The sequence below is a fragment of the Triplophysa dalaica genome, chromosome 1, assembly GCF_015846415.1.
Source record: "Triplophysa dalaica isolate WHDGS20190420 chromosome 1, ASM1584641v1, whole genome shotgun sequence".
In the NCBI taxonomy this organism is placed as follows: Eukaryota; Metazoa; Chordata; class Actinopteri; order Cypriniformes; family Nemacheilidae; genus Triplophysa; species Triplophysa dalaica.
Window position 1 is genome coordinate 2,772,854 of NC_079542.1, and position 71,870 is coordinate 2,844,723.

Below are 71,870 nucleotides of genomic sequence, written 5' to 3' on the forward strand. Positions count from 1 at the left end.
GAAGTGCTTTGTGCGTCAAACTTGAATTTGCTAAACACTTGAGACTGCAGCAAACCATCTGAAAGCGCCTTTGAACGTTCACAAAACATAAACTGAAACAAAAACCAACCTGCAGTAAGATTTGAACAACGTCTTCGGTTTTACTGGACTCTTCCAGTTGGAATATAATCTTTTTATCTCCCTAAAATGAAAATATTGGAAATCTTATTTTGTCAGTCCTCTATAAGAACAGCAGAAAGCAATATCTGATATTATTCGTGTATTAATAACTCCAGACAGACCCTCTCATATTTATGTGGAGCAACCACATTTCCTTCTTTAATGTGATAAATCTGATGATAAAAGAGAAATAATTCAATGACACGAGCAAACGCAGCGAGAGGACAGAAATACAGACAATTGTGGACACGCTCACCTGTTTGGTTTCGATAAGAAGACGAGCAGGTTTACTTCTGCAAACAAACCAGAGAAGGATGTGAAAAAGGGAAAATATTTGCAAAAGAAACCAGCGATAAAAACAGAGCGCTTAAACACAAAGTCATCTCTTCAGAGAAATAATAAAGAAGCGTTACTCTTTAAATGGATTGTTGTCCGTTTCCTCCTCCGCCTCTATCCCTCTGCAGTCTTTTAGAGGAATCTGGATTTAAAAACACAATGATGACCTTATAAACCTTACAGAAGGCATCAAGTCCAAGTCAACTTTATTTAAATAGAGCTTTTTACAATTTTCATTGTTACAAAAAACATATTTACTGTAAGCAAAACATTTAAAGCACACATTTAAGATAACAGAGAGAGAATCACAGGTCAAATATTAAACAGACTATAAACTCCTATATGTAATATTAATTTAGTAAAACTTTAAATTAGATAAATAAAGCAGAAAGCAGAATGAGAAAATGAAGATACCTTTAAAATAGGTTCAAGAGCATCTTCCGGCTCGTAGATGACTGATTTGGAACAGATTTTTAATGAGCCTCTACTGCGTCTGAATATAAAGAAACACAGTGACGGTATGATCAGATGACAGAAAGCACAGTTAAAGAGTGATAGGCGTGCAGTAAACATGTGCGTGTCCTGTCTGTGACCCTTTCACATTTCTCTCATGATTTATTCAACATTATTTCAGTTAGTCACCTGTTCGCCTCTGGACATCTGCCGGTCAGATTATATGCTGTGTGTTGTTCAAAATAATGTTCCTCTAGATCCAGCAACAGCAGGGAAAACCTGAACATAAACATAAAGAAGAGAGATTATAAGGATTAGTATGCATAAAACCTATAATTATTATTTTATTATTCAATGGATCTACACATGTAATGGATGGCTCTCTGTTCTCTAGACAAAACACTGTAATGGCAAAAGATTACTAATACTATTCTTATAATTATTTAAAATGCAATGCCACCCTGTTGAAAAAAACTGCATATGCTGGGTTAGGTATGTTTTGATGCTGGTTTTACCAGCCTAAACCAGCTATGGACCATCACATGACCAGCTAAAGACCATCTTAAACCACCACATGACCATCTTAAACCAGCACAAGACCAACTTAAAACAGCACAAGACCATCTTAAACCAGCACAAGACCATCTTAAACCAGCACAAGACCATCTAAAACCAGCACATGACCATCTTAAACCAGCACATGACCATCTTAAACCAGCACAAGTCCATCTTAAACCAGCACAAGACCATCTAAAACCAGCACATGACCATCTTAAACCAGCACATGACCATCTTAAACCAGCACAAGTCCATCTTAAACCAGCACAAGACCATCTTAAACCAGCACAAGACCATCTTAAAAAAGCACAAGACCATCTTAAACCAGCACAAGACCATTTTAAACCAGCACATGACCATCTTAAACCAGCACAAGTCCATCTTAAACCAGCACAAGACCATCTTAAACCAGCACAAGACCATCTTAAACCAGCACATGACCATCTTAAACCAGCACAAGTCCATCTTAAACCAGCACAAGACCATCTTAAACCAGCACAAGACAATATTAATGAAAGACTTTCACAAAACACAAGATAATACAGCATAGTTATCTGAATATTGTGTCAAATCATCAGAATTTCAGCGGCTGTAAATTAAGAAATCTAAACGTTAAGTCTGTCACTTAAAATACATTTCAACATCAAGGAATTGAGAAAACGAAAGAATTCAACTTATACGAGAACTAAGGCAGTGAAAGCACAAAATGTAAAAAATAACATTATTGTTGTTGACACAGGTCACGTGTCGGCAGCTCAAAGAATAGGGTGTGTCACTGTCACATATATAAACGTTTAGTAAACAGTTCATCAAACAGAGCATTGCTTATGTTTTTGTTATACAAACATCTTGATGACACAAGTAACGTAACGTTAAAGCGTGTCTATGACATCCTGTTTGTTCTCAATCTGATCGTCGCGCCGCATCCAGTGTGGACAACATTCTACATTATATTGTGTTTCGAATGTCCGCATTTCTAATAAATGAACGTTATAAATGACAAACAACACCGTTAAGGAGTTACAAGACGCTTAAACCCCTCTGGGATGTTCTGTCAATTCCTCTAACGGAGATATATGCTTTGTTAAGAATCTCCTTCAGTATATTAACCACGTTTTAACTGAACAACAAACGTCTTAACATCAACTTCACGAGCACTAGAAACTTGCTAATAAAAATGTAAATGTGTTTTGTTGTGTTTTATTTATACTGGCCCATGCAGCTGATGACCGAGGTAAAGTGACAGCACGATGCGCATAAAGTCAGAGAGCTGAGGCCGGACGGACATAAGAGAACACATCAAGACACCCAGAAGCGTCCTCTACAACATTCGTTTAAAATCTTCGCAAAATGTTCATTCAGGCATTAAAGTGCGATTAAATACCTTTCTTTTACGCGCTGCTTCCTCCGGATGAAAGCCATGAGCTTCGGTCGCGTCTGCAGATTGTAAACACGGAAGTGAACTGGCGGATCCTCAGCGTCATCGACTTTGTGCAGCGCTGCGCAGACCGATCGATGCGTGACATCAAAATATCGCGAGGGCGATTCGAAAGGATCAGTTCAGTTTTTGACTCGCTCTCGCGTTACTCTGACGTCATACGCCGATCTGCGTAGCGTAGTATGAATTTAAAGCCTATCAAAACACAAGGTCATTAAAAAGGAACTTTTAAGGATTGGTTATTTCAAGTAACGTGTACACGTTCATTCATTTATTCGTAGGGTTTTTTGGCAACTGTTTGGGCAAATTAAAAAGGAAAATGTATTTAATTAAACAGAAATTATATAAAAAGTTGAGTGCAGAAGTAAAGGCTACCATTTATTTATACATAACACATATCATTTAAGAGATAAAGACTTTTTGTTTGAACAAACTGTTTACAGTAAATGACATAAATTAAAATGTACAGGAGTAAGTTACTGGCAAGATGCTGTCAGTAATACTGTAATATCTACAGACATTTTTGACAGTGAATGCATTTCTTTAGATGTTGGTCACATATCGCTTTGTTACAGTAGTTCAATGCAGTAACCTTGACACAACAACACATCACAATAAATGAGTCTAAAGATGGTTTTCAAACATAAATTTATGGTAGAAGTAATTATAAAGAAATACAAATGAAGAAATAAAAAAATAGTACATTCATAAAATCCTGTTAATATTGTAAAAAAGAGTAAAGTGAGCGGCAGGGAGTATAGAGACACCCTAGGACATGCACTGTATAGTAGGTCATGGGGAACATTGATAATTCAGAGATGGGACTATCATTCTTTTGATCCCTTTAGAAAATACTGCACATACTGCATTATCTCATGAAGCATAGGATTGTGTAAACATATCTCATCCATAATACAACATGTCGTCACTTCATAGACAATTTCAAGTCAACACAATTGGGGACAGGATGAACTAAACTTCCGCCCAGACAGCATAAAAGAGAAATACTATAAGCTACTTTACTTAGCTAAGCAACATCAGACTAAAATAGAAAAACGTAATATAACAACAAATATGTGGTTAAACATAAATATAAATAAATGAATAAGAACAACTGATTATACGTGACGGAATCATCATTTCACATAAAAAAATAATGATTACATCATTGAATGTATAACTTTCAGATGTGTTTTGTTTAAAATCAAATGAATAAAAGACAAATGAAAACAGAGAGTAAATAATGAAAATGTAAATTCTTGCATCGTTTACTCAACCTTAGTTCATTCCAAACCTGTTTCACTTTCTTTCTCCTGTGGAACACAAAAGAAGATATTTTGAGAAATGCCTCAGTGGTTTTGTGTCCATACAACGGATGTCAATTGGGGCCAATGTTGTTAAGTTACCAATTCAAAGTATCTTCTTCTAAGTTCTGCAGAAGAAAGTCGCAGAGGTGAAAAATAAATATTTGTGAAGGTGAATATAAACTCATCAAATTCGTCTCCAATGAATAAATTGAAAAGTAAGAAATGAGAGCACCTCAGGACAAATAATCTATGTATGAAAATTTGTCAATTGCGAATGAACATTTATTCATTCTCAGACATTCATTTTTTGCATTTTTAAAGGGCTCATATGGCGCGAATACATGTTTTTCTGTGTCTTTGGTGTGTTATAAGTTACCCGTGCATGTATAAGACACGTTAAATTGCAAAAATGAAAGTGAGGGAACAAAAAAAATTTTTTTTTTTACTTTTGATACTTATGTTCAATTTTATTTATTTGTTACTTAAAGACTTTTACTCAAGACATATTCAAAAGGTTACTTTCGCTTCTACGAAAGTCATTTTCTGGCAAGATACTTTACACATCACTGGAAACAGGTCAGGTTAGAAAAACCTGTTGCACATCAAGTAACAAGGAAACAAAAAAGGAATGTTTAAATTATCTATTCATTTAGCTTAGAGACTGGGTGCATTTCTAATGGGGGGTAACGTAGCCCAAAGAGTCAAACAGACCTTGCAGTGCAGATATACAGTCAAGAGGGAAGTGAGTATTTTTAGAAGGAAGGTAGATTTAAATCATTATAAGGAACTTAAAGGAGACTTGCGAGTATACTGTACATCACTACAGTGTGCCGCAGAAGGACTGCTCATAATGGATGTTTTGCCTCCACAGCATCAGGGAAATCATAGACCTCTTATTGGTAAGTTGCACTTCGCAAATTAGATGTAAAGACAGTGAACTGCAATCAGTGCCGATAGACGACGGGGGCCCGTTGCAAACCTTTGTGAGGGGCCCTTTTCATAATAGTTCAAATTATATGAGCATAGCTGTAAACTGTAAGAAATAAAATAATAAATCAATTATCACACTTAAATGAATTAAAACTGAAAGACAAAAAACTGAGTTTGGTAGTAAAAACAATTAAAATTAAATTAAATTCACATTAGGATTCACTTGTTATCCTTTACCTAAAGTTACACATGGCTCTGGAACCATCTATTTAACTAAAATAAAGCATGATAAATATAGTTTACTCATGAAAGCTATGCATATGAGAACAAACACACCAATTATTGTCTAAATGTATAAAATAATGACATGTTATCATGGGCAAACGAAATACAGAGGTGTGAATTAAAGCTGAGACTCACATGAACATTGAACAGCTGGTTATGTGAAGAAGTCATTCCCTGTAAAAGCGAGTGAAGTTAGAATGTTAATATGTATGTAACTTTGGAGATGGTCCCTAAATTCACGAATATCGAACGTCCAATCAAAACATCTGTATGCCAGTGGACAAATACTGAATTTGTAAATATTTACTTCCATAATTTGACAAAACTAAATAAGACTTTGAAATAGTACAATATATATTTCTGATTCGGTACTCAAGGATGCCCCCTGGTGGTGCAGGGGTCCTACGCAACGTGCATTGTTTGCGTTTATAGGAAGGAAATAGCCAAAACCGTGATATCATGGGGAAATAAATGGGCATCTTATCAATAACCGATTTCCTACAATAGAATATTTTATACTTTTACTACCTTTTTGACATACTTTATAAAAATTATACGTTTTCTAAAAGGTTTTGCACAAACTATTCGTTTTGCAATTGTACAATTTATTTAGAAGTTACACGTTTAATTGTGTTTGGAAAAATCGCAAATATAAATGATAAAGCCATGGTAACATTTTTTTTTAATACAATTCAAAAATATATTTAAATCTGAAACGATTACATTAAAATGTGAGCCCTTATGGGGGACATCTCAAATACGATGAATAAATATGATGCCATGATGCAGACATTTTCAGTAGTTAGATTTGTTTATAGAATAGTTATTTCATAAAAATAAATTAAATTACAATATGTGCAAGGGAGCAAGCAAAAATATCCTTTGAAAAGCCCTAAGATACAGTAACTATGGAAGCGATCAGAAGTTGCGTCGTTCACGTGCCAATCACATGACGTCCTGACGTCCTTACGTCACAGGAACACAGCGGACAACACTATACAGCTGTCATGTAACCGGACACGCACACGATCCAACAAACTTCACGTAAACATGATTTATATTCACTTCGTGTGTGTTTTGACAATTGTCAATGCCGTATTTACGGTCAGTCCGGGAGCAGAAATCAAAACAAATGATCGTCCAATAATTGGTGAGTTATTAAAAACAGTGTTTATTAGCCTGTTTGTTGATATTTAATCGCGTGAATGCGTGCAGGTGTTCTCGCGCAGGAGGTTTATAATCCACAGCCGGGCAGAAACTCGTATATTGCGGCCTCATACGTCAAGTTTCTGGAGTCTGCAGGCGCTCGAGTGGTGCCTGTCACGTGAGTTCAGCGCGAGGTTGCAGTGTTTCTAACTCATTAATATTGAAAAATGGTATTTTAAATAATTGTATTAATTTACACGAGGATTATTTTTGTAATGTCTCATAGAATCAACAAGTCTGAGGAAGAAAACACACGTCTCTTTAAATCCATTAATGGGTGAGCGAATATCTGTAAGTCTTTTGAATTTATGGAGGTGATGATGATCCTTGAATGATGACGTCACGCCCCCCCATTCTCCAGGGTTCTGTTTCCAGGTGGTGGAGTCAGTATAGAGACGTCCGGCTATTCCAGAGCAGCTGCTCTTTTCTACAGACTCGCTCTTGAGGTGTGTGTACAAATACATCTGGTGACTTAAACATCATCAGCATGACTGTGCATTTACTGTAATCTACTTAAAAAGAATAACTTTAAAATCATAAACATTTAAAAGGAATGAATATTGTTGGTTTTACACCCCAATGTACAGTAAGAGTGCGTTATCCGTTAAGACCAAACTGTTTACGATATGGGTAGCTGACACATCTTTTAATACTTTAATAATATGTTTCAGAAGTAGTTTTGACAGAGATTCCTGTCTGGTTGAGCTAAAGCAGGGTGCCGGATGGGCCCCTTTAATTTCCTTTTCCACATTGAAACTTTGAAAAAGTCTAAAACATTAAAGGAAGCCACATTGAACACATTTCTTTTTACTTTTGTACAATTGCACATATTATTTACCCATAGCACATTTGTGTTTGTGATCAGGCGAACTCGAAGGGCGATTATTTCCCTATTTTGGGAATCTGTTTGGGATTTGAGCAGCTGACACTGTTGACCAGCGGTCAGTTGTTACTCTCTCACACAAACACCAGCAGTATTTCCCTGCCACTCAACTTCACTGACGGTAAATCAACGCCATCTGTTTAATCTCTATTAGCTAGAACTGGCTGTGGTTTCATTGTTATTATTCTGGTTGATATATGGTGTTCCTTTTAACACTTTTTAACATAGCTTAAGGCGCATACTGTTCACTTTGAATGAATGGGTTTTATAAACTAATTTGCTACATAAATAAATGTGATGTATTATCACAGTTTTCATAACACTATCCCCTTACAATCGGTCTATAATGACATTTACTCTAGTTATTTTTATTTGTCGGTAAACAAACTTTTGGAATTTTAACCATAAAATATATTTTGTATTGTTGTGGTTAAGAAATCGGACACAGTCGACTCTTCAAAGACTTTCCTGGTGATCTTATGAAATCGCTGGCGTCTGAATCTCTCACAGAAAACTCGCACCAGTGGAGTCTGACTACAGCGGTACTACAGCAAACATGACTGCAACTGCTGTTACATCACTACAAATCCACTGCTGAAATGATTTATATTACATGCTTTTGCCACGTTTCGTTACGAAATCTCCAAACTTTTATTTCAGAACTTTACCAAGAGTGAGAGGATGAAGAAGTTCTACAGAGTTTTAAGTACCAACACAGATGGACAAAATGAGTTTGTGTCCACAATGGAAGGTAAATTGCCGGAAGTAAACAGACAAGTAGATGTCTAACACGTTCCTCTGTTTGCACGAGCAATATCATCATGTAGGCCTACTGTTTCTCTGTGTGTGTACAGCGTATGAATTTCCCATCTATGGCACCCAGTGGCACCCGGAGAAGAACGCTTTTGAGTTTACACGGCCCTCTATTCCCCACACGCCTTCAGCCATTAAAACCACCTCCTACACCGCTCAGTTTTTTGTCAATGAAGGTATGGTTAATACTCCACCAACACATACTGCCATTAACTTTCGTAAAACAAACATACAGAGTGAATGTCACAGAAATATCAGGGCTGTATTCCAGTCTGCCAACTATTTACGTGACAAGCACCTATTAGTATTATACATATGTATGTGTGCAAATATACTGTATAAGTGCATATATTTTATTTATTCTTCTTTAAATTGTCATGAAAATATTGCAAAAACAACTTCCTAAAAAGATCCTTATAATAAGGTTGATTTTAATTTTGCTGAATTAAGGATACATTATCGTTAACATTTAATTTGGAAGCAATACTACTTTGTTTGCACTTAATGTTGAACACATTGACTTGTCACTTTATAATAATGTAGCACAAGGATTAGATGTCCTTCACAGACTAATCTTTATTACCTTCTTTATTGTTCCTTTTACAGCGAGGAAAAATCTTCATACTTTTAGCAGCACAGAGGAAGAACAGAAGGCGTTGATTTATAACTACAATCCTGTATACACTGGAACTGAAAGCTCATTTGAACAGAAATACTTTTTTGATTAGTTTATTACTTTAGTAAGCACTCTTATAATAGGTTGTCTGTGATTTTAATGTAATTATTATATTTTTTTCTTTAAGGTAAAGAATGAAAGTGCATATAGTGTACCTGTGACACTATACAATCAACTTTTTAAGATGGACTTTTATTTTGTTTTATTAAATTGACACAAAAGTACAATATTTTGGCATCTAGTTTGTATGTAAACATTTTCAATTTATACAAAAATCACATCTAGAATTTCCACGTAGTGTTTACAAAATGTTATTTTAACGGTCTTGTTTTCCCCTAAAATAACCACAAATACCTCCATGATGTATGAATACTACTTAAATAATATATTTTCTTACGTTATAATACGAACAACTGGGGTTGAATATGTCCTTCATTAAAATAAGATTCGTGAGATTCACACATGACAGTAGTGTAATAGGCTGTCCAATATTGGAAAAGGCACAAAGTGAAGGATTTGTTTTCATGGCTCTGCACAAAATTGCACATACACAAAAACACACAGTTTAACCTACAGGATACAGTGCAGTGTTCAGTCACATGATATCTGTGAAATGATCAAACAGGAAACTCATCGAGCATATTTTTCTGTAACAATTCCTTCATTAGTAGTTGTTACTTCATCTCCAATGATTTCTTATCTGGTCTCATTACTCGTGTCTCATTGTACTTTAATATTTAGACTTCATAGTTGAGCTCCAAGCGTGTAGACCTGTTCGTTTTTAAAGCCTGTCGGCATCAGTCTGTATACTGTTCTTAAAAAATCATTCACATTATTCATAACTATCAAAGGATTGTGATAATTATACTTTAAATGGATACATTCATGTTGCCCGATGTTCAGTACCACAGGACATCAAAGTAAGATGTGGCCCAAAAAATATGTGATGCCAGAAAATCAGTCATCTGATTGGCCGCTGACCTCATTCAAGTCAACTTGTGATTGGACGATTGCTCTATATGGGTGACAGAGTCTGCCTCTGTGCTTGGGTGAGTTGAGGGTGCCAGACGTCCACGATGAAGATGAGTCTGTAACTGTCTGCCTCCTGCCAGACCTCATGCTCGAACGAGTCGTCGAATATTAAGACTTTCCCCTCCTCCCATTCCCTAAACAGATATTAAACACATTGATGAAGTCACAAAATTTTGTCATTGACAAATGAAACCGAATACTTGTTAATGTGTGGAAAAACCTTATTATCTACACTAGAACAGTTGTTTTAAATCTATATGTTTGATGTGTACAAGACGCTGAAAGCCGTTGCTGGGTGAAAAAAGCAAGAATCAATGTAGTTTATGTCCATGTGTGTTTAAACCGACCTCGTTTGGTTTGTACAGCGGATCCTGCATCCCTTTTTCGGGATGATGAGGCCGAGATGCATGCGCAGTCGACAGTTAGTGGGACCAGTGTGAGGCCAAACATGAGTACCAGGCTGCATCACAGAGAACTTTATCTGAAAGAGAAACACAAGCTTTATTGTTTGAAAGCAAACAGTTTAGTGAAATTAAAAGTGCAACCTGTGACACAAGTAAAAGTTGCATTTGTGCACAGACACATGGTCAATAAAGTACCTGGCCTCTTTTGCAACCGGTGGCTTCTGGGTAGCGTTCCAGCAGAGCACATGTTTTAGAGACACTCTCACACGAAGAAGCAACCTTTCGACCTGAGAAAGAGTTAAAGTGCCAGTGAAATAAAAAATTATAATATTTATATTTTTTAAATATTGCAGCGTTTATAGACTACGTGCACAAGTGTAGCGACGAAATTACTCTGTCGCCAGAAGTCGTGATGTCAGTTACCGGTTGCACTCGCACCACAGAAAAAGTCAGTGTTTACAAGATGTCTTAAAGATCTGCCAAATTTAAGCATTAACGATGTAGACCGCATCAACGATGCCTGGTCTCGTGCTCCAACAAGCAAGTGGGACAAAGTATTTAAGCTCTATATATCCACAACTACGAGGATAAGTACTTTAATCTAATGTGGTGTGCCGACAGCCTGACATCACGACTTCTGGCGACAGCGGAAGTTCGTTGCTACACTTGTGTACGTAGTCTATTGTAAAAAGCTTATCAATGTGGGTCATTCTCTTTTCAAAATTTCTGTGACCTCATAATCTTCGGCTAAGTCTGAAAAAGCACTTCCGCCCTCTAGTTACAATCCATCTCAAATGACACAAGTTAGACGGCATGGGCGGAGCATCCGGTAACTCCTCCCCTTCAACTGTCAGTCTGCTGCTAGTTTTATTTCACAATAACACATCCATTTATTTCATTTATATGAAATCGGAAATGCGTCATAATACGGAATAAAAACGCAACTTCCTGTTCACAGAGACTTAAAGGGGTGCGTTACTTTGGATGCGACAGAGCTCACCTACTACTGATGCAAAGATGAAAACATGTTTGCATACAAGTATAAAAGTTAATTTTGTTTATGTTTTTACATTCGATTTTTATTTCGAGATGCATTATGTGCTGATTGGTTTTAAACGCGGTACATTACCCTGCTGCCAGAGAGTAAACTGTCCCCAGTCTCCTTTCTCTCTTAGATTTTCATCTTCTGGTTGGAATTGCCCGCTGTTTTTGTCTAACACCGACAGAACTTCATCTCTTATGGTCAACCAGTTACGCTCCAACGTCTGGAAACACAAATGAACAACTTTGATTTGAAATGTACTATTCAACAGATGTGCTTCAAATTCAGATTCACTCTTTGGATGTGTATTTGGTTGTGGTGACCAGATGGTTTGATGATTCCAGTGACAAACCATAAATAAGTTCTTACTTTGATTAAATCTGTGTATCCAGTCTCTTTAGGCGTCCACCATGGCTGAGCACGGAGTCCTTGGACATTATACAGAGACCTCTGCCAAACAGATGAGAAGTGACCCCGCCGATGTCCCGCCTCATACCAGTCATACGCCTACATCCAGCACACACATACAATAATCACTGACTTTATCCAAACACAATATAAAGTATCTTGAGGTCTTACACTCTTATCTCCCATCCGCTGTAACGCATCGCCCAGGTGAAAGTAAAACCTTCCATCATCAGTACCTGGATCTCCAGATTCCAAACCCTCCTAAACACAAACACACATTTGTGAAGAAGAGTATGTCTGTGAGCATATTTACACTTCTCTGCACGCGTGCGAGAAAGTGAGTTAGCGTTACCCGCAGGTAAGGTATGCTCTCCTCAATCTTATTTTCGGATTTCAGTATAAAGCCATAATGCACTTTAGCAAATCCGTCATTTGGAGCAGCAGTCAAAACCTTAGGAGGAATCATAAACACGTTAGTCTCTCTCTTCACACGGCCTTCACAAACACAGAAGCATGATGAGCATCTGACCTCCTCGTAAACTCGCTTTGCACTCTTGTTGTCCCCGAAAATCAGGTATGCCACCCCCAGGTCATTCTTTACAGTTATGTCTTCTGGAAAAATGTGCGATAGCTTCTCCAAAGTAGCCAGAGAACCTCTTGTTCGACCTGCTCAGGGATATAAATCAAACCTCACACACAGACTAACAACATGATTCAGACCGACAGAGGAACTGTGTGTGTACCTAAGAACTGCTGTCTGTCAGCACGTCTCTTTAATGTGGCTTTGATGAGGTCATGCGGTGTGTCCGGGAGCTCAGCCGCTTCTCCATACGTGTTTACTGCCTTTAACAGCATCTCATTACTGCGCAATTTCTCTGCCGCATCATCTTCAGCCTGAACACACGGACAAAATTATTCATAAACATTCAGTGTCACTGATCGTCTTGTCTTAAACCTGAAACAAACACAATGATTTTCAAATGAAAATGATTGAATAAAACATTTTGTAGCGAATGGGAAAATTCAAAGCAGAAGTATTTTTAATGCTGGCCTCACACAGTACACTATCAAACTCGCTGTATACTGCATTATTCATACTGTCCATTACATCATTCATATTGTATTGTATATCGTATCACTCGTTTTGTACCCTACCTGACCCTGATCCATACTGTACTACACCATTCATACTTTAAACTACCTGATCCTATGAATAATCCAGAATAATCCTGTGTACTGCATTCATTCATATTGTACACTTCTTACTCTATACTGTATACTACATCATTCATACAGTGCACTACCTCCTTCTTATATATACTACATGATCCCCACGGTGTACTACATCACTCTTACTGCAGTGTAATCTACATAATTCATATTGTGCACTACATATTTCATACCATACTACATATATCCAAACTGTATACAAATGTACATCACTTATCCTGTAAACTACCTCACTCATATTGTATATTACATGATTCATACTATATCCTGTAAAATCATGTATACTATATCAATCATAAAAGTGACGCGATTGTGGTTCTGTACCTGGGCTTTGCCATAGCGACACCTGGGGCTGTGTGGGTACTGCTGAACAAGAGCTTCAAAAGCACGAAGAGAGTCCTCAAATTTTCCCTGTGAAAAGAAATAACGTTATGAAATACTGCTTTTTCCAGACTATTGTAAGGTGGCTGCTTTTCCCAACAGTATTTCTTTTTACCTTCTTGCGCAGTTTCTCGGCAGCGTTAATCTCCGATTTTATAGTTTGGTCAAATTTATTGAAGAGTTTCGGTTTCTTCTTTTTGGCTGTCCGGAGAGATAATTGATCTTCAGACAACACAACATCATCAAAGCATTAACAGTTTGAGCTGAACTGACCTCCAGGCTCTGCTTTAGTGTCTGCTGTGGGTTCATCTGTCGATTCTGAATCTGATGCAGATTCAGGTGTGGACACAGATTCAGACTCGCTTTGTGTTGTATGTGGAAGGTGAATTTCATCTTGAGGTCTAGAATGTTTTGTTGGGGATTTATCATCGAGTGTAGTCTCAGGTGGAGGAGGTGCCGTGGACTCTTAAACAGAAACAGATTTTGTAAAATGTAATTGTTGCATATTTTAAAAATGAAATAGATATAAGTGCATACGGTACACTCATGTTACCTTTGTTTTCAACAGGAAGAGATTCTGCATCTAGTTCTAAAATGCAACACAATCAATTACACATCTATCAGTAACAGTTCAGTTATAAACTTCAAAGTAGTAGTAAAAAAAAAAAAAAAAAAGTTAAATTACATGCATGAACAATATGACAAGAAGTACTGCTGTAAAGTCAAAGACAGTAAAGTATTACAGATTTCACAACCGAAGCACACAGAACAGGTGTTATCTCTACGAAACATATTTTTGCATGAGAAAAATAAATAAACACATCATGTTAACCAAACAATAAACATTAAAGGAGTAGTTCACTATATTACAATAAATTACAATTTCATGACAATTCACTCACGCACATGTCATAGAAGCTGTCCGTGTGTTTATTTCGTCTGTCGATACAAATTTAGGGTTTTCATGAAAGCTTTTCAGGGATCTTTTCCATATAATACAATTAAACGGGGGGATGTTGGTTACGGTCCTAATTTCAGTTAAATTTTCCAAGAAAACAAAATAACAAATACAGTATATTGCTTGCTCTGCCTCCGAGGTCCTCCAGGATGCGTGTCAATGACTTCCCTATTTCGCAATCACATTGGAAATGTTACGCGTGACATAGGATATAAACATCCCTGACATGCACACAAACTGACAGTCTTGCACAAAGATATATAACATTTCATTCAACATCCCAAGACATTTGAACGGTCGTCTTTCTCCACACTTGTTAACACTGGGTCAGAACTTCCGCTTACACAATGATACTTCATTTGAATTCGCAATAAAATTGTTTTGGATCTGGATTGGTCAAGTTTGCTTCTAAGGATTTTGAACTCATTCCCCGCCAGCCATTTAAAAAAAAGTTGCCAGTCTACGCCAGCGGTTTTTAACATTTTCACCCAACTTTATTGGCTCACAGTAAATTTTCTGTAAAGAATATATGAACAAAAAATGTCCAATGAAAGTCTCAGCTTTCAAACAAAAGAAACCGTATTCTTCTATCTTCATTTGTTATTTTTTTATCACTCCTAAGATGTGGGTAGGTTTCTTAAAAAATGCATCACTTTGATTAAACAGCTGTGATAATTAACGTTTTTTGTCACAGATTCCGCCCAGATTACACTCAGAACAATCATTAATAAACCGCTAAAACACGTTCTAGGTTCTGGGATTCTGTATTTTTTTTGGTAATAGCACCACCTGCTGTATAACAGTACAAACACTGATTGCCGTAATAACTTGTCTTTGGCAGGGAACCGATTTTTTTAAATGACGAGATAACTGGTCAATGGTGGTGAAAGATTTAACTAGTGTCTGCTTTGGCCGCCTGAATTCAGTTATAGGCATACTCTGTAACTGCTATGAAACAAAGGCAAGCAGTAATTATGTTGAGTGTTAAGGCTGTAGGTTAACATTTTTGCACATAGCACTGATGCTAGGAATGTTTAAAGTTTGGTAGCAGTAATTTTGGTAGGCCGGCCACTCCTGGGACAGTTTACCACTGTTCCATGCTTTCTCCATTTGTAGATAATGTCTCTCACTGTGATTCACTAAAGTCCCAAAGCCTTAGAAATGGCTTTGTTACCCTTTCTAGACTGATACATTTCAATTTCTTTGTTTCTCATCTTTTCTTGAATATCTGTAGATCTCGGCATGATGTGTTGCTATTTGAGATCTACTTCAGTTTGTCAGACAGGTTCTACTTCAGTGATTTCTTGATTCAACAGGTCTGGCAGTAATTAGACTTGAGTGTGGCTATTGATATTTAACTCAGGTTAACCAATTCATCACAGTTAATTCATGATTTACAAAAGGGTGCAATTACTTTTTCACATAGGGTCAGGAATGTTTGGATTGTTGTTCCCCTTAATAAATAAAACCTTCATTTAAAAACTGCATTTTGTATTTACTCTGGTTTTCTTCGAGTATTGTAAAAATTTGTTTGATGATCTGAATCACTTAAGCGTGACAAATATGCAACAACCAAAAAAATCACACCACTGTATTGTCACACACCTATCACTGAGTAAGTTCAATCATGAACGCGCTACATGGAGGCAATCCGAGGCATTGCAGGACATTATATTGATGTTTAAAAGGTAACTAATTTTCTCGTTTTCTGGAAAAGTGACCAATCGGCCTGCTAGACAACATCTTTATGCATGGTATCGTTTAGAGCCTTTTGAGGCTGCGTTGAAACTGAAATTTGGACCTTAACCAACAGTCCACCCGTTTAAGTCCATTATATAGATATGAACCCTGAAAAGCTTTCCTCAAAAGCCTCAATTTGTTTTTCGACAGAAGAAATAAACATACATGTGGGTGAGTGAATTATCAAGAAATGTATTTCTTATAGTGAAGTACTCCTTTAACAGCAAACATTACCACTGTACATTACTCACAGATAAGAGGCAAACTGAGAAGAATCATGGAAGGGTTCTACAGTTTCTTACCTTTTTCCAACGGTTTCTCATGTGATGTCACAGGTCTTTCTGATAGACCTGTATAAATGCAATACACAGTCCAAATATCAATGCAAGACAATAAAGATGAGTTTGACTGATAGCATTGTTTCTGATTATTTCTTCAAACATTTCAATAGATATCATGAAAATATAGTTATTGTCATGTAGTGAAAATCTGATATTGACAGCCCTGATATATTTCATTTATACAGAGAACTACAGTTGCATGTTGTGTGCAGTCTAGTAGGAAAAGTGAGGTAGTACCCCATTTTAAACATACCAATAGTTTCTTATTTTGACAAACTATTGTTGTGGACTTCATTCATTATGAAACAAGTCTTGTTCCACACGGGTGACTTTCGTTATCTAGTTCCAGCCTCAATCTGTTCATTCATTGTGAAAGAGAAAAGCGTACACTCTTTAGACCTTTCTACGTGAAAACATTGGGGCTGTCAACCGATTAATCGCAATTTATCGCATCCAGATAAAAATTCTTTGTTTACATAATATTGTCTGTGTACTGTGCATATTCATTTTGATTTATAAACAAATACACATACGTGCATATATAACATTTTATTTAAAAAAAAATATTTTTATTTAAAAATAAAAAATTATATACTTTATATTAATTTAAATGATTGTTAAATATAAATACATGAAAATGTTGTCTTATATTTAAATTAGGGATGCACGATAAATTATCGACCATATCGGTATCGGTGGATAGATCGCGTTTTTTATGTTATCGGTATTAGCCGATAATAAAATTTAGGCCGATATATTATAGCCAATAAATCATAAATCATTACATCTTGTTAAACTTCTTCAGCTGCACACTGCTCACAGATAAAATACATTACAGTACTATCTTTCAAGGTGATCATTCACTTACTGCTATTAGCAAAACATTGTTGATGTAGGTAGAGTATGTAGATATTTATGAATGTGTAAATTATAGGTACTAAAGCATATGGTTTGAATCAGACTGCTGTCTGAATGCTTTCTTGAGACCTGTTAGACATGTGGCTATAAGAACCTTTTTCTAAGTTGCTACGGAAGAACATCTATAATTTGTTTTTACAAGTAAAAGCAGTAGTCCACGTTTTGCCTTTTGTTTCAGCCTTAGGGATTTTTATATTAATATTTAGATGCTGTATATCGGTTATCGGCTTCCAACGTTAAAGAATCATCGGTTATCGATGTCAGTCAAAATTTACATATCGGCGCATCACTAATTTAAATATATGTATTTTCTCTATATACACACATGTATATATTAATATGTTTATATATTTATCTATGTGTGTGTGTGTTTGTTAATTAATATGCAGAGTGCACTGACATATATTATGTAAACACAAACTTTTATTCTGGATGCGATTTTGACAGCCCTTGAAAAACTTATGATAAAATTAGCAGGATTTTCAGATGCAGAATCTCAAAATGTAGATACATCAAAGAAGTAATAATAAGTAATAATACACGCACAGAAGTAGGGATGGGCATTTCTGATCATATTTCATTTCGAGTAATCCACAGGTTTGAGAAACGAGTACTCGATTAATCGGGGGTGGAGCTTAAGCAAGGGGCCTCTTAGCGACAATTAAATATTTTAATTAAAGCCTTGTTAAAAATGTTGTTGATAAAACAATAAAACATGACAGGATTAAAAAAATAATTAAATTAACACAGATTATTAAACATCACCATCAATAGTGGTTAACACAGTAAACATTTAAAAGAAATAACAGCGTGAGGTGAAGCTGAAGCGCTTTTTCTTCATGACGCATTGTATATAAAATTTATCACATAGCCTAGATACACAATATGTAAATGTTATATTACAAATTGTATTTATCTACACAAAATGCATGTGAGCTTGAACTAAATGCCAACCAGAAAGTAGTGGATGCGCTTCTCCCGTTACAGGGCGCTTTAAAACAATGGTGACTGAAGCCCAGCAAAAAAAAAAAATCTTATTTTACAGTATTATCCCATCAATATGTCTGTCTAATTATTTGTCTAACTACCTTTTTCTATGCATGTGTAAAACAAATAAAACACACATGATATGCTTTTCAGTTATTTTATTCAACTGTTATTTTTAACAAAACAATATTTTACTTCAGCAGCATCACAACGGCTGTGGATCAAAAAAGTTTTTTGTAAAAGGTTCGCAAAAATAAAGTTTAATACAACTTCACCAAACGACTGTTAAGTAGCCCATAGCCTAACGAAAATTAGAAGCCATGGATAATTTTATAATTCCAGAATCATGTTAGCAGCGTTGTCGTGCACACATGCCATTACTTTTTCAGAGCTTAACTGTTGCATCTTTTAGGTAGTTGGCAATGTTCACAGCTGTGTGTCTTTCCTCAAAACCTCGCGTCTCTAATACTGCATTGTGAATTTTCCATTCATTTATGTAATAACAGGTTAGCGTCATATACGATTCAGCGGTTAGCGAGGTCCACGAGTCCGTAGTTATAGCCACCCGCGCTGGCTTCGACAGACTGTCTTTTAGTGAACAAGCGCATTTTTCATATAGAGCATCAATCCTTGCAGTGACCGTTTTGCGCGATGGGACAGTATAGTGGGGCTCAACGTAATTCATTAAACGTTTAAAACCTTCACCTTCAACAAAACTAATAGGCAGCAAGTCTTCTGCTGTCATTTCTGCTATTAGCTGCGTCATTTTCTCCGACCTGTCTTTGTCGCATTTCTGTCTGATGGTGAAATCTCTTATGCTCGTTTGACTGCTGGTAGTGGCATCGGCATCATCTGCTTTTTTGTGTTTATGTGCAAGATGGTAACGCATTGAACTCGTTGTGGAGTTGTAGACCAGCGTGGCGCTGCACATCTTACACTTGACTGCTTTTTCGTCAAGTTTTTCAAAGTGTTGCCAGACATTGCTGCGCGCTTTAGACGCCATTTTCGCTGTGTGCTCCGGTCTTGTCTCTAGACCACAACTTCTCGCAGCCATAACCAATCAAATATCAGACTACCGCCCAAATACCAGCATAACCAATCAGAAATAATGATAGTAAAAAAAAAAAAAATAGAGCCAATCGATCATCATTTTCATGCTCGATCCTGCTGATGCGTTCGAGTAATCGATTAATCGAGTACTCGTGCACATCCCTACACAGAAGAGTAAATCAGGCCATGTATCAAACAGACCAAATACATATTTTTAAAAAGAATTTTCCCATTTATTTGAAACAACTAGCTACAGTTAACTCATAAACATCTCACAGTTTATTTTCATTAAACATTCTTGCTAGACTTTTTCAAAGAATGTATTAAAGGTGATGCATTTAATCTTGTCTTTAATGTCTACTGAATCATGTTCATTTGCAGACTCAAAATAAATAAAAGGCTGAACGCAGTGCGCTTTCTGATACTACTCGAACACTGTTGTGTGTGTTTGGACAGTCCGACATGTCCACTTGTGCTGTTTTAACAGCTTAGTATATTCATCAATTTTGCAATGACACCCTTTAAACATTACACACAACCATTAATCCATTAGTCATACAGTAACAAGCATATACCTGTAGGTCAATTTTTTATAATTTTACCAAAAGAACTACTGACGGGATAAAGGTTTCAGTACACTTCATAATAAATACCCAACGTAAAATAATATAAAAGCCCTGTCACACTGAAAAAAAAAGGTGTTGAGTGTGTTTACATGTACAACAAAATGCCAATCACCTCGTTCAAATAAACCAACAACACTTTTGCATGAGATCTTAAAATCGAAACAGACAAAAACTAAGAACAGACCAATTGAGATTCAAATATTTGCACCTTTAAAGTTAACGTCACCACGAAAGAAAAAGAAAAGAAAAAGAAAAAGAGAAAAAACGTTTAAGATTAAAGATTAAAATGATGAACAGCTGAAAAGAAAAGTACCTAATTACAGCACCGTATGAATTGCTTATTTGTCACCAAATATATAATTTGTAACTTCTTCAGACCTGTTTCATAGTAATAAATAAAACACATTTCACCTTGAATTATGTTAATACCACTTCATTTTGACTTTCCTAAAATTAAAAGCCTGGTTAACATCTGCATCTACATAACATCTATATAAGATGCTATATGTAATCAGTACGATGTACAAAGCCGCAACAAAGACGACAGAAATATATATATTTTTTCTGTCTAAATGCTGAACTTGTGAGGTGCAAGCTTTGATTTAGAAAAATGTAACGTTGTAACTAAATTTCATGCTTTTTTCAGATTACAATCGAACAGATTTCCATAAAAAGGAATTTTGCTGCTTATCTGAACAAAGTCAATCTACAAGCTAAAGTATTTAACTACCATACTGCAAATGACAAAAGAAAAAGCTCTCTACATTAAGGGTGTATTCACATACGCCATGTTTGGTTCGTTTGGAAACTATGGTGTGATTGCTCTGTAAGTGTGTTTTATTTGTGTAAATGTGAACGCTGCCACCTGAACCATGGTGTGCACCGCTGAAAAGATGGGTCTCGGTCCACTTTCAAACAAACTTAAACGGGAAGTGATAACAATATACGACACGAAAAATGTGAACACACCCTTACCCAGACTAAAGAAGATGATGGCAGAAAATGTTATACTGTGATTACAGCAGTATTTATCCGGCAAAAATAATAATGACAACAGCATCAAACTTCAATAAATAATTAAAAAAATAATTAATATAAATTACTCTAAAAGAAGAACAAGACAACAAAAGGCTAGACTTTTGGACAGGCACGAATCAATGAAATATTAATTGAATCAATAGATCGGTTTAAGATTTTTTAAATCATCTTCCCACTTGAGGAGGAGTTTAGCTGAGCACATCTAAACTTTAGCCTGAGTTAACTCATCTGTAACGCTGTGTGTGTAAAACACAACAACACAAACACACACAGTTGAGCGCGTGTCCTGTAACTTATTACTGCTACACTGTCACATAAGTTTAGTGTTTTAATCCTCAAAAGGGTGTAAATCACTGCCTTTCAAATCACCAGCGGTGATATCATTTCACACATCATCACTTTCTGTTTCTCTTATTGGAGGATTTCAGAAGACCGCGGGTAGATATCTTTTCATCAGCTGTGTCCTTCTCGTTTTCTGATTGGTCAGATGTTCGTCCATGTTCATTAGCTGTCTTGTATTTTGTTGTCTTCTCTTTGTCTTTTTCATCCTTTTCCTTTACTTTTTCTTTCTCCAAACTCTCTTTTTCTAATCTCTCTTTTTCTGTATTTTCTTTCTCCAATCCCTCCTTTTGTGCTTTTTCTTTGGCTAGTCTCCCTTTCTCCAGTCTCTCTTTTTCTGCTTTTTCTTTTTCTGACTTTTCTTTGGCTTGTCTTTCTTTCTCTTCCTTTTCTTTGGCTAGTCTTTCTTTTTCTGCCTTTTCTTTGGCTAGTCTCTCTTTCTCTGCTTTTTCTTTGGCTTGTCTTTCTTTCTCTGCCTTTTCTTTGGCTAGTTGCTCTTTCTCTTCCTTTTCTCTGGCTAGTCTTTCTTTCTCTTCCTTTTCTTTGGCTAGTCTTTCTTTTTCTGCCTTTTCTTTGGCTAGTTGCTCTTTCTCTTCCTTTTCTCTGGCTAGTCTTTCTTTCTCTTCCTTTTCTTTGGCTAGTCTTTCTTTTTCTGCCTTTTCTTTGGCTAGTTGCTCTTTCTCTTCCTTTTCTTTGGCTAGTCTCTCTTTCTCTTCCTTTTCTCTGGCTAGTCTTTCTTTCTCTTCCTTTTCTTTGGCTAGTCTTTCTTTTTCTGCCTTTTCTTTGGCTAGTTGCTCTTTCTCGGCTTTTTCTTTGGCTAGTCTTTCTTTCTCAGCTTTTTCTTTGGCTTGTCTTTCTTTTTCTGCCTTTTCTTTGGCTAGTCTTTCTTTTTCTGCCTTTTCTTTGGCTAGTCTTTCTTTTTCTGCCTTTTCTTTGGCTAGACTTTCTTTCTCAGCTTTTTCTTTGGCTTGTCTTTCTTTTTCTGCCTTTTCTTTGGCTAGTCTTTCTTTTTCTGCCTTTTCTTTGGCTAGTCTTTCTTTCTCAGCTTTTTCTTTGGCTTGTCTTTCTTTCTCTGCCTTTTCTTTGGCTAGTCTTTCTTTTTCTGCCTTTTCTTTGGCTAGTCTTTCTTTTTCTGCCTTTTCTTTGGCTAGTCTTTCTTTCTCTTCCTTTTCTTTGGCTAGTCTTTCTTTTTCTGCCTTTTCTTTGGCTAGTCTTTCTTTCTCTTCCTTTTCTTTGGCTAGTCTTTCTTTTTCTGCCTTTTCTTTGGCTAGTCTTTCTTTCTCTTCCTTTTCTTTGGCTAGTCTTTCTTTTTCTGCCTTTTCTTTGGCTAGTCTTACTTTCTCTTCCTTTTCTTTGGCTAGTCTTTCTTTTTCTGCCTTTTCTTTGGCTAGTCTTTCTTTCTCTTCCTTTTCTTTGGCTAGTCTCTCTTTCTCTTCCTTTTCTTTGGCTAGTCTCTCTTTCTCTGCTTTTTCTTTGGCTAGACTTTCTTTCTCTGCCTTTTCTTTGGCTAGTCTCTCTTTCTCTGCTTTCTCTTTGGCTAGTCTTTCTTTCTCTGCCTTTTCTTTGGCTAGTCTCTCTTTCTCTGCCTTTTCTTTGGCTAGTCTCTCTTTCTCTGCTTTCTCTTTGGCTAGTCTCTCTTTCTCTTCCTTTTCTTTGGCTAGTCTCTCTTTCTCTTCCTTTTCTTTGGCTAGTCTCTCTTTCTCTTCCTTTTCTTTGGCTAGTCTCTCTTTCTCTGCTTTTTCTTTGGCTAGTCTTTCTTTCTCTGTTTTTTCTTTGGCTAGTCTTTCTTTCTCTGCCTTTTCTTTGGCTAGTTGCTCTTTCTCAGCTTTTTCTTTGGCTAGTTGCTCTTTCTCAGCTTTTTCTTTGGCTAGTCTTTCTTTCTCTGCTTTTTCTTTGGCTTGTCTTTCTTTCTCTGCATTTTCTTTCTCTAATCTCCTCTTTTCTGCCTTTTCTTTGGCTAATCTCCCTTTTTCCAGTCTCTCTTTCTCTGCCCTCTCTTTTTCTGTTTTTTCTTTGGCCAATCTCTCTTTACGGAGTCTCTCTTGTTCCGCTTTCTCTTCCCTCAGCCTCTCCTGTTCTATCCGCTCCCGTTCCTCTCGGAGTTTAACTACAGCCTCCTCTTTAGTTTTTTTAGCAGCGAGAGCAGCTTGTTTCTCCTCCTCCTCTTTGGCCAAAACAATACGGACCTCAGCAAGGGCTAGTTTGGCGATCTTTTTGGCTTCGATCTTCTCGTGAATCATTCGTAGTTGCTCCTTCAGAGCCGCTTTCAGCTTTCGCCCAATATCTCTGGTGGGATGCTCTGAGAATGAGGGGACAGAATACCATGTTCACATCTCAAAGGACTCATCTTGCTTCGCCCATGCAAACGTCAATGTATGAAGATGCTGAGCCTTTTATGTCAGTGTAAGTAGGTCAAGAAAACACACACCAAAGTGCGCAAACCATCTACAAAATACTGTGCTTCAAATTTTCTACTTTAAAGAGCTATAAAGGTAGTCGAATATTGTTTTCTAAACGCATGCAAAGATTTATAAGCAGTTTTAGTGTACCTATAAAGTGACAACTTAAACACGTTAGTCTATTAACAACAAATCGGACAAAACATCTTTTCACACCAGCTGTCCTTTAAGATGCTATAAAGCATGCACAGAAAGGCATGTTCATTGCGCTTCTGCAAAACCCATGCTAGATACCTCGTTCCATCTCTGGCCCAACTTCTTTTGCTCTCTCATCTGCATTGAATGTAGGACACAAAGTGAATTATGACTTTTGTCTACAAGGTCTGTGATTGCTGTAACAATCAACAAACAACTCAACAACAATCCAATATTCAATACTGATCCAATTCACACAATTTCAGGCAAATACAGCTTACATAGGCAAAGCGCTAGGACATGGAAGTGAACAGTGCTCGGTGCAGACAAATGACAAAACAGCAAACTCAACACATATGACTGAAGATAACACCCAACACCAACAGAAAGGGACAAACCCAGCCACTAGGTTAAAAGAACCCAGAAAATGTGTACAGTGTATTTGACCCAACAAAGGGTTAAAACAACCCAGCATAAGTTTATTTATAACCCAATGGTTGGGTTCATGTCTTTTTGACCCAACGCTGCGTAAAAAATAACCTAGCATTTTAAGAATGAATTCTACAAAGCAGAGAAGCATTTTTACATTCTTTACCTCTCCACCTGGTACTTAGATGTATTTGGAGTGAACCAATTGCAAGCGACTTTCAGCCTCTGTATGGGATATTCAAGGGATAGTTTGCACAAAAACAAAAATTCCACCATCCTTAATTCAACCTCATGGGGTTGAATTACCTACACGACTCTTTCTTCTGTGAAACCCCAAAAGAAGGCATTTTGAGAAATGTCACAGTGGTTTTGTATCCATACAATGGAAGTCAATAGGGTCCAATGTTATTTGGTTACAAATGTACTTAAAAATATCTTCTTTTGTGTTCTGCAGAAGTAAGGCATACAGGTTTGACATGAAGGTGAGTAAATGATGAATTTCATTTGTTCCACAGCCGATCAACCATGCATGCGAAAAACCAAGTCGAAACACAACTTTTATTTACATATCTGACATGACACACTTACATGCCCGTTTCTTTGAACTGCTTTTGAATAATGTTGCAAGCAAACACCACACACACAGACAACGGCGTCTATAGAATCATGGAAATGCCATTACGAGTGAGCTTGGACTGGACTGCTTTGACACTGGCTTCCACTGCTGATATATCTTTTCTTGAGGGTTTCTCTTTAGTGACCGCTGTAGCATTCTCTGATTTAGAAAGGATGAAGGTTTAACTTTTAATCCATAATCAGAAAACACACACACAAATAAAATAAACATATACAACGCTCAATAAGGAAACCTCCTAGCCAAAATACATGCAGATAATCTCGAGAAATCTAAACTATCTGATAAGTCATAGGCCTATTGCACAGTCAGACAGAGAGGAAATGTGTGGTTAGTAGAACCACAGCTTCTCCTTTAATTGAAACAAAGACAACCACTTCCTAATTTTATGTCTGAGAAATGTGTACAAAAGGAAAATGTAAAAAACAAAAAAGAGGGAAAAAATAACATTTACAGGAAATCATTTAGCAGACACTTTTATACAAAGTGACTTATGAAAGTGAGGAAGACAAGACCTATAAAGTTACAAGATTTCAACCATCTTAGACAGGGTTCTACATTTTTTTATAGCATGTTCCTATCAAATATACACGAAAAAGAGGGATGCAGCAAACCAGATTAAAAATGGAACCATATAAAGATGCTTTTAAATGTCCAACTTTTGATTTATCTTTCAAAATCAACACTAACAGGAGGAGTGAGCGCTGTGCAATACAGGAAGTAAAAAAATAGCTAAAGGGAGATTTTGCATGCAGACAAGACTGCCAATGGGGGTGTAAGTAGTAATTTTTTTTTTAAATAGCGGTAGTGGGTTGTGTGTTAGCGGTAGTGGGTTATTTTATTTATTACATTTAATTTATTACATGGACACTCAATTCTGTGTGTTTGATGGTGTCATGTAGCCGTCTAATATTCCTTCCACACACAGTCTGAGATGGAGTGATGTCAGGCCGCTCATCTGGAGAACTTTACTTTAATGTATTTATAGATTTGGACCTTGAGTGTACTAAAAATATGTGTTTACAGCGCTGTATTTGAAAAGACCTCCAAATCTGTCATGGACACTTTTAGACTTTGAATCAAAAGCAAATATATATTTTTGCTGTGAGATCAAATTTACCAGATGGTTTTCAACTAAACTCTTTCTACTGTTTATTTAGTGTGACACTTTGAGTATAAATAGTAAGTCTGTCATGCAGAAAAAGAAAACCTGCTTACCCAACAAAACTTTGGCATCTTCAACATCAAAGTCTCCATCACCATCGGCATCATACAGTCCTCCAAGAGTGCCTTCAGTTGAGCAGATGAGAAAAGATGTGATTCATTACATGTAAAATACCATAAAACATCATTACGCACTGTTTGATAGGTCTTATACAGCCACAATCTACTATCTACATGCATGTAAAGCCGCTTTGCAACAATTCAAAATTGTAAAAAGCATTATATAAATAAATTTGAATTGACTTGAATTGAACAGTTGATCTAAGCAAACTTCTAGTTCCACAACAAAAGCAAATTTTCAGTACTGTCAGATCGGTTGTAATATGCATTAAAGGAGTCATGAATTAAGACATACATTTTTACCTGAGCTTTTGTTATATAAGAGGGAATTGTATTCAAGTGAACATCCTGTAAGTGTCAGAACTGAAAACGACCTTGTTACTGAAATAACAACTGTTATTGACATCAGGCCCCGTGGACGATAGGTCCTGAAATGAACCTATGTGATAGATAGGTTGAACACCGCCTCCACAGAAGAATATCAACGACTACTTCTCTAGCCCCGCCCACTTTGTACTATGCGTCACTATTGCTTTGTTAGAGATTGCATGATATGCCCTGAGCCCTATTCACATGGGATGAGTATTATCTGGGGATCTCTGCTCATTTGTAATAATTGCAGAGTTTTTTTATCTTAATCCAGTGCGAATCGGCGATCAGTGCGAATTAAGTAAAAATTTCCAAACAAATCACTTACCAAATTTTGACGAACACCGAGGTCCTGTGATAATATTAGTCCCGTGCGAATCGGCATCTCTGTGATTTGGCGCGAACATATATAATTTTTCAAGGTTTTATCCACCATTTGCGAATAATGGAGGCGGTTTTGAAGTGTTTCACTATTATCTCGGGTTGAAGGGGTCATATCCTTAAGTCTGCCGACACTGTCGTATTGGCCGGGAGTCTCCGTTTGTTTGTTTATCATGGAAACTCTCGTAACTATTGAGACCCGCGATCGCGGTGATCTTCTGTCCGGTTCGCGATCACGCGTCTCAAATGCTGACAGGTACGGTCATATATCATTAAACACCATAAAACTATAGGATATACAAATTATACGCAAAGCCTTGCCATCACATCCGGGAAATAAGTTACTTATCCCATGCAAATGCGCCACATGAAATTCAGATGTCGGGAGGTCATTTATAAATCACACGAGGTCCCAAGATAATACTTATCTCGTGGGAATGGTGCTAATGTGTAACCTAACGTTACGTGTAGAAAATAGCCTTTACTTATTGATTTTGATATTTTTAATGTAAAAAATCATAAGTAGATAAGTCATAAGTAGACCTCATTCAACACAATAAACAGGCCCAGTTCATGAGACCTTGACTCTATGGTAACTTCCAGGACACATTGTACTTTTATTTAAGTATGCAAACATTTCTCAGACACAGACAGAAATTTGTTTTGTTCTTGGTTCTAGTCTGGTCTGAATAAGTTAAGAAACAACACATAAACCTTACTTACCAACAACATTGTCATAATCAACCAAGTCAAACCAGACGACTCCTACAGATAACCAAACACCCAGCATAGCCACCACAAACAGCCAACTGAAGATAGAGTTCCCTTTGGCCTTCTTATCGCTCTTTACGGGTGTATTTACCGTCGGAGAATCTGGGGACACAAACACGGGCAAATGAGACATACAGTATCACATCAGTTCATGAAAACTATGTTTTTGGCAGCTATGAAGAGGTAAGGCTAGATGATATGACTTTGTTCCTCCCTGATTCAGTTCTGTATCTATAACACTCTCTAAATGAGGTCAAAATGTAAAAAGACCACAGGGAATGTTACACTCAGTGGCGAATGACAAAGGGTTAAAAAATAACCTCAGGATCATGTAACAGACTGTATTACACTTGACTGAGAAGGTCATCCATGTGTAAAACGCACACGCACACACAGGGCTGTACGGTACCTTTTTTTGCACATAGCACTGGTGCTACAGAGGTTTAAAATGTTGAAGGACATGCCAAACAGTTGCAGCGCAAGCACAAAACATCTGTTATCATCTTTAAATGACAAATGACATTAATGTTGCATACAGATAGATAAAATTAGGCCCATATCATTTTTTGTTTACCTGAATTTCTTAAATTAGTATTCGTTTACCGAAGTTCTGTACTATACAAAAGTGTAATATCTGTCTACATTAAAATACTGTAGTATCACTGATCTATATAAATGACTGGATTTTTGCCAAACTAATCTTGGTTTTTGATTTTTGTATTGTCTAATCTTTCTGTAGTATACTACAGTTTTACAATAGTTTAGCAAATTACTACAAGGGTACTACAATTATCTATATCAAATACTATAGTCTTTATACTAGTTTTTTTCCATCTGAGTGCTTAGGTCAACGGGACTTTGGTCGTAGCGAAGACGTTTGACTTTCATATGGTTGACTGTAGCTTTACTCAAACTGTGAAATTCTTGTGAATTAAACTCTCAGAGGCACTCTGAAGATGAAGTTCCTGTGTACATTTCCTCCTTATAGTGAGATGCAGACAAGTCCACTGTCAAGCGTGTAGTATGTTCAACTGTGCAGCTCATTCACTCAGACACACAGCCAGTCGATATGTAAACAGCAGGATTTCGCGTTTGCAAGACCGGATCTACAGTAGCTATAAGGACTTTATGCAGCCGGAAAACATATTTCACTCGCAGAATAGACTAAAATGAAGTAAAATAACGTCACACAGACAAGCACAATGACAAACGCACTTCACACAAACACGCAGCTCTGTCTAATGCATATGTCTGCTGGGGTGTGGCTATATAACTGTGGGCGTGGTTTATAAAGGGTCAACAGGGGTACTGTAATAGGGTTTTTCAAAGATTAGCCAGTGCAACTGGCAGTGAACCAATCATCACACTACAGCCATTAGTAAATCAATTAAATGTATTCACGTCCATGCCATACTACAAATGGTAAGACACAATATATTAGTTACAAGCTATTGCAATTCACTCTGTGTGAAAAACATGAAGTATGAACCCAACACCACGTACAAAAAATGCAAAAACCCACAGATGGTTTAGATTTCATGCTCATACAAGTACTGAATATTACAACCCAATATAAAACGTTACGCTATATCCGACAGTTTAATGTAATATAACCGACTCCACACCATCCAAATACAATTGATTTCTAACCACATCAGTCTACCTGTCATTTTGGCTCCGTCCACACCGGTTTCCTCCATTTTTGTGGGTTTCTAGCCTTGGCGAAGGAAACTGCAAAATAAAAGTGAATCTTTTTTCCGCTCTCATGAAACACCTCTGCCTGGCTCAGCTGCAATTCGATATATGCACGGCCTGCTGGGTATTTTTAGTGCGGCTGTGCGCACACCCTCTTGAAACCTCATATGGAGACAACAGTTATAGCCAAACACACGCACATGCACCTTGACACAATGCACACTTTATTAAAGCCCGCCCACACCACTTAGTTACTGTTGCTAGGTCTAAAAAGCTATTGCACTAGCACTTACTGTGGAGAACTCAATAGCATTCTTATGGGATGATGACAATAATATCATGTATTCTATAATGCACTTTAGAACTTTCCAGTTTGTTACGAATATTTTTATTATTATATATTATTGTCTGTCACGATGTCACCTTTATTTATTGTCTGAAACTGTGCAAAATAGACCTGACTCGATGGAAAGGGTTATGGTACAGTACGTTGCATCAAGCCACGTCAAACACACAAAATTATGTGAAGAAATGTAAAACCAAAAGGTTTGTTCAACACAAACACTTTCTGCACATCAACTAAAAACAACATTTAAAACAACATTCATATTGATTGCTATAAGAATAGTGTAAGTGAACAGATCTGTTCTGACTTTTCTACATTTTGCTCTTCTGTAATCTAACAATAAGTTCATATAGTTAATTCGTTTAAAAGCAAAACTGTAGTCTTTTGTAAAGTCTTCGCATTTGGGAATGAAACCCTAGCAGGCACTTATGGATTATTATGGGTTTATATGGGTAAATTTGATGTATCAAATAATACAATCAGTGTGTAAAAAATACTGCGTTTACAAACATTGTTTTGCCAGTTGCCAAACAAAGTTTCAAGGCTGAGCTTAGTAAAGATTCAATTATAAGCATTTGAACACGTTAACACATACATGTGATACTCTTACATGATTTATCTTTGCAAATTATTCCTTATAAAGGCACTGCGGTGAATTACCATGGTATATTAGACAAAAACAGCATGGTACTCTGGTATCAGTACCATACTACACCTAAGAAAATAAAACAGTACTTACACACAGTAAGTACCATAGTGAAGAATATCTACTATAGATATCTTACGATAATACCGCAGTACTCGCTTATATACCGCGGTATTTTCACGGCACTCCAAGGTGCTTCAGGAATAGCATGGTCCCAAAAATTTCGCCAGCGGATTATTGCTATAGCTGACAAATATATGGTAGACTCGTCATAGACTAGTACAGTGGCAGAGATAGCATCCTCCTCATTCAAACATAGCAAAAAAAACAGGTTTGCATATCTTTCTCCTGCATTTAACACAATAAATGATGATATATTTCACAAATACGTTGCAAATTATCTTTGCGCCCTCAGCATCATCAACAAACAAATGTTTTTACTGTATAAACATATCCGAGTTTACCTTTCCTGGCCTGAGAGCGAAGAGTTTTCTTCTGGCCCATGCTCAAAATAATGTAGTAATACGCTTATTGAGTAATAAAATAACTGAGTAATAATTCAGTTTAAAACTTCTGCGCTGCACGCGATGACTCGAGCAGAAATCTCACACAAATCTCACATCCAGCTGAGGTAAAGCGGAACCTATCTACTTTTGATAGACGTGGAAGTGGTCCAATACGAAACCGCCATGCGGAAGCGTAAGGCGTCATGAAACCAATCAGCGATCAGTTCTCTTACTCCCACCCACTTAGCGCAACTCTGGAATAGAACGTGGCAGTGATCACGCAGACCTGTCCTCGCGAGAGTTCAGTGTCTTAAATACAATATTTGTAACTATATAAGAGTGAATAAGCAAGATTGAGTATTTAAAGGGATAGTTTATTCAAAATGAATTCATTTATGTCTGCTCACCCTCAGGTAGTTTCAAGCCTGTATGCATTTCTTTGTTCTGTTGAACACAAAGGAAGATATTTGGAAGAATGTTAGCAATTATCAGTTCTGGGACATCATCCACTAACACAGAAGGAAGAAAATATAGTATTTTTTTGGTTCTGTTCAAGACATAATGAGATATTTTGAAGAATTTAGGAAAACAAAGAGTTCTGGGACACCTTTGATACCATTTAATTCTTCCTACTATGGTAGTCAATGATGTCCCTGAACTGAAAATTACAAATATTCTTCCAAATATCTTTCTCTGTGTTCATCGGAACAAGTTAATTTATACAGGTATGAAATTACACAAGGTTGAGTAAACGATGACAGAACTTTCCTTTTTCTGTGAACTATCCCTTTAAATACTCAATACTATCTCCTCAAAACGTTGCTAAATAGTCGAAAAAAAGTTTATTTTAGTAAATTTCTTAGATTACGAAAAACTGACTGATGAAATCAAGAGAGATGTTTTCTTAATAAGGCAAATTACAATTTTCATAACACACCAGATGTGAAATTGAAGCCTCCGTCAAACATCCGTTACCTGAAATGACTAAACTTAACTTTAGTTTACATTCTACAACAGCTCATTTTATAGATAATTGACATTTAAAAAAGTTTCAGTTCTTCGGTCACTCATGCTCATATTTGTGTCAGATTTATTCATCTTTAAATGATTATGATAAATAGATATGGTAAAATAATGTGTCGTGTTTAAAATTCCCATGAATAAATATCTATCTTGTGTTATCTTGTAAAGTCGGTAAAGTTAACAAAAATATTCAAAATTAATATTCAAATAGAAATATTCAAGTTTGGTACACTTCTTGGAATTAATCAATGTAAAAGTTGGACATTTAGCCTATAAACACAACTATCAGGAATATGTAGGACTGTCGGCCTCTGGTGTTTATGATTATTTATTAATTCAGCCGTAAGAATCAAGGACCAGTTCAAAATGCCACCAAAAGTGACACAAATATTCAATAAACTGAAGAGAAAGAATACACTCCCAACAGCTCCAGATTATATTCTAATGTACAAACCAGTATAATCTAGAACTGGACAGTGGATATGGAAACAATGGTGTTGAGGACAGTAACAATTTAAATTGGCTATTTAATTAGTCTATTAAAGGCATTCGAATGCCTTTAAACAACCCACAAACTGTATGGAATGCATACTGTATGTCTTTAGTAGCTAATATGACCCATACTTACAAAGGTACAAAAATCCTCTAAAACACAATTTTTTATAGCAGAGAACATAATTTTTCGAATCATCCCCAAGGGGGCGCTAAAATCCCATTCTCTATAGACTGCTCGCCTGCTCCCACCTTTAACCCCTTCTCGACTGCTATAAAAACTGTTAAAATAAACATTACTCCTCCTCAAAAATGTTTTATTTTGATAATAAGTGATAAAAGCCAAATATAGTAACATACACTAAATAATAATTGTTCATGTGACCCGGACAAAGAACTTGTACTGAGCAAGTATAACCCTGGGGTTTATTTGTCACCATTGAAAAGAAAGGTTGCCTCAAGTGAATCGCAATGTCTGTGGTTTTCAAACTGGACTTCTTTGTCAAAACAACTACGCAAAGGATTGTGGGATGTCATAGGCATCGTTTATCATTTCTCTAATGATCATAAACAGTCAAAGTGGTGTTTTTGGCCAAAGAAAGACAGAACAAGTGTGGTCAGTTGTGTCTCTTTATTACTTCCACATCAGTCTCCTAAGTGTTTCCATATACTTTTATCACTTTTCTTTGGGTTTTCCCTGCAGGATTGACCTGAGTGCAGGTTGCACCCACGCCACATAAAAACAACATTAAAATCATCGCAATAATCACAATGTTTTATATCGGCAACAAAATGAGAGCAAAGTTAGCTCTAAATCACAGCACGAACGGATGCTGTAGATAGACAAGAAGTTGTAAATAGGTCTAATAAACAATATTTCTTTAAGAGAAGAAACACCTGATATCAGATGAGCATATAACAGCAGTTTCACAACATTGTGCTGCTCATTTGTAAGCCAGCAAGTTACAGTAAATACAAACCCATTCTGAGGAAGGCAATCTATTGCATTGCTTATATGTACAAAACAAACAAACAAAGAAACAAACACAAACACAACTGATCTCTTAACTCTCCTGCATTTTCATGTACACAACTTTTTCAGCGGTGCATAGATTTAAATGGCTTTCAAACTGTATTTGTACCTGCATTATTATCATTAAAATGGTGTTGGCAAGCTGTTATATATTTTAATATTTATTTTTGTGGGATGTTTTGAGAACTGAGAGGATTTCAAATAACCTTCATGCGTTACATGTAGAGCTGGGTAGATTGCTTATGAATTGTAATCCGTTAATGATTTTGAATTGTATGACGAAATTTGTAGTCAGTAATAATCTCTTAGATTACATATTTATGTTTTTTGGATAACATTTAGATTTCTTTTGATTTTATTCCTATTTGATGTCACATTTATTGAAGCAGGATGATTTTGTAATATTGTGAAAGATACAAATAGAAAAAATACATATTCCATTCTTTATCACTAACAAGAGCCTTGAGATCTTTTAAAAGTACGGTAAAGACAAAAAGCTAACACTCTTATAACTTGCTGTTCGTGTTTACTGATAGTAACAATGAATAGTTTCCTTAAAAATGAAATGGTGTCTGTTAGGGGTGTGACAAGATCCAGTGAGAAGATTATTTTTGATGGTGAATTTTTTTTATTTTTGTATTAAAGATGCCCTGCCCCTTTTAAATTATGTTATAATTCATAAAAATAGACATTCATTAAAGCTGAAGCCGATAAAGATTTTCAGTTGAATAAAATACTATTTTTCATATGTTTCATCACTGAGGATTCCTTAAAAATACTGTAAAAATCTTGTCTTGTTCTTGTGAACACAATCTTGTTTCTCATCTCATTTCTTGTCACACCCTTTGTGTTTATACATTCAGCGGTCAAATGCTGAGTGCCGCTCCATTTTGGATCTCTGTGTTTGATTCCAAACCCTTTCCCTCTCAGACTCACAAACATATATAAGTAGTAGATATGTTAATTATTAAAAACTTACTTACTGTCATTCTGTGAATACAATGAAATCATGTAATCCATAAAAAAGTAACTATAGTCTGATAACAAGTATTTTCAAATGTAGTTTACTCTTATTACGAGTATTTTGGAATCTGATTACGTCATCCAGATTACATGTAATCCATTACTGCCCAGCTCTGCATGCGGTTTTTAAAGATGAAGGAGAATATTTAAAGTAACAGTAGACCCAAAAATTTAAATACATTCATCATTAAATTGTTCATGTTTTTCCAAACCTTAGCGATGCTGTTGAGATATGTGAACAACAAGGAAGTTTGAAGCATCATAAAATGTATTTACTTTTACACATTTAACAGAACAGTCCCACACAACAACAATAATGCTGTTGTACCGTGTAACTTTAGAAGACTTAATATAGTTTATGACTTATTTTTCTGTCATATTAATAGCAGGAAAGTTTGTGTTTCATGGAATAAAGAAAGTGATAGGAGTTTGGAACTACATGAAGATTGAAGATGAGATTTTTTCGGTGAACCATTTTAAAGTAAAACTAAATGTTTTCTCGTGTCTGTCTGTTGATGGTCGCTCTCAAACACATGCACAAAATCACACACAAACGCAAACATCCACGGTTCAAACGCCTCCAAACCAAGCCCTGGTGCAACTTAGCTCCCTCTGCCGTACGATTGCGATCGGAAGCACCTCACACCTCGGGGACAGCGTGATCCATTAGCGACTTCACAATACTGCTGGACATCCTGCGGTGACAGAGAGAATCGAGAGGAAACAACAAAGTAAAGCGACGTCAGATGTTAAGGACACGTTTGTGAGGGGAAGTAAAGCATGAAGAAAGAAGTCTTTTGGTGAAGTGGAATGAATAGAGGCCTGACTGGCACGGGCTTTTGTACATCCGCCGTTTATTTTCCATACCTTTTCATCATGTGTTCAAAGATAACCACCGGCATCACCGTAACCGTGACGACACCCCCACTGGAATTAAGGATGTCGGTGATTTGGGGGTCCTAATAAAAGACGAGAAACAAAAAGAAATGTTCACAGCTCACCAGTCACCTGCTTGTGTTGCATTGAACGCACAAGAGAAAGCACACAAATGGGGTTTTTACCTTCAGTCCAATGATGTTCTGACCGTTGATCTCACAGATCTGATGGTCGGTGAGGAGTCCGTTTCGTGCCGATGAGCTGTCCTTCACTATTGAAGTGATTCGGCTTTTTTTAAAGATGAATCCCAGTTGTCCGCTCATGTCCTTGTGAAGGGTGACGGTTCTCTCCAGTGGTCTGCAAACGGGGACATAGTCTTTCAATGACGGTTTCTACTTTTATTATAAGACGCACAAGCATGGAACTACGCATGTGAAATGTGTCACATTTACATAATGTTTTACAGCATCTCTTTAGTTTTTCAAACTGGACTTCTTTGTCAAAACAACTACGCAAAGGATTGTGGGATGTCATAGGCATCGTTTATCATTTCTCTAATGATCATAAACAGTCAAAGTGGTGTTTTTGGCCAAAGAAAGACAGAACAAGTGTGGTCAGTTGTGTCTCTTTATTACTTCCACATCAGTCTCCTAAGTGTTTCCATATACTTTTATCACTTTTCTTTGGGTTTTCCCTGCAGGATTGACCTGAGTGCAGGTTGCACCCACGCCACATAAAAACAACATTAAAATCATCGCAATAATCACAATGTTTTATATCGGCAACAAAATGAGAGCAAAGTTAGCTCTAAATCACAGCACGAACGGATGCTGTAGATAGACAAGAAGTTGTAAATAGGTCTAATAAACAATATTTCTTTAAGAGAAGAAACACCTGATATCAGATGAGCATATAACAGCAGTTTCACAACATTGTGCTGCTCATTTGTAAGCCAGCAAGTTACAGTAAATACAAACCCATTCTGAGGAAGGCAATCTATTGCATTGCTTATATGTACAAAACAAACAAACAAAGAAACAAACACAAACACAACTGATCTCTTAACTCTCCTGCATTTTCATGTACACAACTTTTTCAGCGGTGCATAGATTTAAATGGCTTTCAAACTGTATTTGTACCTGCATTATTATCATTAAAATGGTGTTGGCAAGCTGTTATATATTTTAATATTTATTTTTGTGGGATGTTTTGAGAACTGAGAGGATTTCAAATAACCTTCATGCGTTACATGTAGAGCTGGGTAGATTGCTTATGAATTGTAATCCGTTAATGATTTTGAATTGTATGACGAAATTTGTAGTCAGTAATAATCTCTTAGATTACATATTTATGTTTTTTGGATAACATTTAGATTTCTTTTGATTTTATTCCTATTTGATGTCACATTTATTGAAGCAGGATGATTTTGTAATATTGTGAAAGATACAAATAGAAAAAATACATATTCCATTCTTTATCACTAACAAGAGCCTTGAGATCTTTTAAAAGTACGGTAAAGACAAAAAGCTAACACTCTTATAACTTGCTGTTCGTGTTTACTGATAGTAACAATGAATAGTTTCCTTAAAAATGAAATGGTGTCTGTTAGGGGTGTGACAAGATCCAGTGAGAAGATTATTTTTGATGGTGAATTTTTTTTATTTTTGTATTAAAGATGCCCTGCCCCTTTTAAATTATGTTATAATTCATAAAAATAGACATTCATTAAAGCTGAAGCCGATAAAGATTTTCAGTTGAATAAAATACTATTTTTCATATGTTTCATCACTGAGGATTCCTTAAAAATACTGTAAAAATCTTGTCTTGTTCTTGTGAACACAATCTTGTTTCTCATCTCATTTCTTGTCACACCCTTTGTGTTTATACATTCAGCGGTCAAATGCTGAGTGCCGCTCCATTTTGGATCTCTGTGTTTGATTCCAAACCCTTTCCCTCTCAGACTCACAAACATATATAAGTAGTAGATATGTTAATTATTAAAAACTTACTTACTGTCATTCTGTGAATACAATGAAATCATGTAATCCATAAAAAAGTAACTATAGTCTGATAACAAGTATTTTCAAATGTAGTTTACTCTTATTACGAGTATTTTGGAATCTGATTACGTCATCCAGATTACATGTAATCCATTACTGCCCAGCTCTGCATGCGGTTTTTAAAGATGAAGGAGAATATTTAAAGTAACAGTAGACCCAAAAATTTAAATACATTCATCATTAAATTGTTCATGTTTTTCCAAACCTTAGCGATGCTGTTGAGATATGTGAACAACAAGGAAGTTTGAAGCATCATAAAATGTATTTACTTTTACACATTTAACAGAACAGTCCCACACAACAACAATAATGCTGTTGTACCGTGTAACTTTAGAAGACTTAATATAGTTTATGACTTATTTTTCTGTCATATTAATAGCAGGAAAGTTTGTGTTTCATGGAATAAAGAAAGTGATAGGAGTTTGGAACTACATGAAGATTGAAGATGAGATTTTTTCGGTGAACCATTTTAAAGTAAAACTAAATGTTTTCTCGTGTCTGTCTGTTGATGGTCGCTCTCAAACACATGCACAAAATCACACACAAACGCAAACATCCACGGTTCAAACGCCTCCAAACCAAGCCCTGGTGCAACTTAGCTCCCTCTGCCGTACGATTGCGATCGGAAGCACCTCACACCTCGGGGACAGCGTGATCCATTAGCGACTTCACAATACTGCTGGACATCCTGCGGTGACAGAGAGAATCGAGAGGAAACAACAAAGTAAAGCGACGTCAGATGTTAAGGACACGTTTGTGAGGGGAAGTAAAGCATGAAGAAAGAAGTCTTTTGGTGAAGTGGAATGAATAGAGGCCTGACTGGCACGGGCTTTTGTACATCCGCCGTTTATTTTCCATACCTTTTCATCATGTGTTCAAAGATAACCACCGGCATCACCGTAACCGTGACGACACCCCCACTGGAATTAAGGATGTCGGTGATTTGGGGGTCCTAATAAAAGACGAGAAACAAAAAGAAATGTTCACAGCTCACCAGTCACCTGCTTGTGTTGCATTGAACGCACAAGAGAAAGCACACAAATGGGGTTTTTACCTTCAGTCCAATGATGTTCTGACCGTTGATCTCACAGATCTGATGGTCGGTGAGGAGTCCGTTTCGTGCCGATGAGCTGTCCTTCACTATTGAAGTGATTCGGCTTTTTTTAAAGATGAATCCCAGTTGTCCGCTCATGTCCTTGTGAAGGGTGACGGTTCTCTCCAGTGGTCTGCAAACGGGGACATAGTCTTTCAATGACGGTTTCTACTTTTATTATAAGACGCACAAGCATGGAACTACGCATGTGAAATGTGTCACATTTACATAATGTTTTACAGCATCTCTTTAGTTTTTCACTGTTCTGATGTGCACAAACTACCTATAGGCCTAACCTTTAATTCTTTTGCACAACCTTACATATTGTTTCCTTTTTTTAAAGTGGAGGTAACATGCCATTTCATAGGTTCTGACTTCTTTACACTGTTAAACGTGCTGGCTTCTAAATACCCTTCGAAGACATAAACGTATGAAATACTACTTTGTAGGTACTCATGATTAATATGAGATTGCCAGAAACTGCGTGTGTTACTCCAGCTTTAACATGGTCAACTTGTCAAAAATGAGTTGGACGTATGACGTAGCATTTCTGTGCTCAATTCCCTCTGCCAGGGTTCGTACAGGTTTCGGAAAGTTTTTTCGAACATGGATTCCCGTTTCGTAACAAGGGTTCTTAGTCCCTTATTGGACAATACTCCCAGAATTGCACGCCCATGCGTCATCCAGCCACGTGTCATCCAGCGAGCGTAAAAGCACTCCCACGTGTAAACCAGAAAGCGTGAGAAAGTACACACCCATCTACGCCGGTTCTGTCATGAAACGTGGTAAGGAGAACCCAAATGCAGGCAGGTACCGAGTGGGTAAAACAAGTGATGATAACAATAACAATGACAAGTACACAGGAACTATACTGAATACACTTAAACTAACAAAGATTTAATATGATACTTGACAACACTAGAATGGATTAACGATTAACATTTAACTACAGTTACTTGAATTTGTGGGAAGAGACATCGAGTACAGGACATGGAATGAACACAAAGACCGACACAGGACAATGAAACATGAGGACTATTTAAAGGGGAAGAAATCAAACAGGGACAGGTGCTGGACATGAACTAATTAACAATCAATAACGAAATGAAAGAGCGGGAAGAGACGCAGACCGGAGAGAGTATGGCAAGCCAAAAGCACCAAAAAGCCTCTCGTTTAAAGCCAAAAAGCCATCGTTTGAAACTGAATAATGAAGCAGTCCCAGCGCTAAAAGATGCAAGACATGAACCGCCACAGTAAGTCAAACTGAGTCATGTGTCCGTGTTTTGTTGGTAATCGGTGTAAGTGCATAATGTAAACAACACAAACTTTATAGTGAATCAATGCGATGATGTATTGTATGCTCGTGTTGTAGTTCTGTCTCCCTGCACGCCTTCAGGTGCTCGTCTTTTTCCGCCTTCAGGTGCTCTGTCTTTTATAAATTTGAACAAACTAAATACTCTTAAATAAGCCCCAAAAAGCAGTATATGCATTTTATAACAGCTAAGGCATTGTGGCACGACGCAAAGTTTATTGCTTTTATAAAATGATTTTTTAAATACCTAGCAAGGTTTCATAAAATATCGAAAATAAAGTGATCTTTAGGCTATTTAATGCGGTCAGCAGATAAAAATGGGGGTATTTTATAACGGCTTAGAACTCGGCACAACCAATCAGAATCAAGGACCAGAACTGATCTTTTAAAAACACTCTATAGGTACTCAAGATTAATATGAGATTGGCAGAAACTGCATGTGTTACCTCATCTTTAAGGATGACCATTTTAGCAGTTCAAGCATTGCATCACAACGTTTCTAAAACTGCACAGCACACGCTACTGTGTCTGATCTGTTCATCAATAATTCAGTCTGAAGCATCTGATCCTCATGAATAAAACAGCAGCACTCACCGCAGCTGCAGCCATGCTCCATACATGTTGTGTTAGCGTGTACCTGTCTCGCACGGCCAGCGTGATGCGCTCTGCGTTGGCGTTCTTCAGGACCTTGTGTGCGTAATCGCTGCTCCAGCCGGCGCACGATTCACCGTTGATCTGCAGAATCTGATCGCCGAACCGCAATCCACCCAGTGCTGCGGCAGTGTTCGCCTGCACCAGCTGCACAAACACACCCTGAAACACACACAATGGCAACGGTCGGATTACTGCAAGAGATTACAGGTCAATGTTTCTGATGAAAACAACAATAAAGTCGAACATATGAAAAATAAATCGTTTACAAGCATGCATAACAACGTTCACATTTCTGAATAGACAGTTTCAGCAGCAACAACATAAACATACGTTCTGTGGCCCAAACTTAACTTCTGGAAAAAATCTATAACTGTTGAATATTTTAGATTAACTGAATACAATTAATACACAATAAAATATGTATATAAATTGAATTGTTTATATTATAACCAAACACAGACCGGACGTTAACTTCGGGCCAATTGGGTGTGTCCGATGAAACCGTTGTTTCTGACTTTGATTTATAATGTTTTAAAGAACAGTAAAGTAATACATTGTCAATGGCTTTGAGACGGAGACCAATCTTCCCATCCATGTCTTTGCAAAGCACCACCTCCCGTACACCCTGTCGAATCTCAGCCCTCTTCACTCCCATGTCATTCCCTGTTATAGGTGTTGCCGCCCAGCTCGCCCCGGACGGCCGGCCCCTGACAGTCTGAAACAAAAGCATTGGCATGCACATTACTCACACTGTTTAAATATTTTGGCAAAGGCCCAGCACCTTGGTAACATCACAATGTAGGCTACTGGTTACACTGGTTTCATTCATGTTACACTTTTTAACAAACTGTAAAGAACCCAATTTGACTATACTGGGTAAAGGAAATGAATCAGTAAAAGTATTTCTTAACAGATCCATTAATATTTCCTCGTAACAATTTTGGGTGAGCTCTACTATGTAGCCATTTACCGTATTGGTTTACTAATTCGATGTACAAATGTACAAACCAACAACGTACACTCACCCCGCTGCTCTGGTCGGGGACAGAAGATGACAAAGTCTGTAGAGCATCTGCGCTGAGGTTTAAACCCATAAATTCATTCAGCTCTGGGTACAACCTGCCTGGCGTGCCTAAACACACAAGCGACCATAAAGAATGATGTAACCTGTTATCTGCTGTGGACATACAGAAGTTACTTATGACTGATTCATACCCATCTCTTCAGTCTTTGACTCATAGTAACTGATGCTCAGCTCTTGCGAGGTTCTGGATGATTCTGGAACAGGTAAGGCTTTCGACGGGCTGGCGGTGGGTGTGTTGTGAGACTACGAGAAAAAAAAAAACATTCAAGGGATAATTTGAGAATAATACTTACACATGCTATGAGCAAGCGGAAGTGGCCATTGTTGCCTTGACAACATTGTGGCAAATAAATCACACACACATCCAAATACAGCCCTTCTTATCATTAAGGTATTTATTCATTCATTATTTCGTATGTAATGTATACTGCATACTTACGTTTGTTAATTAAACTTACTAAACTACGCCTATGTGCTGAGTTGTGGGTAATATCAGCCGTCACAGTGTGCATCGTTCTGCAACTCAAATTTTTCCCGGAAGTAGTAGACCATCCGGGAATCTTTGGAACACTATTTACAACATACTACGATTAGGGACATACTAATTCTGCTTTCGAATACTATCGGGACGGATTGTATGTGGATTGGAACAAAGTGCGTTTCATCCGATGCGCGCGCGGCTCCAGTTAATTTACGGTTTCTGTTTGGCTAGTGTCAAATAATATAACTATTTATATTTTGTTTAATTTATGTTCATATTAATATATATTATTATTTAACAGAATAATAACTGTATTAAATAAACTTTTGTTTAATTTTGTTGTGTGTTCATTTTATTAAATAAACAATTTGTCAAATAGGCTAGTTGCACGAAGCCGCCATATTCGATTTTCGATCAGCAAATGGGGGCAGGATTATTTCCGGTCGTGTTACACTTCGTGGGAAAATAAGGATTTTTGGCCTGCAAATATGAGAGGAAATAAATGCTTTTCATACCTTTCTTAGTCCCCCAACTGTCAAAAATAAAATATCTGTGGAAACGTTCAATACACACACTGTTTTATGCATACATGACTTGTATATATAGATTTCGGTTAACCCCACATCTGCATGGATTATAGAATAAATGAGAGGGAATGGAAGTCTTTTATCATTTATATCACTGATATATCAGTTTCTTATTTTTATCTAAAAAATGTCTTTTCCCAGACAGTGTAACACGACCGGAAATAATCCAGCACACACTCACTGATCGAAAATCTAAAATGTCGGCTTCATGCAACTGACCTATGGGTCCTGTAGTTCGGCCGCATTTTAGGAAATATTATGGATCAATTACATCTAGCGGTTAAGTTTGGTTGCGCAGTCTAAATTCAAAATATTGAAGAGACAAGTTTAGCCAAGTAACGCTTAATCTGGTTTCTACTGCATAGACATATATTAACTAGACGCCTCGTTGAACTGTTTGTGAATGTGTATCAGAAGTTCAGTTGGGGCAGTGTTGGGTGTAACAAGTTACTAAGTAATTAGTTACTGTAATTTAATTACTTTTCCCTTGAAAAAGTAAAGTAAGGGATTACTCATATGTTTTCTGTAATTTAAATACAGTTACTTTTGATGTAATTAAACTAAATACTTTGTTAAATATATGCGTGTGCAATAGTGTTATTGACATCAAAATTGAAAGTCTTACTTTAAAATCTGTGCTTTAATGTATAATTCTCACATTTGTAATACTTTGGTCAGTTAATAATATTATTTATTTGAATGAATTCAATAAGCCGTTTCATGTCTATCCTTGAATCACTTAACTAATCAAGGTCGATGTAGGATATAGAAAGTAATTAGTAATGAGTAACTAAATACTTTTTGGACAGAGTAATTTGGACAGTAATCTAATTACACTATTGAATATGTAATGAGTAACTAGTAATTAATTACTTTTTCAGAGTAACTACCCCAACACTGAGTTGGGGTCACGAATGTGGGCATGCGCAGTAACGTTTGTTTATGTTATTAAGATGAAACCATCTATAAGACATGCGCATAGGGTCACTTCGACAGAATGTTTACTCTTCTTTTTTATTACCGGCTTGAAAGCAGTATTATATTGTTCAAATTTATAAATTTATTGAACGATTTTCCATTGTTGCAAAGCAGGTTAACAGTAAGCTAATTACATTTTAGAATCAACAAACTACAACAAAGGCATGAACAGAAAATAATATAAAGCAATATATAGCATGCATGTATTCTGTACACTATAGTGCCTTATTATATGTACATTTTATTTATACATGTATATAACAGTACCTCTACTTACAACATTATCAATTTTCACAAGTGTACATACAACTGTTAATATGTATATTCTACTATATACTACCATGTACAATGTCTCTTATATGTAATTATTCCCCATTTTCTGTACAATAGTCTTTTATTTTATATCTGCATATTTTAGAATCTTTTAGACTGTAAATGTTATTAAATTGTATTGTTATGGTGTTGAATGTCTGTACTAGAAGCTTCCAACACCAAAGAAAATGAATTGCGTGCAAGCACACTTGGCAATAAAGCTCTTCTGATTCTGATTCTTTAGATTCCCTTAAAGGTTGTTTCAATAATAAATGAACCTTCCAGAGTAAAGCTGCTTTGAAAAAAATCTGCAGCCTTAAGATAGATTCAAATCAAACTGTTTTTATATCAGGGCAGAAAAACCACACGTGTGACCAACCTGGATGAACTTATCCACCTTCATGTCTTCTAGAGAGGGATACAGTGACATGTTTATGATCCTGTTTCACACACAACAGATCGATTTTTCTACAGAAACACAACTGAAATGGAGAGAAAAATCACAATTCATTTAATACATACATACAACAAACAAATAACAGAACAAATGCATTTTTTGTTAATTATTTGCATTACTGCAGATGCGTTTGCATCAGTAGGTGGGCCACAGATCCATCACCACTGCATCACATCAAAACATTTTTAACGAACACTCAACAGATTATTTATATAAGTGTATAATAATAAATATTGAATGAACAAACGTAATGACAGGTGTTGACGCAAGGTTTCGTTTGTAACGCACACAGACATGAATGAGCTTTAACTGAGCACATAAAGCGATTAAAATACCTAAATAAAAAAGGACTATTTTGGATCTTTTTATGGATCACATCGATGACAATGCGTTTTCTGACGCTTGGAGAGGACGATGACGCGGACTCACCTTGACGCATCAACAGAGCATCAAAGGACTGTGAACGCTCTTCTGTCGCGTTGAATTCCGCGACGGACAGATGATTTTCTCGATTTCAGAGGTTTCTTTAATAATGACTGAGTTTAGTCTGGATCTGATCTCAACTGCGAGTCTCATCTGATGCGACTGCGCGAGCGCGCTCCCGTGTGACTAGAACCGCCGTGCGCGCGCGCGACATGCAGAATTTCAAAGAAAGATCTTTAACAGCTACTCCTTTACGCAGGATCAAAAAGGACAAAGTAAAAAAAAGAATTTACGATTGTTTATTTTGTGATGTTTTATTTCCATTTGAATGAAATAAATACTATTTCTATAAATATATAAAGTTGTGTGCTTCTGTGCGTGAAAACCCTTAAAGGAAAAGAAATAAAGCTTAAAGTGTTGGCATGTGACATCCAGATTGGCTTTTACTTATTTAAAAAGGCCCAACACATAAAAATAACAAACTATACAAAAAACAGAACAGTAGAAATGTAAGATTGGTCCAATTTTATAATTCATGTGTCAATGTATGCAGGCATGCTGTCTTTTACAACATCTTTATGAATAGACAAAAGTAACTCCTGATACAAAGAATCAAATATATGATATGCAAAGAAATACATAAAGCGAAAGAAATGAAGGCAAAAATAAACTATTCTAGACCATCAGCCGTTAATGAATGAAATGTTGTGGTAATAATTCACTTGTCTGACATCACTTTATGTGTGTTTTTTGCATGTTCTCTTGATCGAACAAGAAAATGTATTTTATACCAAATGTAACAGCATTGATTGATATAATAACTGATTTTTTGCATAGACAATAAATGGTTTTATTCTAAGAAGACCATTTCCTCTCATCATCAGCCAAGATCTTTAGGTGTCACTTCTAAACCGGCAGTCTCAGTTCTTCTTCTGTATTTAAGTAGAACGTCTCGCGGGGGTGGCAGGATACCCAGACCTGCACGGGTACCATCTGGAACCAGGTCCGTGTTGATGTCATCCAGCTCCAGATCATAGAACCACAGAACCAACATGAGGAATTCCTTTATCTCATTTACTGCGAAGAATCTGCCAGGACACTCGCTGACGCCAGACCCGAACGGAACCAGGAAATGCTTAAGTCGCCGTCCGTTTTTGAAGAAATTACTTTTCCTTTCCCCTTGCTCATTCAGAAAACGGTTGTATTTGAACTCCTGTCAAACAAAAGGCAAATACACAAATTAAACATACAAACCCTGATGTCGGTTAGTCATGTGAGGTTTAGTTAAACGTGCAATGCCAAGGCTATGTGTGCTTCTTAAAGTAATTTCAAATATTGAATCAGAAGTGAAGTACACAGTGTTTGTGTGGAATGGGAGTAGATGGTCTTACTGTTGGATCGCAGTAGATGTCTGGGTCCAGGTGTATGAGTTGGGGGTACAGAGCGATGAAATCTCCTTTCCTTATGGCTACGGTCTCACCCGAATCCAAAGTAAAAGTGAAGTTATCTTTGGCCACACGGATCATCATGGACGCGCTGGACAGCCGAAGGGCTTCTTCAATAATACTTTCTGAAAGAAAATTACATTATTATTTCAATGGAATATGATATTTGATTGTATAAAGTTTAACTAGACGTATAAATCCTATTGCCAACATTTTGAAACACTGATTTTATCCAGCAGTTTTATGCATTTTCCAATGTTTTAACAATGTACGTTTAACTCTACAGATCATGAAGTTCAACTCTGAAGAATTAAGAACAGGCAATTCCAAAGCAGCTATTAATAAATGAACGTCACTGAATCAAAGACATACCGAGTACACTCATAGAATCCAGCTGCTCTCTGGAGAGACAGACGGGTCGGTCCGGATCATTCAATGCTTGACCTGACATAACTCTGTTGATCTCTGAGCGAGCCGCAGCGAGAGCCTCGGCGGATCTGAAACAAACAAAATCAAGAGCCATTCACAGTGTCAAGAGCAGATAGACAACATCTGACAACAAAAGAGAGTCATAGGGACAAATATAAACAAACAATCACACGCAAACACACGCATGTGCACTCACACATAGGTTTCCATTTCTTATGGGGACATTCCACAGACTTCCATTGATTTTATATCAGGTTTATGATATATTCTATCCCCTAACCCTCCCCAAACACCAAACTTAATATTCACACAAACCTTTCTGCATTTTTTTATTTTAAATAGTGGAATTATAATTCTGTATGATTAACAATACATTTTCCCTCATAGGGAACCTAAAAAGTGTCCCCACAAGGTCCAAATCCACTGGAATTACTATCTTTGTGAGGACATTCGGTCCCCACACAGTGATGAATACCAACACACATACACACACTACATTTAAAGTGTACATACACACAATAAACACAAACAAACATACACACATTTAAACACGCACAGCCAAACACATATACACAAAAACACAGTCACAGGCCAACACACACAAATAAACACACACAGAAGCACACACAAACATACACAAATATACACACATTCGCACAAACAAACATACATTTAAACATACACATCATCCCACACTTCGACAAACAAACTCACAGTACACACACAAATACATTTCACATAAAATCTCATTTTAGAGTTTAATAGTCTGACATTTTCTTAATGATTAAAGGGGTCATGTGGCGCGAAGACGTGTTTTTCTCTGTCGTTGGTGTGTTATAAGTTGCCCATCCCTGTATTAGACATGTAAAATTTAAGTGTCAGAACAAAAGATGCAAACCATCTTGAAGCGAATGCTCATCCAGACATGCCTGAAACGCCTTCTGTAACCATGTTCATTGTCTGATTTGACTAAGACCGCCCAAATGTACAATTGCTTTGGAATCTGATGTTCCGAATATGGTAATAGGCGTTACATTTCTGTCACATGCTTGCAGTATTCGACCAATTACTACGCACTGGTGAACTGGCCAATCATAGTACACCTCACTTTTCAGAGCGATGAGCTTTGTTATAAATCTGTGCTTTTAAGAGAGGGGGAGCAAAGAGCAGATACAAACATGCACGTTATGTGGAAAATACAGAGTTTTTGAACCTTAAAACGTGTATACACATCGCATTACATCTAAAACAAACCATAATATTCGCCGTGTCATATGACCCCTTTAACACCATGATGTGCTAGTTCACCTCAGTGTGTAGTACAGGCTCCAGAAGGCTGCCGGCAGTGTATTAGCCTGTGACGCCCACACCATGCACACGTGCGTGCGCGCTTTATCAGTCTCATCCAAATGCATGAGGTCAAACACGTCCATCCTACGCTGAATCAGATCCGAGATGCAGTTCCTGCGGTGAAGCTCATCATGCAGAAGTTCCTTTGCTAAAGCTTCTCTTGCCCGCCACGCCGGCATGCACAGCCAGATGGGAACACCCGCAGCCAGCGCAGGGAACGCCCGATCAAACACTAGAAAATCCTGAGCTGCTTTCTGCATGGACGATTTTCCGCAACCCACGCCATCACACGGAAGGAGCCCTGCATCCCTCCCGAACAGAGTGAGAAAGCCCGCTTCAAACATGATGCGGTTGGTGAAGTTCTGCAGGCCCTCCTCCACCCAGCCGTGCTCATGCGACAGGCCTCGTTCCAAAACCGCCTGCAGATTTCCCAGCATGCTCTGCGCCAGCTCCTGCAAGGGCAGACCCTGAAGCGTTTGTCTGAAGATTGAATGAACTTCTCTGTAACTCCCACTGAAAACTGGAGAGGTGAAGTCAGGGTGGCCAAAGACCTGCCATCGAGAGAGACATACAGTGTAAAGAGTGTACTATTAAGCAGTGACTGAAAATATGAAACAAATGCAAATGTGTATTTTTCTTACTTCCAACATTGCCATTTGAGAAACATTCAGGGCATTTTTCAGATATAATTCATCAGTATTAAAGAATTTAGGGGATACTTTCCCGGTCAAGGACAACCATTTATCAGAAAACAATATTTCAGTATACATATTTACAGCTGTTCTTTTGTCTACAAAAGTCATTTCAAAGTCTTTATGAATCATGAAGCATGTCCAGACTTTTGACTTGAGCAATACTAGGTTATATTTTCTTTTATTGTACCCGAAGACTTCCGTGAGTTTCTCAATAAATCCAAACAAGTAAGTGCTTGTTAAAACACATGCATGTGTGCAAAAGGAATCAATAGCATACATTTGGGTTAAAGTATACAGATATAATCATTACATAAATTACCCGCTCTGAGAACCCCATAGCAAACTTCTGGAAGTCCAGATTTTTACTCTGCCGCACCACCAGAGAGAGTGAGAAAGGGTCAGTGATGAAAGTGAAATACTTTCTGGCGATCTTACACGTGAAGACATCGCCGTATTTCTTCCGAGTGTCTCTTATGAAGCCTAAAGGGTCTCTGGCGTAATCCAGAGTGACACCGATGAAGGGCAAACCGCTCACTAATGGAGGCTCTCCCGTCCTTCTGAAAACACAAACACACGGTATTATTATTACTACTATAAAAAATATAACACGATTTTGAGCATAGTGTTGACAGTTTAATGTACACCATTACAAATCTTTCCTTTTCTTACATTTGAAGAACGGGTCTATTAAGCACAGTTTGATTAAAACACTTCTTAATACAAAAATGTAAACAAACAATATGAAATGCCTTGAACAATAAGAAAGATAATGAGCTACTAAAAACAAAATCACTTGACAAAAGTAGATCCCTGAAAGATTTTCACAACATATATTTTTATACAAACTTCAATGAAAGGATATATATTCTAATGCAAACTTGCCTAATTTTAGATTTTAATAAAATATTGTTTTATATAGATTTGTTGAAAGTATAAATGCAACGAGGACGTGTTCATTTTAATCCCAACACACCCAAAACTGTATTACTGAAATCTGAAAGAGTTTAGATTATAATGATATATTTTGTGCTCCTGTCCTAATTTTGAAGATCTTTGGGTTGCATTTAAACATTTTGCAGACGCTTTTATCCAAAGCGACTTACATTGCATTATTCTATACATTTATACATAGGTTTGTGCAATCCCGTGGGTCGAACCCACAACCTTGCGTTGTTAACGCAATGCTCTGACCACTGAGCTACCTCATGAACTTGAGTCTACTTTAACCACTTCGGATAAAGGAAATGTAAACACTCAGGGTTGGAGGGTGGAGAGAGGATCCAGTGGACAATGAGTTACACTGTACCAGTTCTGTTGTTCTGAAATAGCCGGAGACCAAAGAAACGCGTTTGAACTCAAAACGCATAAACATCCCCTGACAGCATCTTTTACACTTTGAAAAACGTCTGTACAAAATAACCTATTCAATGCACAACAGTTATTGCATTATTTCAACGGTGTATTTTAACATAATTCATCACTAAATAAAACTCTTCTTGAGAAAAATATGTCTTATCTCTTATGCGTAATAGAATCGCTCAACTCCGCAACAATTCGCTTTATAAAGACTTAACACAGCCAAACTTGTACATTCTATTCAGTTACATTTATAACATTAAGATTCAATTAACATTTAGATCATGTAGCCTACACGCGTATGTATCAATTCGCTCTTTATTCTTTGAAGTCGTGATGACGGTAATCTTCTCGAGAGAAGTTTCGCTTGTGAAAGTGAATCTCACCTTTTCCGCCAGTCTCCACATATCCACACTATAAAGAGAGCCAGCACGACGACAGAAATAATCACGATAAGAAACGATGCCATGTCGGGTTTTAGCTCTGTTCTTTACATGTTTTGCGCTGCTCCCGGACCTCGCGTTGTCTTTGGACGCGCCCCCGCGGTGCTTGACGCAACCAACGCGACCCAATAAACTCACGCGATTATAATGTACCAACTTCCTCTGGGCTTCTTTTTCTTACTACATCCAAGAGCTACAGTTAAACAGAAAAGTCTTTCCAAATATAGGACACGTCTAAATCTATTAAAATCTATTAAATACAATAAATAAATCGTCCACTACCATAGCAAGATTTTTTTCTTTTAGATTTTCTTGTTCTGTTGAACACAAAATAAGATATTTTGAAGAATTAAGGAAAACAAACAGTTGTGGAGCACCTTTGACTGCCATTCAATTTTTCCCACTATGGTACTCAATGATGTCCCAGAACTAAAAATGAGTAAACTTCTTCCATATATCTCTTTTTGTGTTCATCGGAAAAAATAATTTACAGTTTTTTTCAATTTAATTTTTCCAATACTTTTAACAATTTTTTAACAACATCTGGCTGTGTGGGCAATACAATTAAAACATTTCTTCTTGCTTCGACACAAAATGCATCCATTTAACACAAATTTAACTTCTTGAACACACAAGCTCAACCAAGACCAAAACCATATATTTTAACTGCCAAATTTACAAATGCTTTTACACTGTTTGTCAGAACAGATAACATCATGTTCTAAACCTAAGTAATATTACTCCAACAATAATTGTGAGTTTGGAAACAATAAGTTGTCTTTATACTGTAATATCCCACACTATTTATGTAATCAAATGTATATGTTCCTTTACACATAAAAAATGATGGATATGAATTTTACATTAGGAAGGGGTCCCAGGTTCATCTTACAGTGATGTTCAGTCCCTCACTTTACATGTTTATGACATATAGACTACATGTGATATATATATATATATATATATATATTTGCATACCTTCAATTTGCTTTTACTCATTAGCAATGGAATAAAATACGGGTGATATATTTGTGTTCAGCTGTTCACGGTAATACGTAACTTTACAGTTTTTAACAGACGCTGGGACACATTTCTCAATACTTCGGTCACTATTGCAAAACTCTTCACACAGTGAGCACAACAGAAGTCTATGTGGGCTAAACTGAGGATCAATTATCATTGCTTTGGCACAAAATGCATTCAATGACTAGAATCAAATGTCCTGAATTCTTTTCTCACAAAGACACAACAACTGCCAAAACTTTTTGTACGTACAGGCATGGGCGTAAATCCCGGGGGGGACGGAGGGGACATGTCCCCCTCTATCCGAGGGTTGTCCCCCCCTCGATCAATTAAATTCGCTATTGTCATAAATATATAAATGTTTATCTAATCTAATTGTGTAATTAGTAGAAAATACAAAAGCAAAAATGCGTTTTAAATTTAGAAACTGTTGAGTTCCCCCTCCTCTGCCTCTCAAAATGGTTTGGCCCAATGCTGATCTCCACTTTAATCTCACCTGCGCATTGCGCAACACATTCAAATTAGGAATGTTCAGCAGTGGTTGTTGAACTCAAGTAAGAAGGATATTGTATTCACTTTAAATGAAGTGATTCTCTTTAATGTAATTGATGCTGATTCATTACAGTTTTTCTCAATTGTTTACACACAAATTCTGGTACTTGAGACACAATGACCACAACATGTAACTAATTCACCAACCCCATGAACCAATTCTGCTAAACTACAAGCACAGTTCCTTCTTTACACTCAAATTGCAGTTCTAAAACACACTTTTTTCAAAACACTACACACAATTCTCTGCTTTTGGCACAATTTTCATGCAGAAAATATCTTGTTTTCATAAGGAACACACTGCCATTCAAATATGCACACTGACTTATCACAAGGGCAAACACCCGTCACACAGATTTACAATTAGCAATCAGAGCTTTAGCATAAAAGGGCAATATGTGCGCTCTTCTGTTTTGGAGCAATGGATAACAACATTGGAAACAGAGTCAGAGCCTGAGGAGTAAGAGTAAGAGGAGGAGGAGGAGGACGGGGAGTACAAGTACGAGGATGAAGAAGGCCAATGACCGTAATCTCTGATGAGATCCGAGCCACTTTGGTTGATCATGTGGTCAACCATGGTCTAACAATGAGGGAGGCTGGGCGAAGAGAACAGTCACATTTGAGCAGGTACACTGTAGCATCAATCATATGGACCATGTCTTGCGCAGAAATCATCTCAGGATGAAGCAGGTCTACAGGGTGCCATTTGAATGCAATTCATAAAGAGACAAAGAATTGCGATATAACTATGTGCAAGTGAGTCCCACAATTGATGCATACTCTCAACACTGTATACAGTAAATTCTTCTGTTGTTTTGTATGTAGTGTGTGTGCAACTTTATGTTGGTCGGGAATGGGACGAACTGTGTACATTGTTTTTGCGGGACAAATAAACTACAATTTTACCGTGTATTTGTGTGTTCTGAGTATAAAAACAATATTCTCAATATTTTACAACACACTTATGTTTGTACTGTCTGCAGTAAGTGTAACACTATACCAAAAGAAGGGCTAAGTCATTATGTTGAATGGAGAAGAAGTGTTTTAAATTCATCATAGTGTTTTACATTGAGCACATCAGTGTTCAGCTGGTTCTTATAAATGTCTATACATATGATGGTTTGTGTGTGTCATTTGAAAACAAACTCCCATTTTGAGAAGAAATAACATTGTTTTGAATGTAAAGTTTCATTTTGCAGGAGAATTGAGGGGTTTTAGCCATTGTGTGTGTTTTTTTGGATTTGTGTGTAGAGTTCTGAGAATATGAGGCATGCTTTCAGAAAATGTGTGTAAACAATTGAGAAAAACTGTAATAAATAAGTTGTTGCAAAAATGCTGATTACCGATGTATTTTTCCATGAATCTGCTATGTTAGCGATTAAAACGTTACTTAGCTAGTTAACGTTAGCTTGTTACATAGGACTTCACGCCGAAGCCGTTTCGCATTCATTGTTATATTTTAAGCGACCTGGCATGATGTGAACATTAACCGCCAATTAGCCACCGATCCTGCCATTCAGGTCCCGTGTCACACACAGCCGCGAACATACCGGTTACAGTTTTGTGATGTTGGCACTGTATCTATCGTCCACTAAAGGTGCTCAGCGTTCATTCAGCTGGAGAAGATCGTTTTCTCAGCATCTAATGTGTGCAGAATGTGCGCGGCGGATAAGATAAACATTCAGTTTACTGAATCTCGGGCGATTCATCAACGAGTACAACACAGAATTTAAGTTTGTTTGGATACACGAACATGAACAAAGTTTGTTAGCGGAGATTGGGCACTACAGGGGAAAATAACAACCACTCAATAATGTCGATGTACGGTTACTTTGTCAAACAATGTTGCAGTATAAAGCAGGATAACATTTTAAAAGTGTTTAAAAAAGTGACTCAATGTCAACATGTAGTATCATGGGTAGTTCCTGAAAAAACATATATATAAATGGAAAAAGCTTTACTGTTCACATTCAGTTCAGTTATAATATGACTGCAAGTCTGCATGATAAACCTATAAACCTAATGCATATTGTCGCTTAGTGTTGTAGTAAGTACAATTTTGACTGTATTATTTGTGTCCCCTTCAAAAATTGCTCTTGAGAAATTTGATATGTATTGCCCCCCCCTACTGTTAAATGAGATTTACGCCCATGCACAGGCCAATTTGCACATGCTTACATACTGTTTTCAAAACTGTTAAACTTATGTTCAAACAATAACATAATACAAAACTGAATAACACAGCAATTTGCTACATTTCTACAGTAATATTTTACCGTTTTTGCCCGTTGCTTGAACACATTTTGCAAAACTTCGCTCATTTTGCCAAAACTCTCTACACACAAGTAAATATGACACAACACTGGGAAATATACCATTCACATATGTGTCAAATTGAAACTCTACTATCAAAACCTAACATTCCTTTGTCAAAATGTAACTCTGATGACAAAATGACACATACTTGCATCATATGCATACACTTTCAGATCAGGGGGAACACAGTAGTCTAGTTTATATAAAACACTGCAGTCTTAGATTTTCACTGTTTATTCAGAAGGCATATTTTCAGGAGGCACATTTTCAAACAACCAGAAAAGGAAATAGGCCGAATCAATATTGAACATTGCAGTAACATGAATTCAGATTAAGCAAAAAAATAAAATTAGAAAAAACACTATACTGTAAACACAGAAAATCATGGCAATTGTGCATATGTGGGCTCATGAATCCCGCCGTCTGTTGGAGTCTGGCCACAGGATCTCATCAACATCGCAAGCAATGTTTTCTCTCGCTAGGCACCGTTGAAAATATCCCCTTGCATGTCGAAACCATCCATGGATTGCTGTCACCTGAATGTTGCAGCAGGCCCGTTCCATTGCCTGCAGAAGAAGCATGCGGGCATGTGGATGGCGGTCATATACACACCATCTCCAAGCCAAAAAGAATTCCTCTATAGGGTTTAAAAATGGCGAGTAAGGGGGAAAGTATACCACTTCAAATTGATTGTGGTTGGTGAACCAGGCCTGGACCAGAGCAGCCCGATGGAAACTGACATTATCCCATACCACCACAAACCTGGGCCGATCTGGTCTGTTCTGTACAACTATATTATGGAGAGCATCTAGAAATGTTCCTCCTCCTCTACCTCTGCCTCTTGCTCTCCCTCCATCGTTGCTTAAAAAGTTCTTGAAATGGCTAAACTGAGGGCTTTTTGTAGCTGGCTGATTGGTGTTCAGTTTTGCAAGTAATGTCTTCAGGTGTGTATTTGAGTGATGGCAATTACCCGATGTGTTTTGTATTTTGGATATATGTGTTTTCCAAATGGCACCCTGAGATTTCATTTTTGAACGAAGTGTCTTATGTATGATATAGAGTGTAGTATGCAGGAGTGTGTTGCATAAAGGAATAAGTGTGTTACAGAATTGCAAACAAAGTATAAAGTTAACAATGTGTTTAAGCTATGGTTGCACTGTGTTTAAGTTATGCTACAAGAAGTTAGGGTTGAGGCTTTGGTGTAAGCATTTGGTTTTAGTGTGTAAGCAATGGGCAAAAACTGTAATGAAATATATTTTAAATCTTAAAATTGAATGCTATAAAATCAATTGGACAATTTTGACCAGCCACAGCAGATTCTCATTGTAGATGAACATCTACACAGGTGTTACTCTTTCAATTTCATTACAAAATGAGACAACTGCTGAATAGGTTTGTACTGTGATGTTAACATGGACCCAGCCAGAAATAGAGAAGTGGCTGAAAGACAATGTGGCATTTCACCACTCCCGTGCAGTCACCGAGTGGTTTCCTCCCACCTTACTCTCCATTCTTCAACCCCATAGAGGAATTCTTTTCCTCACGGAGGTGGAAGGTTTATGACCACCATCCACATGATCAAATGTCCCTCCTGGATGCAATGAATGCTGGATGCATGGACATATCAGCAGAAGATTGCCAGGGATGGATCAGGCATGCCAGAAAATTCTTTCCTAGGTGTATTGCCCTAGATGACATAAGATGTGATGTGGATGAGAACCTGTGGCCAAATGGAGAAAACCGAGTAGATTAGCATTACTATTGTATCTGTATCAGTGGATGGTGTGTTTACAAATTCTTGTATTTAATATTGAATAAATAAATAAAATATTGACGAATTCTGCATCATGTCTGATTCATTCCAGTAACATATATTGCAGTGAAATATAAACAGAGATGTGTCCTTGTTATACACAAGAAAACATTGTATAATGCTTCATGTTGTTAGTGTTTTTTAGGTCATTGTTTTGTGGGTGAGAAAGTGTGTTTGTCGGGTGTCAACCAATACCTGCTAGTGTTCTGGAAGAACGAGTTGATTTGAGACCTGAATAAAGTGTTTTGGTAGTCGTAGTGGATTTTGAATGTGAAATGAACTGCTTTGCCAAGTTGAAAGTTGGTTAGGAGAACTGTGTGAAGAGTTTTGCAAAAGTGACCTAAGTATTGAGAAATGTGTCCTAGTGTCTGTAAAAACTGTAACACTTAACCTTCTGGAGGCCCCTGGACATCCACGGACCCCAGTTTGAAAATCCCTGTCATAATCCAAATGCTATCATACAGAGAGGCTGGCGAATGAATACAGTCAAATCTCAGCTGGGACACAGTGGCATTTATTTTTAGGATTTTTAGGGTTAGACATGACACATATCAAATAATGCAGTTTCTGTTTTTCCTTCTGATGTTAGTGTTTTTTATGACATTGTTACATGATTGACTGAATGTTTCTGTCAGTAGAATACATGTTGTAAGAATATTACTTTTTTTGTCTAGGTATAAGGTTGAAGAGTCTAGTCGATGGAACAAGGAACCAAGAATGACACAGACACAGAAGTGCCCAGTTAGTGTTTTGCTAGACACCGTGTATTGTGTTAGTGTATTTTAGCATTTTTAAAATGAGTGTTGGAGTTTAGTTTACAATGTGTGAAAACATGGTCACAGCAATTGTAAAGACTGTATACAGGTATGAAATTACACAAGGGTGAGTAAATGATGAGTTTTTGGGTGAACTGTCCCTTTAATGGTTTTCTATTATTTGCAGTTGTGCCAAGGGAACCCAACACAATACCAGTACAGACCATTTGTTTCATAAACTAATACAATTCCAAATATAACAATTAAAACCAACAGAATTTGTGATCTGTGATGGTTTCTTGTTTAGTTCAATAACAAAGTGACATAGCTCAAACTGTAAAGCATTTCATTAGTGTAAAGTTTATGGGTTTGAATTCCAGTGTACACACATACTGATAAAATGTATGGCTGTGAATAAAAGTGTCTGCCAAATGTGTAAATGATAATGGACTCATCATATTTAATATCATAATCATTTGACCTGTGTGAATCTGACAGAAAAGGACTTCATGACTCTACAGATCGGTTATTGGTTATTGCAACTTCAGAGCAAAATGAGAAGGGAAGTTAGTTTAAAGAAAATGTATTGCATCATTTGATGCAAATGTCACACATGGTGTAACCTGTTAACTGTCACATGTAACGTATATGGGACATCTAAGTTTGCGTCAATATCGAATCATGACAAACTATATTAGGTTACAACTCTAGAATACAGATTTCTTTACAGGTGTTTTTTTTTTAATAATTTATGTAGGGGGAGTAATTGATTCCTTTTTATAAAGAGTGTGCTTACATGTTTTGTTATCCTTTTGCGACCGGTATTTTTTTATTGTATTTTTTAATCACAGAAAAACATCAACTTTTTTTATTTATTTTTTATAACAACAGACCTTTAATTTTTTGTGTGTTTGATTTTTTTTAGAAATAATCCGCCACTTTTGTTTTTTTCAAACAAAACCAACCGTAAGTCTGTATTCCAAAGAATTCATGAGTCACCGCAATTTTAGTTCCAACATGTGTTTTCATGTGTAGGCTCAAAAAGGGCTCCGACAGTTTACAGGTTTAAACAATCATCTAAAAATGAGGTGTTGGAGAATTCCAACATCAGGTTCAGATGCTAAATGTTTGCGATGGCATTAATTCATTTGTAGATTTGGTGTCTAAATACTTTTTTGTGCTTCTTTAAAACCAGATGCGAGACTGGAAGAAAAAAGTAAAGAAAAAAGTGAAGGCTTATCTTCATGAAGGCCTTTGTTTCACATTCAGTTGTGCTACAGTTTCAAGAATGTAAACCTCCTCCAAATACTGCATTTATAATATGCAGAAATGAACTAAAATCATGATTTTTAAAACACATTTTCATCAGGTTCACAAGAACTGTTTGCACTGGACTAAAGAACAGACATACAGCTACACAGACAACAGGTAATCCTGTTCAGCAGATAAAAGTTGTCGTAAAGGGATAGTTCACCCAAAAATAAACGAATAAAAGAATGACATTAATTTACTCTCACATTATACTGTACTGTATATGACCCTTTTTTGTGTGTACTATAGGAAATTGTTTAAGTAAAATGATAAATACCAAAGCATACTGTTTTTAGTTTACCCAAATTATACATTATATGTGATGAAATAAGCCTGATTTTCCCACAACTTTTTGTCCTGAGGTTTGCTTGTTATTCAGACACTGAAACGGAATGGACACAATACGTGCAGAAATGTTGATTTAAGGCAAAACTGGAGTGATCTCTTTAGACAATGACCTTACAATGGAAGGCAATGGGATCCAAAGTTGTTTGGTTACCGACATTCTTCAAAATATCTTTTTTGTGTTCTGCAGATGAAAAAGTCATACATGAATGACATGAGGGTGAGTAAATGAGGACAGAATGTCCATTTTTTAAGTTCACAAAAGTGTGGAAGTGAATAAAAGACACCACTAGATGGAGTCAGTGCTGAGTCAATTCTCCATGTACTAAAATGCATTCTGCTATACAGTCACCTGTTTGCTAAACTGTGTCAGTTTGAAGGTCTGTCAAATTAACTTTTCATTGTCATTCATGACATAATTATTTATTGACATTTTAGCATATCAACCAAGCATTCAACAACCAGATCGATAAACACACGCAGGCCAATGCTGGTCTGACTGTTTTGTTGCACATCAAACACATTCCATAATCACCCCATTTTATAATAAAACTCAAATGAAACAGTTTGTTGCCTAGAGCGCTTGATGGTTTTGTTAGTAGAAGGAGAAAGCAGATGGCGAGTCATGCCGAACCGAACAGAACATGCTATTATCCCAACAGGAGGCGATTGAAGGGTGTCAGTGCATCGGGCTACTTCGTTTTAACTGATAACAACGACTGAGACGCGTGGTGGCCGATTGCAATCCACACCAAAGACTTCAAACCCATTAAGACCTCCACGGCACATTAACTTTAGTGCACACAGCCACAAGCAATTTAAGATTATCAGCTGGTTCCCCCTCATGTAGAGAGCATGTGAGGGTTTACCCAGATGAGCTCAAGTCTTATTATTTTGGAGCTTAATGCACAAAGCTTGTATCGTGACACCCTCATCATAATACATCAATAAAACACACAAGATGTAAAAGTAAATTGTGTGTGTACAGATATCTCTGAACCTCCCGACACTTGTACCCCTACACGAACACACTCAACATCAGCATGATTCAGGGTTGCCAGGCAACCACTTGGATTCTCTCTCTCCATCCCTTTCCTCAAAATGTCACTATTTTCAACACCACACGTTGACAAAATAATTTACCATCAACATTAATCCCAAAAGCCGTCTTCCCGAAATGATTCCAATTCTTACCCAAAATTCTCATCTTTCATTTCTGTCTTGTGATGGATGAATTCACGAGACATAGGCCTAGCTACTATAATGTTCTACATTGAAAATCAGGGAATACAACCCTGTGCAGCTCAAACTTAATCAAGTTGACAAGAATTGGTCCTAAAATGGCCTAAATAGATTTTAAAGCCACTGTAAATAATAACAAAGTGACAAAAACAAATTTTCCCAAGCCGTGGACAGATGTGCTTCGGGTGTACCAAGATGTTTATTTGTAATTGGTATTGGCGCTGCCTATAAATTAAATGTTATTTAGACTATCACGTTTCAGATTTCATGATGTGTTAAAAGTTAAAAAAAAATAAACACTTTGAAACACAATATGAAACATTAATGCAACCAAACAAAACTAGACCACTGCTGTAAAAATCGACAGTAAGCAAAGTGTCCAATATTGCTTGAAGCCAAAGAACGGGGTCAAAATTTCAATCTAACATTAATGGCCCTTCACTTATCCACACAGCATGACAGCAGCAATATAACAACACACACTTCAGCTGCTCTCAACAGCACACAAACATAACAATCCACAGATATACATATGTATACACACACTTTAGTAATTTATAGGCACTGTCCAATCAGAGAGCCTGAATAAAAGTAAAAAAGACAGATAATGGAACTGAATGATCTTATCAACGATAATATGTTAACAGGTCCACAGACTCAATATGCATGTGAGAGGATTTCTGTGTGGACATAATCAATTGCTGTAAATCTGCAGCTAAAAGATGAAATGTTTTTATGATTGTGTTAGATTAATAAACTAATGCACGATGGATTAACAAAAACAATTGCTTTATTCTTATCTATAGATATAAATCACTAGATGCCGCATTTCCATCTGTTTCTATTGCCGCTATACGTAGGTCGTCCACCATATTGGAACGGTGAGAGCTGGTTCGTTTACACTCAAGATCAAGCCGACTGTGTATGGTTATGAAAATATATTAATTGTTGTGTAAAGTCAAACATCATATCTGCAAGACAAACACATGACTACAACAACAAAACGGTTATCCCAGTGGTTTTCACGGCCATGGCTGCGCAGCGCAGTACTGGGGCATTCTAGTCAACTGTGAGTGACGTCAGTGGACTGTTCCAAGATGGCGGACACGTCTACATGCCTGCAGCGCTTGGATGCAGCATCTAGTTATTTACATCTACGTTCTGACCAACTATTTAGATTATTTCACACGATATACCAACAGGTTTTGTGCTAATTTTTGTTTATGCATAATTTATTGCTTGCTCATTTGCATTTCATTTATTTATATGCTATGACTAGAATGCCCTAACTCAGTCTGGTCAACCACATCTCTGACGCCATTCCAAAAAACGACTTAAAACCGCCGTTCTGTGAATATTTGACAGACAAATGAGAAAAAAAACACTAACCCTCTCTCTGTCTCTCACCAGGTACTGTTCAAGCATTTGCTGAAACTAGTAACTTTGTACTATTGTATTATTGCTCATGTATTACATCGCTAATTGCTCACTGAACTCCCTGTAAATTGGTTTGGACAAAAGCGTCTGCTAAATGACTAAATGTAAATGTTAGTTTAAAACTATGTCATTCTTTCAAAAAGTTTGGGAACCACTGATTTAACCTGACATACATGTTTACTAAAGTTCCAAATATATTGTGTCGCTTAAAAAAATATATATTGTGTTCAAAGTTTTAAGCTTAGACCTTTAAAATAACACATTTTGCCACAATTGCCACAGCGAAACAGTTATTTGGCTTAAGGTTACCACATCCTCAAAATATCATACCGGCCCAAATATACAAATATTGTGTGGTAGATTTATAAAATAAAATAAAAAATAAAACAGCACCAAGGATTCTTTAATCCCCTCTCTATGTATTTCATAAATATTGTTTTTCAAGTTAATTCTCTCCAAGCACATGTGGGTCAGCTTAATTAAATGTGACAGGCTTTTACAAGAAACAGCTTTTAACCCAACCGTGTTCGATGTGGCCTGAAATTAGTGTATAGAACTCCAAAGTGAGTCCCATTTCCCAAAATGACTGAGGTAAATGATGCTTCTAAATAAGACAGAAAACAAATTACGGCTCTGAACACAAAGTGCATATTGGTACAGAGTACTCTGCTTGATATCAGACGTGTAGATTTTGTGTAGATGTTCTGTTTCATACAACGTGTTTATCTGCGGACCTTCAGCAAACTCAGCACACCTAACATTACAGGAAAAGTTCATCTTCAAAGGGACACAAAACCAACACAAGTCAATGGGGACCCACGGTTTTCTGTTAACAACATTTTTCAAAATATCTTCTGTTCTGTTTTGCGGAAGATTGAAAGTTGTAAAGAAGTTAGTTCGTTTCAAACCAATTGGTATTGAAAAAGTAAACCTACAAGTATAGGCAACTACAACTGAAAAAGTATACTAGTAGGCCTACTAGGAATACTTACTACATACTTAAATAACTAACATATTCTTAAACATTGGGCGTACCCTATAAAAATGAATATCAAGTATACTTGATTACATAAAGGATATATAATAAAATAAACTTGAAGAATACAGAAAGTCAAAAAGGTTTGAAATGACAAGATGGTGAGCAAATGATCATTTTTGGGTGGACTTTAAAGGTTCTTTAACTCAAGAGAAAAGACTCTGGCTCTACTATGTATTTAAGAAATGTTCATGACAAAAAGGTAACAAACTAATTATTCTTTTGAATTGATCTTTGAATTAAAAATGTTAAGGGGAACAAGAATGTTTCCTTAAGGTAACATGACAAAGAACCTTTAAGAGCATATTTAGCAACATTTCAGACATGTTCGCTGCTTCGAAACAACATCCAATTAATTGAGTACATCAATCACGTGACCGGACAGGTGTGCACATGCACCTGTCAATCTTTTTTTTACAGAAAGCACAACATGTATTACATACTGCAGAAGAATGCTGTAATTATCACATCTGTTCCCTATATCTTTTTCTCTCCACACCATTGTGACTCAACAACGAGGGATGAACATTCTCATCCACTGAGCTTTAATGCTCTGAGATGACGCAGGTTCATCACGTGCCGTTATGTCAACACCTTATGTGCAACAACACAAAAAAGTCATTGTGTAAATAATTGTTCAGCACCATCATGGATCAATAGCCTACTGTGAGTTTCTGTGTGAGGAGGAGGTCATCTGATCCATCATTAAACTGACTGAGAACATCAGATGTGGACCGAGCTGTAACGGAGACAGAAACGGCGTGGAAAGAGAAACCCAGCGAACTCTATTAAAGCAACGATATCTCACTACAGATTAATTGTGACATTTCACGCAATGATCTCAGGCGGCTGACAGATTCCTCACTTCATCAACAGTCTGATGATTGTAAATTTCTCCAATGTGTCAATCACGAACCGCTAATGAACTTGTTTGTATGTGCGCGAGACGAGCGCAGGTGTTCTCCAACCAAACGTCTGTGGCGCTATTCCAGGTGCAGCGATAAAAACAAAATGCTTGTTAACGCTAATGTTATGATAAATACCCAGGAACAAGAGCTCAAGTACCTTTAGTTACTCGGATGTGCTTACAACAACCTTCTCAGATAGAGATTTAAGACCCCTTAGGTACCATCCAAACAGCATGTTATTACAAAATCTCACAGGCTATATATTGGGGATGAATAAATTGACTCGTACTCATTAAGAATCATTTTGACCCAAACACAGATTACATTACCTGTACAATCCACTATCACTTTACACATCATATTCATACTCGGTTGATTCTTTTTTATTTCTCCTAAACAATTTGAAGAGAAATATTTGAGACTATGTTTATATTTATGAAACACAACCGATGACTTAACCGATAACCGATAACAGACTTCCGACTTTACAAATACAGCACACCACGGGCGCTACGGGGTTTATTCAATATTAAATGAAGATCTTAAAATAAAAACGTACTAATATTCAAACAAAATATTTTTAAATATATTTGGATTTCATATTCAAATTAAGATTCTAAAATATATTTTAGTAATATCTATAGTAAGTTAGTAAATATTAGTAAACAAGTGGACAGTTCATTTACAAAAACAGATATTTAAATTTTGCATTGTCAAAATTCATGTTTTTATTGTGCATTACAATTAATATCAATCAAACAGTTTTTTTCTTAATAGTTTTTTTACTTAACAATAACTTAATAACTAAATAATAACAAAAAATACATCTTACAAATACAATAAAACATAACACACGCATGATAACACAATAAACATGATTTTTGAAAGATTTACAAGAAGGAGTCATCTTTTCCAAATAAACTTTGTTTATATATATATATATATATATATATATATATATATAAGCTCTTTGTCGTGAAATCTTTCTAAAATGTTTGTTTCAAGGCAGACTGCCTGTGTCTAAGCCTTTTTAGGATTGTTGTGATTTGGTCGTGACTGAGGAGTCCTCTTCACTACTTCTAATATCTCACATGTTTAGGAGCTAGTTTTAGCGCTAAAACACTTTGTGAAATACTCTCAACACAAAAATTATAGAGTCCCAAAATTAGGACTGACACACCAATGATTTTTAAGAGTTCCCACTAAATCGGAAAGTTAGGAGCTACTGGCCCTTGGCCCGTATGTATAAAACTTCTCAGAATTGCTCAAAAAAAATGTTAAAACATTCTTAGTAAGAAGTAGGACTTTTTTAAGAGTAGGAGACATTTATAAAGAAGCAAAAAGCGACTTTTAGTAAAGTTTAAGACTGATTCTTAATTTGTGACTTAAGTGTTGTAAAATAAGGACTAAAATTATTAACACAAAATGGCCGCCCTTGACCTCTTAATCAGCCAATAGGGAGCCTGCAAGGGTGAAGTCATAGCAGGCACCATTTATTCATGACTGAATTAACACATTACTTAATTGAGACATTACATAATTTTTTTCAATCTCCCGTTCCAATGACAGATCGGTGCAGCTTCTGCAGTAATGCGGTCGCTGTACCGGTCCTACGTTCCTACTCTCACCTATGGTCATGAGTTGTGGGTCATGACCGAAAGGATAAGATCCCGGATAGAGGCGACCGAAATGAGCTTTCTCCGCAGGGTGGCCGGGCGATCTCTTAGAGATAGGGTGAGAAGCTCGGTCACTCGGGAGGAGCTCAGAGTAGATCCGCTGCTCCTCCACATCGAGAGGGGCCAGCTGAGGTGGCTCGGGCATCTTTTCCGGATGCCCCCTGGACGCCTTCCCGGGAAGGTGTTCCGGGCATGTCCCACCGGGAGAAGACCCCGGAGAAAGACCTAGGACATGCTGGAGGGACTATGTCTCCCGGCTGGCCTGGGAACGCCTCGGTGTCCCCCCCGGAAGAGCTGGAGGAAGTGTCTAGGGAGAGGGAAGTCTGGGCATCCCTGCTTAGACTGCTGCCCCCGCGACCCGGCCCCGGATAAGCGGAAGAAAATGGATGGACATTATTTTTTTGGTCTGTTTCTTTAATTTATACAGCTACAATCCATCATTTATTTGCGAAAAATAAACAAAAATTTAGTTATTGGAAAGTACATAAAAATCAATGTACACAAAAGTACATCAAAATCAATGTTGAAAACTGTCTGCCTACCTTCCCCTGATTTACAACAGTATAAACCTTTGCTGTAGTTGCAGCAGGTTTGCCAGTAACTTACTGTAGATTTAATTACAACTAAATATACTTTCCAGTTAGTACGGTTTTCAGTTACTTTAATCAAAATTAAAACACTTTGACTATTTAGATTCAAAATGAGCAAGAAGAGTGCCATTAGCACAGAAACACTTAAAAAAAAAATTATCTTCCTAATCATTTTTCTTCCGCTATTCTAAATTATTTAGGGGCTGAGACTTGTCTTAACACTTATGACCCTTTTCAATCTCTTTTATTTGTAACTGTGAGAAAAAGAGTAAAATTACGTCCTACTTAGAATTTTTACTCACTTGAAAGCAAAATTTTACTCTGAGTGGCTTTATACATACGGTCCCAGTTTTATAATGGCTGAAGTTGTTTCTATTGTGAATGTAGACGACCAAAGTACCAATTAAGACGCCACTTTCAAAAAGATTTCTGCAGAACAGATGTGACAAACGGCTCATTTCTATCACAGAAGAGCTTCTGAGAATGTGACAGGAGATAATAGAGAAGAATATTGTGCATTTGTCCTATCACTCATTCTCACTGCTGTCACATATTTGATTTTGTACGTTTTACTAGAGAGGCAGAAAAATGTGATGATTTAATCAAGTCGCATTAGCTGGAAACAGTCAAAGGAGACCTTCAGAGAAGCAAGTATCTAATGTGTGCAGAATATAATGTTTAAAAACAGATTGCTTCAGTTTTTACTATTTTACTATATTTTACGTTTGATAATTTCCTGTGTGTTTCATGAGATAATGCTTTTGGAAAATATTTGCTTGCAAGAGTTTTACCATGTGGAACAGCAGTATTCAAGGCATGACAGGTGACACCATTAATTATCAAGTGACAGATTTTTATGTGATTAATTATGTCATGTCAATATATCAACAGATCTGAGCTCAAAAAACAGTTTTCCAAATATAGATAGACATACATTGCACATCCTTTTAAAGAAAAAGGTACTTCAAAAGGTTCTTTGATGCTATAGAAGAACCTTTTGGTTCCATAAAGAACCTTTAACATCGGAAGTACATTTCTGTTTCACAAAAGGTTCTTTGTGGCAAACAAGGTTCTTCAGATTATAAAAAAGTAAGAAAGAGATGGTTCTTTAAAGAACCTTTGACTGAATAGTTCTTTGTGGAACCAAATTTGGTCCGCATCGCTGTGAAGAACATTTTAAGCACCTTTATTTTTAAGAGTGTCCCTAATAATTAATGTGATGGCTCATGAATGGGCTTCTGTGAATGCAATTAATGTTCTAGACCAGTGGTTTACAAAAATCTGAGTTTTTTTTTTTAATCAGATATGTCATCTTGACCTTACCCCAAAATAGAGGGGGCCACAGATTTTGTGGCATTTTATGAAATTTTTTAATTTTATGCAATCAAACATAGGAAAAATAAGACCTCCAATAAGTAGAATTCATGTTCCCGGATTTAATAAATTAATTGTTTGTGGTTCGATTAAATTTAAGATTATGGCCCGGTTTCAAAGACACAGTTTGGCTTAAAGTAGAAGTTTACATTTATGCATTTGGCAGACGCTTTTATCCAAATTGACTTAAAGTACATTGCATTATAATATACATTTGTTTAAGTATGTGCAATCCCTATAGGTTCGAAACCCATGACCATGCTCTAACCACTGAGCCACAGGAAAGTAGTTGACCTTCAAAATAAAAATTCTGTCATCATTTACATGCCTTTTTGTCATTTTAAACCTGTGTGACTTTCGTTCTTCTGTAGAACACAAAAGAAGATATTTGAAAAAATGTTGGTAACAGAACAACGCAGCACCCCATTCACATCTATTATAACCAATGCAAGTGAATGGGGTGACATTTGAACTTCTATTACATTTTAAGTCTACTTTTGTTACAGTATATTTTATGACCAAACTAGACCAATCCAGTGTAATTGATGATTGATGTTCTGTTAAAAAAAGAACACTAGAAAAGGAGACTAATTTTATCTGGCTTTGTTTTAACAAAATGTCAAGTATTACAGAGCAACACAAGCACGAAGCAGAAAACATACGGCTGGTTATGGTGAGTCACTCTATAACATCATACTAAAAACTAAACAGCAGATTTATTTCAATGTTTGACTCATATTTTCACAAAATAAGCCAAATGTCACAAACTGGAACTCATTTTGCTCACATGAACACCACAGCTCAATGAGTCAACCACCTCAGTCAACGCCACTTGATGTACACTGTCAGAAAAAAGGTATTGTGCAGGTACAATATTTAATTGTACCTTTAAAGGTCCACAATAGGTTCTTAGGGTACACTTATTTACCCAAGACAACTTACAAAGGTACAACAATATGTGAAGGATACATTTTTGTCCCTATTGTGTTTTTAGTTTAGCTACAGTATATAGCTCCATTTACCACCACTTATTTTTATATCTTTTTTTTATTTAATGTGTGCCAATAACGTCCCAACATCATATTAAGATGCCTTCAAATTGATTTTATAGTATATGGATATACTTGGCCATCACTTGTATCCTGCCAAATAATTATGCTGTTTTCTTTTTTATTTAATAAAGTTTTTTGACAATATTGTTCATTTTATTTTGACCATTGCATCAAAAACTAAAAGTAACGTCACAAGGCAGCGCTCCGGTAAAAATGAAACTTAATCCGCTGATCTTGTAGCAGCTGGCAGATCAGTCCAGAAATATGGGACCAATCCAGCGAAGGTGGGTGCGGAACTAGTGGAAGTCTTGTAGGCCTGGAGCAGAGGTTTTTGACCGTTCTGAAGATGTAATGGTTGATGAGCCCAGTTGAACGGAGAGGTTTTATAACAAGCAGTTCTGTTTCTGCAAGGTTCAGCTGCAGGTGATGGTCTTTCATCCAGAGCGAATTGTTGTTCTCTGGCATGATGAAATACGCATAGAAGCAGTCGCTTAACAATTTACAACTTACTCCTATTCTCATGTAGTGCTTTAAACGGCTAGTCATGGACAACATCAAGTCTGTCCTCGCCCCCTCCCTGGACCCCTTCTAATTTGCATATCGGTACAAGTGCTCTCACCGACTAAACAGTTCACTGTGCAACTGGCTTTCCTGACGGGGAGACCTCAGGCAGTACGGGTCATCAGTAACACATCCAGTACCATCACACTGAGGACAGGGGCCCCCCAAGGAAGTGTGCTTAGCCCCCTCCTCTACACCCTGCTGACCCAAGACTGCACACCGTCACACAACTCCAACCTCTTCCTCAAGTTTGCGGACGACACGACAGTGGTGGGTCTCATAAGCAACAGACATGAGACAAACTACAAGAGCGATGTGAGCCACCTGGCCTGGTGGTGCAGTGACAACGATCACTCTCTGAATGTGGACCTTCTACAGAGGCACCAATATATTTTGTATATATTTTGTTTATTCTTTGTAGTGTTATTTGTATGCACCATGGGTCTGACAGTAACTTAATTTCAATCATATACAGTTGAAAGAAAAAGTATGTGAACCCTTTGGGCTTACTTGGATTTCTTCATAAATTGGTCATAAAATGTGTTCTGATCTTCATCTAAGTCACAACAAAAGAGAAACACAGTCTGCTTAAACTAATACCGCACAAACATTATACGTTTTCATGTTTTTATTGAACACAACATGTAAACATTCATAGTGCAGGGTGGAAAAAGTATGTGAAACCCTAAGCTAATGACTTCTCCAAGAGCTAATTGGAGCCAGGAGTCAGCCAACCTGGGGTCCAATCAATGTGATGAGATTGGATGTGTTGATTATAGCTGGCCTGTCCAATAAAAAACACACACCAGTTTTGAGTTTGCTGTTCTGAAGAAGCGTTGTCTGATGTGAACCATGCCTCGCACAAAAGAGCTCTCAGAAGACCTACGATCAAGAATTGTTGACTTACATAAAGCTGGAAAGGGCCACAAAAGTATATCTAAAAGCCTTGATGTCCATGTGTCCACGGTAAGACAGATTGTCTACAAATGGAGAAAGTTCAGCACTGTTGCTACACTCCCTAGGCGTGGTCGTCCTGTAAAGATGACTGCAAGAGCACAGCGCAGAATGCTCAATGAGGTGAAGAAGAATCCTAGAGTGTCAGCTAAACACTTACAGAAATCTCTGGCACATGATAACATTTTTGTTGACAAATCTACAATAAGGAAAACATTAAACAAGAATGGACTTCATGGGAGGACACCACGGAGGAAGCCACTGCTGTCCAAAAAAAACATTGCAGCACGTTTGAAGTTTGCAAAAGAGCACCTGGATGTTTCACAGCACTACTGGCAAAACATTCTGTGGACAGATGAAACCAAAATTGAGTTGTTTGGAAAGAACACACAACGCTATGTGTGGAGAACAAAAGGCACAGCACACCAACATCAAAACCTCATCCCAACTGTGAAATATGTTGTTGCTGACCTGTTCAACTCCAATGGTGGTTTGTTGTTTTATGAATGTTTTATGAATATCCATCAATGTCCTGTTCTGTTTAAAGAATTTAACTCTATTATAAAAGCAGTTCCTGATCGATTAGTATGTCTGATGAAAGCTTCCCATTCCCATGAGTCATGCTCCAAACAACTTTAGCAGCTATGTTTGGAGGTGTTTCGCTTTTACGTAAAGAATGTAATAATACATTTATTCGTCAACTCTCTCAATCTCGAAACTCAATTTCTCCAAGAGGGAGTTTTTTTAGGGCTTCAAAAATAGATAACATTTAGTGGAGGAAAACATGGCTATTACCATATAAATACTGTATCTCCAAGAAGGAAAAAAAGCAGATTATTTTAGAATTGTGCATAATATACACACCCTTGTAATGCTATTGTGTCGAAATTTTGGGATGTAGCTGATATCCAAAGAAATATCCAAAGGACAGTTTACTAACGTTAACTAAAAGCACCTTGTTGCAAAGATTTCCTAGACGAAGCATTTGGTCTTGAAATCTGATGAGAAATTTTTGAGCGGTGACTTTTGAAACTATATACTGCATAGATATAAACATTTATGTAAGATCTCTTAAATATCTCAATTATTTCTTCTAGAAATCAATGAAATTAAGGAAAGTGCAAATGGAGGCTTTTATTTGATCTCTAAAATCACTTTAAAGGGACATTAAACCCAAAAATTAAAATTCTGTTATCAATTATTTACCCCAGGTTGTCAAAACCTGTTTAAATTTCCGTAGAAGATATTTGGAAGAATATCAGTAACCGACCACATCCCCCACTTACTACCTTTGTAGGGAAAATAAATACTATGGGAATCAATAGGGGATGAGATCGGTTTGGTTACCGATATTCTTTCAAAGATATATCTTTCCTTGTGATCAGAACAACAACATATTAACAGGTCCAGGTAACAATCTGAGAGTGAGTAAATGTTGACAGAATTTTTGGGTGAACTGTCTCTTTAAGCTATTTTAAGAGAAACATTTCAGACAAAGTTGATACTTTAAATGAAGCACAACTCAGAACTCCATCAAATCTCCTGAGCTATGAAAGCGCAAAACAGTTGGTCATTGTTCATGTGTCTGATGCTCATCATGCATAAATGAACGCAGAACCATGAATAATGCAGCACCACTTCATAAGACACACAAATAAATAACAATGAACAAACAAATGACACAGTCTCAGGCTAGAGACAAACATCGAGGAATGATTGATGGGTGGATGATGAAGGATATCTGTGTCCCCGATGGAAAATACAACTAAAACTATTTCCCGTTTGTATGTTTTGACTAGTTTGACCTTTCAAAGACAGTCTGAATTGTTACCAGAAGAATGGTTTGCTCCCATTTGTGATGCGTTATGAAAATGTCATTTCTGGATCCTTGTCTAAATGTTCCAGTAACAATAACACATGTAGAACTTTTTAGCACGTCAAAAAATGTTGATCAAATGCTTGCTTATCAATACTGTAAGAGCATAACGTTGAGAGAATGCACAGAGAACATTTTGAGAATGTTTCCTTTCAGCTGCACTGTTTCTTAAACGTCATGAGGAATCTTAAATCAATTTTGCCATTTACAGCTCTGTCAAGCAGACTAGTCATTTTCTGTCTTCTGTCTC

General features: G+C 36.9%; 5 protein-coding genes across 9 annotated transcripts in view; 1 reads left to right on the top strand and 4 right to left on the bottom strand.

Moving 5' to 3' along the window:
* Window positions 1-2,977, bottom strand: part of nsmaf (neutral sphingomyelinase (N-SMase) activation associated factor) — a 12,676-nt gene extending 9,699 nt beyond the window's left edge. Inside the window, exons 1-7 of one of the 2 annotated variants that reach the window (XM_056749799.1) lie at window positions 2,891-2,977; window positions 1,138-1,227; window positions 910-988; window positions 573-637; window positions 416-452; window positions 282-332; window positions 110-181 (exon numbers count right to left, since the gene is read on the bottom strand). In XM_056749799.1, coding sequence (XP_056605777.1) covers window positions 110-181; window positions 282-332; window positions 416-452; window positions 573-637; window positions 910-988; window positions 1,138-1,227; window positions 2,891-2,928 — 432 coding nt within the window. In that variant the 5' untranslated portion in view covers window positions 2,929-2,977. The remainder of the gene's footprint in view (window positions 1-109; window positions 182-281; window positions 333-415; window positions 453-572; window positions 638-909; window positions 989-1,137; window positions 1,228-2,890) is intronic. The other variant, XM_056749809.1, reaches the window with a different exon arrangement.
* Window positions 2,978-6,416: 3,439 nt separating this feature from the next.
* Window positions 6,417-9,271, top strand: ggh (gamma-glutamyl hydrolase (conjugase, folylpolygammaglutamyl hydrolase)). Its single transcript, XM_056763588.1, has 9 exons — window positions 6,417-6,616; window positions 6,682-6,790; window positions 6,899-6,949; window positions 7,034-7,118; window positions 7,538-7,676; window positions 7,991-8,097; window positions 8,216-8,306; window positions 8,410-8,544; window positions 8,975-9,271. Exons 1-9 carry the CDS (start codon window positions 6,517-6,519, stop codon window positions 9,094-9,096), a joined length of 939 nt encoding a protein of 312 aa, XP_056619566.1. The 5' UTR covers window positions 6,417-6,516; the 3' UTR covers window positions 9,097-9,271.
* Window positions 9,272-9,408: 137 nt separating this feature from the next.
* unm_hu7910 (un-named hu7910) lies at window positions 9,409-31,324 on the bottom strand. Of its 4 annotated transcripts, XM_056763550.1 has the most exons (17): window positions 31,152-31,324; window positions 27,953-28,102; window positions 26,414-26,485; window positions 16,542-16,589; window positions 14,095-14,130; window positions 13,815-14,006; window positions 13,657-13,742; window positions 13,485-13,571; window positions 12,674-12,824; window positions 12,460-12,596; window positions 12,283-12,381; window positions 12,102-12,191; window positions 11,892-12,029; window positions 11,610-11,745; window positions 10,676-10,767; window positions 10,424-10,557; window positions 9,409-10,210 (listed from the first exon to the last, which is right to left on the bottom strand). In XM_056763550.1, the coding sequence occupies exons 1-17, from the start codon at window positions 31,189-31,191 to the stop codon at window positions 10,060-10,062; spliced, it is 1,839 nt and encodes a 612-aa protein (XP_056619528.1). In that variant the 5' UTR covers window positions 31,192-31,324; the 3' UTR covers window positions 9,409-10,059. The 4 variants fall into 4 exon arrangements, with proteins under 4 accessions (XP_056619528.1, XP_056619309.1, XP_056619390.1 ...); XM_056763331.1 differs by lacking the exons at window positions 9,409-10,210; window positions 10,424-10,557; window positions 10,676-10,767; ... (9 more) ...; window positions 14,095-14,130; window positions 16,542-16,589 and adding exons at window positions 17,236-23,837; window positions 24,232-24,270; window positions 25,244-25,336; XM_056763412.1 differs by lacking the exons at window positions 9,409-10,210; window positions 10,424-10,557; window positions 10,676-10,767; ... (10 more) ...; window positions 16,542-16,589; window positions 31,152-31,324 and adding exons at window positions 17,236-23,837; window positions 24,232-24,270; window positions 25,244-25,336; window positions 29,664-29,809.
* Window positions 31,325-33,324: 2,000 nt separating this feature from the next.
* On the bottom strand, window positions 33,325-45,252 carry sdcbp (syndecan binding protein (syntenin)). The gene is made up of 11 exons (XM_056756020.1): window positions 45,088-45,252; window positions 44,581-44,683; window positions 41,975-42,086; window positions 41,785-41,891; window positions 41,313-41,474; window positions 40,743-40,918; window positions 38,755-38,926; window positions 38,561-38,652; window positions 35,826-38,388; window positions 35,632-35,723; window positions 33,325-35,459 (listed from the first exon to the last, which is right to left on the bottom strand). The coding sequence occupies exons 2-9, from the start codon at window positions 44,629-44,631 to the stop codon at window positions 38,334-38,336; spliced, it is 927 nt and encodes a 308-aa protein (XP_056611998.1). The 5' UTR covers window positions 44,632-44,683; window positions 45,088-45,252; the 3' UTR covers window positions 33,325-35,459; window positions 35,632-35,723; window positions 35,826-38,333.
* A 111-nt stretch (window positions 45,253-45,363) lies between these two features.
* On the bottom strand, window positions 45,364-50,888 carry LOC130417339 (cytochrome P450 7A1). Its single transcript, XM_056742889.1, has 6 exons — window positions 50,743-50,888; window positions 49,320-49,557; window positions 48,264-48,856; window positions 46,899-47,023; window positions 46,473-46,651; window positions 45,364-46,294 (listed from the first exon to the last, which is right to left on the bottom strand). The coding sequence occupies exons 1-6, from the start codon at window positions 50,823-50,825 to the stop codon at window positions 45,962-45,964; spliced, it is 1,551 nt and encodes a 516-aa protein (XP_056598867.1). The 5' UTR covers window positions 50,826-50,888; the 3' UTR covers window positions 45,364-45,961.
* Window positions 50,889-71,870: the final 20,982 nt, after the last annotated feature.

Excerpts from the sequence above, each read along its gene's own strand:
- ggh (XM_056763588.1), top strand. The coding sequence starts at position 6,517 with ATGATTTATATTCACTTCGTGTGTGTTTTGACAATTGTCAATGCCGTA. Across the intron at positions 6,950-7,033 it reads CTCTTTAAATCCATTAATGG|GGTTCTGTTTCCAGGTGGTG; the intron begins GTGAGCGAATAT and ends CCCATTCTCCAG. Across the intron at positions 7,119-7,537 it reads TCTACAGACTCGCTCTTGAG|GCGAACTCGAAGGGCGATTA; the intron begins GTGTGTGTACAA and ends GTTTGTGATCAG.
- unm_hu7910 (XM_056763331.1), bottom strand. The coding sequence starts at position 31,191 with ATGGGCCAGAAGAAAACTCTTCGCTCTCAGGCCAGGAAAG. Across the intron at positions 28,103-31,151 it reads TCGCTCTCAGGCCAGGAAAG|ATTCTCCGACGGTAAATACA; the intron begins GTAAACTCGGAT and ends TTGTGTCCCCAG. Across the intron at positions 25,337-26,413 it reads AGATGCCAAAGTTTTGTTGG|AGAATGCTACAGCGGTCACT; the intron begins GTAAGCAGGTTT and ends TTTCTAAATCAG.
- sdcbp (XM_056756020.1), bottom strand. The coding sequence starts at position 44,631 with ATGTCACTGTATCCCTCTCTAGAAGACATGAAGGTGGATAAGTTCATC. Across the intron at positions 38,927-40,742 it reads ACGCTGGCCGTGCGAGACAG|ACCACTGGAGAGAACCGTCA; the intron begins GTACACGCTAAC and ends CCCCGTTTGCAG. Across the intron at positions 38,653-38,754 it reads AGAACATCATTGGACTGAAG|GACCCCCAAATCACCGACAT; the intron begins GTAAAAACCCCA and ends GTCTTTTATTAG.
- LOC130417339 (XM_056742889.1), bottom strand. The coding sequence starts at position 50,825 with ATGGCATCGTTTCTTATCGTGATTATTTCTGTCGTCGTGCTGGCTCTC. Across the intron at positions 46,652-46,898 it reads GGATTCTATGAGTGTACTCG|AAAGTATTATTGAAGAAGCC; the intron begins GTATGTCTTTGA and ends ATTTTCTTTCAG. Across the intron at positions 46,295-46,472 it reads ACATCTACTGCGATCCAACA|GAGTTCAAATACAACCGTTT; the intron begins GTAAGACCATCT and ends TTTGTTTGACAG.